Source organism: Peromyscus eremicus, chromosome 4, assembly GCF_949786415.1.
Source record: "Peromyscus eremicus chromosome 4, PerEre_H2_v1, whole genome shotgun sequence".
NCBI classification, from domain to species: Eukaryota; Metazoa; Chordata; class Mammalia; order Rodentia; family Cricetidae; genus Peromyscus; species Peromyscus eremicus.
The window spans coordinates 125,187,858-125,257,064 of record NC_081419.1 but is presented as its reverse complement, the minus strand read 5'-3'; the positions used below and the strand labels follow the sequence as shown (position 1 = coordinate 125,257,064).

Here is a 69,207-nt window from a genome sequence, read left to right as displayed (position 1 = left end):
TCCCTGATGTGCGTTGACAGCTTTGGAAGCACAATGAACAACATGGTGGTCTTAGGTCTGTCACTCTCTGAGCCCCAGTTTCTAATCTAAGATTTTTTTTCTTATTTTTATTTATGCATATATGTGTGTCTGCTTATATGTATATGCATAAGCATGTGGGTACCCACAGAGGCTAGAAGAGAACATTGGATCCCCCAGAGCTGGAGTTATAAGTAGGTGGGTTGCTTGATATGGGTGCTGGGATCCAAACTCTGGTCCTCGGGAAGAGCAACAAATGTTTATTATCACTAAGCCATCTCTCCTGTCCCCAACCCCCCAAACTTGAGGCCTAACACCCACTTCTGGACCTAGGGTCCTGTCATGTGTTGGAAACTTAACCCCCTCCCAATATTAATGGTATTTGAAGGTGGGATCTTTGTGTTATGAGGATTCTGCCCTCCTGAATCAATTCCTCCTTTCATACACTGGTGGGGGGATGGGTTCAAGGTTTACAGCTGAGTGACTTTGTTGTAAAAGGTGTCACATGTTGCTGCAGATACCCTCTCCAAGTTATGTTGGAACAAAAAAGTTATATATATTCCTATCCCAAAGCCACATAGCACAGTGCAGCGCCATGCCCTTGGATTTTGCAGGCTCCAAGCCCAAACCACGCGATGATCTACCCATTGTAAACAAATCAGTCTATATTGTTCGGTTCTAGCCACAGAAAAAGCCTGAGACCTCTTTCCAGCTGTGGCACCTGGCTGCAGCGGCCTGCTCCACTCACACCCTCTGCTTCTCCAACATTCCCATGTGCTACACCACACCAGTACTTCTCCAGGAATTGCCAGGTGAGGTTGTTCCCTCCAGATGGATAACAGAGACAGCCACCAGAGCTGACAGAGTGACAAGCAACAATTTGGAGTTATAGGAGACTCGGGATCTACCAGACACTGCATTCAGCTTTATCTTCTAAACCTTTAGGTCCTGTGTGAGGCATGAACGACCCTCAGTAGGGGAGGATGGACAGGCAACACTCAACACCTAAAAAGAGCAGGTCAAACCATGAGAAGTCCCTCTGAGTGAGAGACAGAGGGGCGGGGAAGGTGTATTGTTGGATGTGGGTTCTGGGAGGAGGAGGAGGAGGAGGAGTCTAGAAAGATAGGACCACAGGGCAAGGCTCGAAGGCAGGGAGAGCTTGGCAGGTTCCAGGGTGAGAACAAAGGATGTGAAGTCAGAGTCCAGTGAGTTGGGGAGGCGTGGAAGGTGACTCAGCAAGGGTCTGCTCCTTTATCACTGACCCAACTTCGTAGGCAGGAGTCTCCACACTCTGAGGCTAAAGGGCCGGTCAAATGTCACACAGATAATTTTAGAAGCTTTTGTTGCTATGGAGCTATCCATTCCTGCCAGACACGCCAATGTCCACATATTGTCTCTGCTCACTGCTCCACAGAGGGTGGGACAGACTGCCTCATGCTCCACAGAGGGTGGGACAGACAGACTGCCTCATGCTCCACAGAGGGTGGGACAGACTGCCTCGGAGTCTACTGTCTTCTAACAGAAGGACCGAGTATCTCTCTGGCCCAGACTTCTGGAATCCCAGGGCTAAAGACATGACAGGAAGAGGGAGTGGCTTCCTACAGAGGGGAAGGAGCCTTGTGTGGGAGTGTGTTACCATTTGGAGGTGGGAGAGCCGAGGATGTGTGTGGAGGAAGAGGGAGCCTGTGCAGAGGAAGCAGCAGGGTCTGTGCAGAGGAAGCAGCAGGGTCTCTCGGCTTCCACAGCCCTTCCTCTCCAGCAGTGCCTCTAACAAGTGTACCCCAGTCACCAACATGGGTCCCTGCACGTCTGCCCTCGGGGTGGTAGAATACAGAAAGATTCACCCACCAGAACCAGAGAAGGCTCTAGAGAAGTTTCACAAAGACACCTACTTCCAGTTTTCCAAGTTGGCAAAGATCAGAAGTTTGGAGAACTGTGGAAATTGTGGGGACACAGGCAGAGGTGGTTGGGGAAAGCTCCGTGGAAGGACTCCTGTGAAAGTACAAACACACTTGACTTCTGTGTGTAAGTAATTGGCTCCAAGTGTTTTCGCATAGCACCTGCGTGAACACCAGCCTTGCTCACACACACACAAGCTCAGACATCCCGAATGCCTGTCACGGAGGGGAGGGCAAATGTCTGCATCCCTGCTGTGGGGTCTGTGACTCGCAAGGACTCACAGGAAGGTCATTGTGAACAGAGAGCCAGTCCTTCTCAAGACATCTGGTTAAACCAGAAGGACTCGGGAGCACACCTAGCGCTGAAGAGGCTGTTTAAGGATGGCCTTGGCTACATCCTGAGTTCAAGACCAGCCTGGGCAACATGCAACACTGTCTCAAAAGCTCTAAAGGTGAGGCTGGAGAGATGGCTCACTGGTTAAGAGGACCCAGATTCGGTTCACAGCTATCTATAACTCCAATGCCAGGGGATCTGATGTCCTCTTTTGGTTTCCCTGGACACCAGGCATGCAAGTGATTGGCAGAGAGACCCTGCTGCTTCCTCTGCGCAGGTTCCCTCTTCCTGCGCACAATTCCACGGGCTCCCTCACCTCCACATTGTCACACTCCCATGCACGGTTCTTTCCCCTTCATAGAAAGCCACTCCCTCTGACATACATGTAAGCAAAGTAACACACACACACACACACACACACACACACACACACCACTAAAAAGAGAAAGAAGGAAAGAGAGAAGTCATCTAAAGGACAGTATGCATGTGTCCATATGGTCCATATGTATAAAGACACGAAACAAACAGAATTTATGCCAGGCCCGTTGGCTCACACCTTTAATGCCAGTACTCAGGAGGCAGAAGCAGGTGGAGCTCTGTGAGTTTAAGGCCAGCCTGGTCTATATAGTGAGTCCCTGCCTCAAATAACCGAAACAAAAAAAAAAAAAAAAAAAAAGTAACAGAACAGAATTGATGCCATGAAGGAAACAAAAGGATGGTTTGCTTCCAGAATGAGCTGGCGCCAGGAGAGAGGGGGAGATCTCACAAGTCTTAACCTTAGACTTTTAACCAAACTACAAAATTAAAATGTTAATTAATAATATAATGTTAATACTACTATAATAAACTGTGTTGAAATCTGTACCCTGAAAGTGTCATAACCCCACGGGGTTCTCTGCTAAGCTCTGTTTTCATAGGCAGATCGTCCTGGAAAAGAAAAACTGAGGTTCGAATCCAGGTGTGGGCCTGAAACCATCACTGATCTACAATAACACCTCAAGGCAACACCCTCTCTCTTATGGTAGAGGACAGCCCTCCTCTGGATCTCTCAGCTCCACTAAGCAGAGGGTGGGCACCTGTCTTCTTGACCCCTCCAATCTTAAATACATATGTATGTATATGAGTTCGAGGTGTGTGTGTGTGTGTGTATGTGTGTGTGTTCATGAGTGTGTGATTGCAAGTGTGCTTGAACATACTTACACATGAATGTGGAGACCAGAGGACAACCTTGAAGCATTTATCTAAATTGTTCTATTATTAATAAAAACTTGGGAGTCCAATATCAGAGTTAAAAACCTGATAGATCAAGAAAGCAGCGGAGGAAAGGCCAGCTGACCCTCCCTCTACCCCTACTTCCCAGACCAAAGAGTTCCAAGTCCTTCCCTTCTCCTTCCTGTCCATCTTCCCTGTCTTATTCCTGGCTTCTCTATGCTTAATCCAGTCAGCGAGTCACTGACTCCGCCCCCTGATTCAAGGTTCACTTTATCAACAGTCTCGGAGTGTCAGAGTGCGGTCAAATATCCCACGACAGAACCTCAGATATCAGATTCAGGAACACCAGCCACCTCCTTTGAAGCAGAGTCCCTCATTGGCCTGCAGCTCACTGATTAGGCTAGACTTGCTGGGGGTGGGGGGTCCTCTTGTCCCCACTTCCCCAGTGCCGGGACTACAAGCCCACTCCATCACATCCAGCATGAGGCAAGAAGTTTACCAACTAAGCCATCTCCCGGCTCTCTTCTTGGTCTTAAAAAAAGAAAAGTTTTATTTTTTTTAAATCTTGTGTGTGAAAATGTCTAACTTGCTCTTTATTTTTAGGAGCTCATAGGTGAGAAACTTTGGACTTCGAAAGTATTAAAATTACTAAAGACTTCAGGAACTTTTTTGGTTTTTCGAGACAGGGTTTCTCTGTGTAGCTTTGCGCCTTTCTTGGAACTCACTTGGTAGTCCAGGCTGGCCTCGAACTCATAGAGATCTGCCTGGCTCTGCCTCCCATGTGCTGGGATTAAAGGCATGCGCCACCACTGCACGACTGACTTCAGGAACTTTTAAAGTTGGACTGAATGCATTTTGCCTTATACTATGGTTGTGAACCTCTACGGATAAAGGGAGGAAAATTATAGCTTTAAAGTGATGCTTTTGGGTGTCAAGTTGACAAGGGGTGGACTTGTGATAGTTAATCTTGGTTGTAACTTGGCTATATCTGAAATCAAGTAATATATAAGCCACTGGGCACATCTGTGAAAGGATTTTCATGATCAGGTTATTTGAAACGGGGAGACCTATCCTAAATTTGAGCAGCAGCTTCTGGTGGGAGCCACATAAAAAGAGGCACTAAGGAAAAAGTGCTTTTTGCCTCATTGCCTTCAGGTCTTGCTGGTGAGTTTGTCTGCCCTGTGACTGCTGTAACTGCTGCTCCATTCCTTCACTAACGGCACAACCCAGCCTTGTCAGGCTTCCAATGTAGACCGAAGACCAATGACTCTCCAGGTATTCAGCTGCAAGTTGGGATCACTGAAGCATCCAGACTCATGGACTGAGCTGCTCCTAGGGTCTCAGCCTCTCCAGTGTGAAGACAGTCATTCTTGGACTACCCAGATTTTTATTTGTTTGTTTGTTTTTCGAGACAGGGTTTACCTGTGTAGCTTTGGTGCCTGTCCTGGAACTCACTCTGTAGACCAGGCTGGCCTCGAACTCACAGAGATCTGCCTGTCCCTGCCTCCCGAGTGCTGGGATCAAAGGCGTGCGCCACCCAGATTTGTAAACCAATCTAATCTATCCGCGTGTAAACATATATATTCATTCTGTCAGTGTTCTGCTTCTAGCGCCCTGCTTTTGACAGTTACCACCTCCCTGTTCCTTTCTCTCTTGTCTGGTGGCCATGCTCCCCTCTCTCTGCTTTCCTCCTTCCCAGCTCACATTGCTTCTCTTCAGTCTGTCCAGGTGAGGCAGCTGGTCCCACAGCCCAATCTCAACAGGTCTCATACCTGTGACTTTCATGTCTGACCTTGAGCAGAGATGTCCCTATCTCAGGCCGTTCACCTAACCAGACAGGCCCCGGCTTCCCCAAAACAGCTCACTCCATCTTATCAAGGGCAAAGCTCTTGACTTGCCTTTGTTCAGGCCAAGAAGCTGGGAGGTGTCCACAGCACCTCCTTTCCTTCCTCACCCCACATTTAGAACATTAGCAGGACCTGTCATTCCATTGCTCAGAGGCTCCATGGTAGAGCACAAACTTACCATACACAAGACCCTGTAGTCAATCTCCAAGCACCATAAACAAACAAGCAAACAAACAAATAAATAAATGAATGAAATGAAATGAAAATAAAGCTACCACCCCCTCTCGGTTCCAGCTTTAAAACACAGCTGAGCTTCATACCCAGCACTTGGGAACCAGAGATGGAAAGCTCTCTGTGAATTCCAGATCAGGCTGGTCTACATAGTGAGCTCTACAAACAAACCCTGTCTCAAACAAACAAAAAAATATGACCCCTAACTTACGATAATTTGACTTGTACAGTGGACAAGAAAGGGACACATTTTGAAAGAGACATGAATTCAGTGGAAACTGTACTCAGAATTTGGAATTTTAGTTTTTTTGTTTTTTGTTTTTTCCTGAAATAGTAAAATGTTGGTCAGCAGCAAAAAAAAAAAAAAAAAAAAAAAAAAAAAAAAAAAAAAAAAATCAAGCTCCCATAAGCTACAAGATCATAATAGTAAGCCAGCAACACAACTCATAGTGGGGTGTGTGTGTGTGTGTGTGTGTGTGTGTGTGTGTGTGTGTGTGTGTGTGTGAATATGCCTATGGAGGTACATGTGCCGTGGTCTATGTGGAGGTCAGAGGACAGCTTTGTGGAGTCAATTCTCTTCTCTCACCTTTATCTGGGTTCCAGGGATTAAACTTAGGTCATCAGGCTTGTGTTGCTGGATGACAAGAATTTTTATCCTCTGAGAAGTAACCCCATCTAAACGGAGGCGCCCCTGGGTCCCCAGAGTCCAATCTTCCCTCAGCACACACAGTTTATCAGACTGCTTCCTCTGCGGCTGTCCTTACTTCCTGTGGTCCGTTCCAAGCACAGCTCCCTCCAGGAGACCACTTTAGTTAGTTCGTTTAAAATATTTTCATTTAACTGGGCGGTGGTGGCGCACGTCTTTAATCCCAGCACTCGGGAGGCAGAGGCAGGCGGATCTCTGTGAGTTCGAGGCCAGCCTGGTCTACAGAGTGAGTTCCAGGAAAGGCGCAAAGCTACACAGAGAAACCCTGTCTTGAAAAACCAAAAAGAAAAAAAAAATTTTATTTAAACATGTATTCATTTTATTTTATGTGCAGGGGTGGTTTTTCCATGCCTCTGTGGATGTGCACCACGTGCGGCTGGTACACTCAGAGGCCAGAAGAGGGCGTCAGATGCCCTGGAACTGGAGTTACCGATGGTTGTGCTCAAACAGGGGTCCTCTGCAAGAGCAACAAGCGCTCTTGGGCCATCTCTCTAGCCTCCAGGAGCCCACTTTAAAAGTCAGACCACTTTTTCCCTTTGCTTCAACCCTTCCAAGACTCCCTACCATTCCTCAGAGTCCTTCCGAGGCCTCTGAAGCTCCAGGTGGTCTGGACCCGCCTCAGACCTCATTCACCACAGCCACCACCCTCTTGCCCTGTGCCAACAGCCCTAGGAGTCTCTGCGGCAGCTGTCCTAGCCTGCACGGTTGCCTTCCAGTAGGTCTCCTGGTGTCCTTGCACTGGCCATCCCCTACATCCCAGTCCCCATCCTCTCCTTACCCAGTGGTCCATTTCCTTTCTCTCGGGCACCTGCCATGACATGGAAACACATGTCTTTATCTGTTATTCTCTTTGCAGCCTCCCCAGCCTTTAGAACAGAGCCTGGCAAGCGGCAGTGTTCAACAAATATTTGTTTAACAGGTAAATAAGTGTATACATGGTATCATTGCTGTTGGAAAGATGGGTGGATGAATGGATGGACGGACAGATGCATACTGAACGGAGCCTATGGGTTAGAGGGGGAGAGCAACACTAAACAAACGACCAAGACATACACAATCTTGTTTATAAAAAGTGTCGTTATGGGTCTGGAGAGATGGCTCAGAGGTGAAGAGCACCAGCTGCTCTTCCAGAGGACCCAGGTTCAATTCCACACGGCAGCTCACAAATGTCTGTAACTCCAATTCCAGGGGATCTGACATACATGCAGGCAAAACACCAATGTACATAAAATAAAATTTAAATTTAAAAAAGTGTCATTATGGAAAAGAACACGGGGCTCTGGGGCTCTAGGAGAGAACAATGTGGATAAGTAACAGGAAATGGCCATGAATGGGCAGGAACAGAGGTGAGCAGATCTGCAAGGGGAGGAGGGAAATGCTTTACTTTTTAAAGTTCAGGATAAATAGCTGGGCATAGTGGTGCATCTCTAATCCCAGAACTCGGGAGACAGAGGCAGGAGGATCTCTGTGAGTTCAAGGACAGCCTGGTCTCCATAGTTGAGATCCTGACTCAAAACAACAAACAGCAATAACCACAAAACCACAGAGAAGCCCTTCCCGATGGCTGCACTGTGAACTTCTAGACCAGGACTCGCCACACTCTCCCCTGGCTCCGAGCTCCAGGTGGTGGTTCCGCTACTGACTCAGCACCTATCCAGCCATCCCAGGGACTCTGCTTGATTCCACTCCTGCCTCACCCTGCCACTTAGGCTTTGTTTAGACAGGAGCAAGCAGTATGTCCGGTGCAGGAGCAGGCCTGCACTGTGGAGAGAGGTCCAGCACCAATAGCAGGACAGAGAGCAAGTGCCAAGCTCTTGATGCCCATTCCTATGCCTTCTTGTCTATGAGGAGGGTGCCTAGTGCTAGAGCTGGGTTTGTTTGTGGCTCATTCTGTGAACAGAGTCAAGGATTAGGGCTCAATCAATGTCTGAGACACTAGCCTAGTTCCCTTTCTCGGGGGAAAAAGGGTGGAATGGGCTCTGGCTTTCCTGAGAGTGTCTTGCAATCACCAGGAAGCCCAAGTCCTCTTAGCACCTGCTCCAAACCCAGCCAGCCATCACTTCCTAGGGGCTAGACCTCCCTTGGTCACTCTCTGAAGGTCAATTTGTCTTGGGGGGTCTACCAAGGGGGTTTACAGTTCTCCCTGGGGTCCAAGGGCAGCAGGGTGGGGTGGAGGCTGGGGACCTAACTGTGTCTATCCAAGAGAGTGTCTTGTGCAAGGCTTTCTGATGCAACCAGCTGAACACTCGTTCCTCCCTCCCCCAGCCTTTCTCAGAAAGGGAAGGGCTGGGCAGTGGCCAGGACCCAACACACAGAGTCTCCTTGCTGCTCCGGCCTCCCATAGCCTGCAGACAGGAAGGCAGGCTGAATAGGGGTCAGATGACTCAGCAGTGCCTTCAGTCCTAGGAGAGGCAAGGGGTGGATGTGGAAGAAGGTAAGGGGATCAGGATTCTTGGAAATTTGGAGATCCCAGCATGAGCATCACACACACACACACACACACACACACACACACACACACACACACACTAAAATAAAATAAAATAGTATGCATTTAAAAATAGCCAGGTGATAGTGGTGCACACCTTTAATTCCAGCACTTGGGAGGTAGAGGCAGGCAGATCTCTGTGAGTTCAAGGCCAGCTTCATCTACAGATTGAGTTTCAGGACAGCCAAGGCTATGCAGAGAAACGTAATAAAATAATAATAAATAGATAAAATGTCCATTTTAAGCTTGACTTGTTGCACACGTCTATAATCTTATTTACTTGGGAGGCTAAGGCAGAAGAATAGCACATTCAAGGTTGACTTTGTCTATGCGGTTGAGTTAGAGGCCAGCATAGACAATTCAGTGAGATGATGTCTCAAAATTTTTTAAAAATTTAGGAAAAGGCAAGGACTAGGCCTGAAGCTCAGTGGCAGGATTGTGCCTAGATGCAGTGTCCTGTGGTTGGGGACGAACTCCCTGGTGGGTTCAGTGATTGAACACTTGTCTAACATACATAAGGCCCCAGCATGGCCTCCAGCACTACAGAAAAAACAACAAAACAAAACCCCAAAAAACTGATGTAGAAAGAGGTCGCCATAAACTTCAATATCAGAAGAACAAAACAAGATTATGCAATACTAGCTCAATTCAGTTCTGACTAAAGCCTCTGATCTGAGCTTTGCCCTCTAGTTCTGAAGAGAGAGGTGTGAAACACAGAGAAACTCTGGAGTCAGAATTCTTCCCCAAGGGTTGACACAGGTGGAGCAGGAGTCTCACAGGGGAGGAGACTTCACGTCTCTGCTGTGAGTCGCTTTTCCCACACAGCAATGCTATCCCAGCCCTCGACAGAGGACACTTCTGAGTACACTGACCTATTCCAACCTTCTCTTCCAATTTTTATTTTTTATTATTTATTTATTTATTTATTTATTTTGGTTTTTCGAGACAGGGTTTCCCTGTGTAGCTTTGCGCCTTTCCTGGAGCTCACTTGGTAGCCCAGGCTGGCCTCGAACTCACAGAGATCCACCTGGCTCTGCCTCCCGAGTTCTGGGATTAAAGGCGTGCGCCACCACCGCCCGCCAATTTTTATTTTTTAGTAAAATAATTAATCTGCGTGTATGGTACACATTTATATAGTTCCTCTCTGTGCACATGTGTGTGGGAATTTGTGCACCACAGTTCGCCGAGGAAGTCAGATGACAGTTTTCTTCTTTCCTCACGTGGGTTTGGAGGTTCCAACTCACGTTGTCACTTGGTGACAGGCACCTTTTACACGTTAAGCTATCTTGCCAGCCCACATTTGTTTTGTTTGTTGAGATAAGGACTCACTCTATAGCCTAGGCTGAATTTATGTCAACCCTCCTGTCTGAGTCTCCTAAAAGCTGGGATTACAGGCATGGGCCACGATACCTGGCTGAACCATTAATAGCTTAGTTCCCGTGAAACCTTCAGATTCAAAAGAAGTGTAGAACACACTGGGAAGCTGGGAGTGGTACCATATGTATGCCTGTAATTTTAGCACTCAGGAGAGATAGACACCAGCCTAGGTTACATAACGAGACCTTTGAATCAGGGCGAGTGTAGTGGCACAGGTCTGTAATCCCAGCAGGTAAGCAGGAGGATCAAGAGTTCCAGGCCAGCCTTGGCAGCACTGTGAATTTGAAGCCAGCATAGGTTACGGAAGATCCTATCTCAAGAGCAGGGCGGTGGTGGCGCACGCCTTCAATCCCAGCACTCGGGAGGCAGAGACAGGTGGATCTCTGTGAGTTCGAGGCCAGCCTGGTCTGCAGAGTGAGTTCCAGGACAGCCAGGACTGTTACACAGAGAAACCCTGTCTTGGAAAAGAAAGAAAAAAAAAAAAACCCATCTCAAAAAATGGGAAAAAGAAAAGTTGAGGCTGGGAATGCAGCTCAGTTGGCCGAGGGCTTACTTAGCATGCGCAGGCCCTAGCAACCCGATAAACTGACATACGGCACACACTGGTCCTCAGAGCATTCAAGGTAGAGGCAGGAGGATCAGAAATTCAAGACCAGCTTCCACTCTATAACTGTCTCAATAAAACAACAACAAACCCAAACCATACAAAATATAAAAAAAACTAAAGCAAAAAAAACCAGATTCTGAGCATATTAGTATGAGAAAGTGTAATGCTACTGGCAATTTTGTTGACTGTCTGTTGAGATAACATGTCCAGACTGTACTAAATATGATAGGTGAATAAAGGGAATTTCTTTTCGGTTTTTCTTCAACCACAACAAGGGTCTATGTTGCTCAGGCTGGCCTCAAACTTGCAATGGAGCAGAGGATAACGTTGATTAAAGGTGTACACTACCACTCCTGGCAATTATCCCATCTTAAAAAGTTTGTTGTTGTTTTCGTTTGCTTGTTTTTTGTTGTTTGTTTGTTTTGAGACAAGGTTTCTCTGTGTAGCCTTAGCTGTCCCGAAACTCACTCTGTAGACCAGACTGGCCTCAAACTTAGAGACCCACCTGCCTCTGCCTCCTAAGTGCTGGGACTAGAGGCGTGTGCCACCATCACCCAGCACTATGATCTACTCTAAATTACTGTGGTTATTATTATTTTTTTTAATTATAAGATCTGGGAGCCTAGGGCGGTCAGTGTAGTTATCTTGAGTCCACAGCTTTTGAACAAGCCTGGCATCCATTGCAAGCAAGCAGGGAGTGTGCAGTGGCAGGCACACCTCGCTCAGGCCTGGTGCTAGATGGGTACACAGAAGACAACCATCCCACCCTCTGTCTCTCACAGCTCTGGCCTCTTCCACCTCTCGTGGGGTCTGAAAATAAGTTCATGTATCCCTCCCCAGTTGCCGGGTGGGCAGAATCAAATTAGATCCCAGAATCCTCTGCTGTTTGTGGGTTTGGGAGAGAGAAATACAAAAGAGTTGATTCCCTGGCTTCCAGAACTAGAGAAACAAAGGTGTCCTGGCCCTGTCTCCCTCTAGCTCTTCCTGAAGGAATTTTTTCCCCTTTTTCCTTTGTTTTGATATGAATGAACTCAAGTATCAAGGTGTAAATTAGAGTGTCAGAAGCTTTGCCAGGGCGGCAGAGCGGGGTAGGTGTTACCACCATGTCTAGCTTCAACTGTGGCTGGAATCTCGTTATATCCGTCCACCTCCAGTGTCCAGTGGCTCCATCCTATTTTCTGAGTGCCTACATGGGCCACACACCACTCTGCATTTTGGGTTTTTTGTTATTGTTGTTTATTTTGTTATTTTATTTTTATTTGTATTTTGTGTTCATTGGTGTTTTGCCTGTGTGTATGTCTATATGAGGGTGTCGGATCCCCTGAAACTGGAGTAACAGACTGGTGTGAGCCATGTGGGTGCTGGGAATCGAACCCGGAAGAGTAGCCAATGCTCTTAATCACTAAGCCATCTCTGCAGCCCCAATTTTTGGTTTTTTGAGACAGGGTTTCTCTGTCTGTAGTCCTGGCTGTCCTAGAACTTGCTCTGTAGACCAGGCTGGCTTCGAACTTACAGAGCTCTGCCTGCCTCTGCTTCCTGTCTGCTGGTATTTAAGGTGTTCACCTGGCTAACTGCTCTACATTTCGTTTGTTGTTACTGGGAATTGAACTCACTGCCTAGTGCATGCTAGGCAAATGTTCTGTGGTTGAGCTACAGCCCTCCTCCCTTCCCCCACTTCTGCCCTTAAATATCTTTTATCTTTTTAAAAAATTTTTTAAATTTATTTTTAAAAATTTTAAAATATTTTTATTTTTATTTTTTTAATTTCTTTTATCTTGATAAGAAGGCCTCTAGTCCTAGTACTGGGGACACAGGCAAGTGCATCTCTGTGAGTTCGAGATCAGCCTGGTCTACAGAGTGAGTTCTAGGCAAGCTAGAGCTTAACCATCAAACAGGCCATCCTCCTGCCTCAGGCTTCTGAGTAACTGAGGTTCTTAGGTGTGCATTACACCCAGCTGATCTAAGAGTTTTGCATTCACGAACTTACTTACTCTCACAGCAACTATATGGAGTGAGCGCCGTTCCAAATCCATTTTTATGGAGAATGGAACTGAAGCTGTGCTTTCTTGGGTTGTTTTTGGCTTCGTTACAGAGCAGAGGGCCTTATGCGTGGTAGGAAAGTGCTCTCACAGAGCCACACCCCCAGCCAGCCAGGGCGTTAAGTGGCTTTTCTGAGCTGTACCACGAGTCAGAGCAGAGCTGGGTGCACACTTTAAAGGGTTGCTTGGAGGGAAGGTTCCCAGGATTCAGAGCGTGGGGCTTCTTGCCCAGGTCAAGCTAGGGGTTTAATAGGGTGGGACGCGATTTTGTAAACAGCCTCTGTTTGTTCTTCTTTTCCATTAGGATCTCATTCCCATTTCATATATGCGGAACTAGGCGTAAAGTACTAAGGTAAGGAGAGTTGGTGGCTCCGGGTACTACTTCGGGGGGCTAAGCGGGGATGGGGGAGGGCAAGGGGGGCGAGTGGCCCCGAAGGCGCCGGCGGAGCGCGCTCGGCTACAGGGGCGGGTCGTGGATGGTGCAATCCAGGGCCGCAGGGCGTCAGCGGCAGATTAGCTCAGGTTTACATCAGCCGGGCGGGGATGGGAGCCCGGGTCCCGTGCCGCCGCCGCACTTGAGCAGCGGAAGCCGCTACTGCGGAATCTGCGGAGGCTGAGGTCTGGCACCAAGGTGCCGGAGACCCCGAGATCGGCTGGGTGAAGCCGGCCGCGGTGCGCGTGTACGTGCGCAGGCGGTTCTGAGACCCGCGAGGAACCCTAGGACAAGGTACCCGTTGGGGAGGGGCGAAGGGGGGTTTCCCCGAGTCTAGCAAGAAGGATATTGGGAGTCCCGACGTACTTATGAATATTCATGCGTATTCTCCCTCTCCCTCTTTGTCTTTCGTTCTCTCCGTCTCTCACTCTCACTTTCTCGTTCTCTAACTCCGACGTCTGGGAGCGCCCTAGGCCTGAGCCGTTGCAGTCGGGTCATTATGCAGCCCAGGCTGGCCAGGAACTCGCCATCCTCCAGCCTCTGCCTCCTCGAAGCTGGCAGTGCGTGGGTGTGTCCCTGTTACCAGCTTTCCTTATTGCGTTACTATTAAGCCTTCCATTCGTCGCGGGTTCCTTCCTTCTCCAGCTGTCCTTGCGTTTGAGAGCACCATGCCTAGTGAGCTTCGGAAAACCCAGGGTAATGTTTCTCTGTCCAGAGGGTCCTAGCGGAGAAGACAGGGGCTACCAAACAGTCTTTCTTCCCTTCTCTCTAGATGCGAGCCACCCCTCTGGCTGCTGCTGCTGGTGTCCCCTGCAGGAAGAAACCGTTGGAGTTCCATGACAATATTGACTCCGAATGTCCAGTCCTAAAACGAGTGAGAGGTGGGCCTGAGCCAGGGCCGCGCCCCTGCCTGCTGCCCCCCAGCCCGCCTCCTGCCTCAGACTTGTCACCGGCTGTGACCCCTGCAACCCGCCTGGGGCCCTATGTCCTTTTGGAACAAGAGCAAGGCAGCCGCACTTACCAGGCCCTGCACTGCCCCACAGGCACAAAGTATACCTGCAAGGTATGATCCATGAGTTCTCCCCTCCAACACCCCAGGACCCTGAAAAAGGACTGGGACCCAGAGGATTGCGGGGTTCTGGTTTTGCAGATTACCACTGGGTTCCTCAACTAACAAAACTTCATAGAGCATCATAAATGCAATGCACCCGCTATGGCCAAAAAACAGACCCAAGTAGGGTGTGGTGGCACATGCCTGTAATCCCAGCCCTGGAGTGGCTGAGACAGGAGGATTGCCTCAAATTTCAGGCAAGCCTGGGGTACATACCGAGAATCTGTTTCAAAACCAAAACAAACCTAGACGCAGTGCTCCTGCTATCAAACTGACATTCTAGTGAGAGGCATGGAGAGAGTAAAAAAAAAAAAAAAAAAAAAAAAAAAAATGAGCATGTGGGGCTAGGGAGATAGCTCAGTTGGTGAGCCCCAGAGTCCATGTTGAGAGAGAAAGGGGTGGGGGGGTGGAGGAGAGGTGTTGCACACTTGTAATCCTGCACTGAGAAGGTGGAGACCGGCAGACCTCCAGAGCTCACTGGTCAGTCAGCTAGCCTGTTCAGTGAGTCAGTTCCGAGGTCAGTGAGAGACTCTACCTCAGGTAGAGAGAGAGGGGAGGGAGGATGAATAAAAGGGCTAGAGACGCCGGGCGGTGGTGGCGCACGCCTTTAATCCCAGCACTCGGGAGGCAGAGCCAGGCGGATCTCTGTGAGTTCGAGGCTAGCCTGGTCTCCAAAGCGAGTTCCAGGAAAGGCGCAAAGCTACACAGAGAAACCCTGTCTCGAAAAACCAAAAAAAAAAAAAAAAAAAAAAAGGGCTAGAGACATGGTGCCGTGTTAAGAGTGCTTGGAACTCTTGCAGAGACCCGAGTTCTGTTCCTAGCATCCCTTGAGGCAGGTCACCACTGCCTATACAACTCCAGCTCCAGGGAAATGCAGGGCTTCTGGCCTCAGGCTTCTGACTCCTGTGCACATATACATACACAGACAGAAAGACAGACAGACACGATTAATAAAAATCAATCTTAAGGAAAAGATTGGCTGGCACCTGAGGTTTTTCTCCGGCCTCCACAGGTGCACACCAGAGAACAGGCCGTGATGAGCATCATGGACAGAAAGCTGGTGCCAGTGGGGAGGGAGAAAAGAGAGGAGGGGAAGGGATGCGGAATGCGGGATGCGGGATGCAGGGGAACACAAGGAAGTCTGGGAGGGCCTCCCAGGTGCCAAAGGACAGTGCCTGTCAGAAGCTGAAGGAGGCATAGGGAGGAGGGTCCAAAGGCAGAGAGTGTCCTGGCTGCAGGTACAGGAGGCACATAGGGCCAAGTGTGGTGACGCACACCTATAATCACACCACTTGAGAGGCAGAGGCAAGTGTGTCTCTGTGAGTTCGAGGCCAGCCTGGTCTACATAGTGAGTTCTAGGGCAGCTAGGGACACATGAGAGATGTCTTACCCCCTCCCTGAAAAAATAAAGAGGTGCAAAGGTACTAGGCAGGACCAGGCTTTGGAGGAGAAAGTAGTAGTCTGTGTATTTATTTTCTCCTGCTACCCTAGCTTTTCTTTTTATTTTTTTATTATTTTATGTGTATGGGTGTTTGGCTTGTGTGTATGTCTGGATCCCCTGGAACTGGGGTTAAGAGACAGTTGTGAGTTGCCATGTGGGTGCTGGGAATCGAACCTGGGTCCTCTAGAAGAGCAGTCAGTGTAGCTGAGTGGTCGTGGCACAGGTGTGTGGATTCACACGGATCCGTGGAAAGAAGATTCAGAGGCATCTTAAGGTTGAATCTAGCCTTTCATGGCTGCAAGGGGGGGTCTAGCCTCGAAGGACTGAAGCACTAACCCTTAGCCTAGGGCAGTTTTATTTCTCTCCAATACAGTTTAGCCAGTTAATTTCCATATGTTCAAAACAACCTAAAAGGGGCTCCCAACAATACAGTGCCAAGTGCACATTCCTCGATTTCTCAGGTACCACGGTTTTCCGGGTTTCCTGAAGCAAGTTTGCACAGGCCTTTGTATCCTTGAGAGACTCTGAGACAAGATTCACACAGAGAGCAACAAGGGAAACAAAAGGTGTCTGCTAAACAAAAGATGGATTGGGGCTAGGTGCTGCTCTCTGGAGCCAGGCCAGGTGAGGCTCAGCGGGAGCCACCACAAGCCAGTGCTCTCTCCAGGCCCCCCCCCCCCCCCCGCCACTTTTTTAAAAGATCACATGCTTTACGTTTTTTATAGATTAAATATATTAGTCAGCATGCATGAGTTCTAAGTCAAAAGCAATGAAGTGTTATATCAGCGCTGCAATAACCAACTTCTAACAGGTTCAAGTGTGGCTTCTTCACACAAGTCATTACTTCCCTTTTCTGAACTTCCATTTCATTCTCCAGAATACTGGACCCACCTTCCAGGTGTGTGCGTAATGTCCACGAACTCAGCACATTTCCCAAATGCCCCCAACTTGGGAAGTTTTTCCCATGGGTATTTTTGGGTCATTCAGGTCACTTCTGGGTCCACCCCTTTTTTTTTTTTTTTTTGGTCAGAATTTCACTGTGTAGTTCTGGCTAGCCCGGAACTTACTTTGTAGATCAGGCTGGCATGATGCACAGAGTTCCACCTGCCTCTGCCTCCTGAGTATGCCTCCACGGCAGGCCCAGACTTTCTAAAATAAGCGCTCCCTTCCAAAATACTAGTTCACACTTGCCTAGCAAAGACTGGCCCTGGATCTGATCTCCAAGATTGAAAAAACAACATATTCTGGGTTCTGGCATCTTTCTGAGTTCCTTGGGAAGCTATGGTCTGTGGGCTCGCTGGCGCTGGGCTGTGGACAGCAAGTGAACAGGCAATGCTGTGAGCCCAGTCAGCGGGGCAGGGGCTGCAGGCAGGCTCTTGAGCTGGCTGTTCTTGGGCCGGCAGGGAGGGCGGCTTTGGTGGTGGTCTGCCTCCGGGAGTGTCTCTCTATTTGGTTTATACCCTAGTTTCAATTCTCTGAGGCATAAGGTCACACAGGTGGCTGTTTAGAGCACAAAGATGGGTGCACAGGTTCTAGAACCACGTGTGCTACTTGCTGGCCTCGTGGCCCCAGACCTCCTGACCTGTGGCCTGCGGAGAGTCGGCGGATGTCAGGCTGAGTGACTTGCTAAACAAGGCCCCCTGTGTGTGTAGCTCACTCACGTGTGTCTAATGGTTGGCTCTCCCGCTTTGCTAGGCCAGCCTGGCTTCCCAGGTCCCCAGCTGTGCTTACTCCTGGCTCTGTCCCCAGGTTTACCCCACCTGTGAGGCCCAGGCGGTGCTGGCACCCTACGCGAGGCTGCCTACCCATCAGCACGTGGCCCGTCCTGCGGACATCCTGCTGGGCTCTCAGTTTCTCTACACCTTCTTCCAGAAGACCCACGGGGACTTGCACAGCCTGGTGCGCAGCCGCCGTGGCATCCCTGAGCCCGAGGCCGTGGCGCTTTTCCGGCAGATGGCTGCTGCCGTGGCACACTGCCACCAACACGGGCTTGTCTTGCGCGACCTCAAGCTGTGTCGCTTTGTCTTCAGCAACTGTGAGAGGTAAGTGTGACCCCAGGGGCACATTTGAGACGTGGGCCATGGTAGGGAAACTGAGGTCCACAAGGGCAGAGAAACTTAGGCAGGAAGAGCTAAGGTGTAGCACAGTGGCAAAGGATATGCTTAGCATGTGCAAGGCTCTGGATTCCATCCTAGGTAGCAAGAGAGACAGGAAAAAATCCCCGGCACTGAGTGGCAGTGGCCTGTGGTGTGGAGTCTGTAACCCTAACGCTGGGCATGAGGGTGAGGGGCAGAGACAGGCAGACCCCCAGAGATCTCTGGCCAGCTAGTCTCTCCTATTGGTGAGCTCCTGGTTTAGTGATAGACTAGCTCAAGTTAAATAAGAAATAATGGAATCGCTGGGGATGCTAACACACACTTTTAAATCCTGGGAGAGACAGAGACAGATGGATCTCGTGAGCTGGAGGCCAGCCTAGCATACATAGTGAGTTCCACCGGACTATATAGTGAGATCCTGTCACACACACACACACACACACACACACACACACACACACACACACACACACACGGTGTGTGTTGGGGGAAGGGAGGGTTGGAGAGATGATTCAGTGGTTAAAGTGCTTTTGCTTTAGCAGAGGACCAGCACCCACATGGTGGCTCACAACCATCTGTAACTCCAAGTCCAGGGGATCTGACACCCTCTTCTGGCCATTGTGGGTACTGCATGCTCATAGTGTCCAGACACTCAGAGGCAAAACATCCATTCAAATTTAAAAAAAAAAAAAAAAAAAAAAAAAAAAGCCTGGGCTACCAAGTGAGTTCCAGGAAAAGGCGCAAAGCTACACAGAGAAACCCTGTCTCGAAAAACCAAAACAAAACAAAACAAAACAAAAAAACTAATAAATAATTTTTTTTTTTTTTTTTTTTTTAAAGAAAGAGGCTGGGCAGTGGTGGCACACGCTTTTAATCCCAGCACTCGGAGTCAGAGGCAGGCGGATCTCTGTGAGTTTGAGGCCAGCCTGGTCTACAGAGTGAGTTCCAGGACAGATAGGACTGTTACACAGAGAAACCCTGTCTCGAAAAACCAAAAAAGAAAGAAAAAAAGTGGAGAAAGATCAAGGAATACACTTAAAGTTGACCTCTGGTCTCAGAATGGGTACGCCCGTGCCCCCCCCCCCCCCGCCCCCACATACACTACACACAAATACACACACATTTGAAAATTACAACAATGAAATAAAAACTACAAAGAAAGAGGAAGGGGATGGGACCTAACAGCACGCATAGACTAGTTCTCTAGTTTCTTTGACAAATTTGACTCAGTGTTATGGAAGCCCCTTGGGGGTGGAGGGCAGGCAGATTTCTGAGAGTTGGAGACCAGCCTGGTCTACATAGTGAGTTCCAGGACAGCCAGGGCTACATAGAGAGACCCTGACCCACCAAAGCCAAAACCACCCAAACGTACCCCCCCCCCCCCAATATTAAGACATTGAGGCTCAGCATGATGGCCCACTTCTGTAACCCCAGCACTCAGGAGGTTGACCCAGTAAGGTAGAAGCTAGCCAGGACAATGTAGTGAAATCTTTTGGTTTTTGGAGACAGGGTTGCTCTGTGTAGCTTTGGAGCCTGTCCTGGAACTCACTCTGTAGACCAGGCTGGCCTTGAGCTCACAGAGATCCACCTGCCTCTGCCTCCCATGTGCTGGGATTAAAGGCGTGTGCCACCACCGCCCGGTTGTAGTGAAATCTTATCTCCAAAAAATACCCCCCCCCCCGAAAAAAAGACCCAATTAAAAAACAAAGCAGGGGCTGGAGAGATGGCTTAGTGGCTGCTGTTCCAGAGGGCCTGAGTCAGACCTGATCTTTCTGTCTGTGACCCAGGACGAAGCTGGTGCTGGAGAACCTGGACGATGCCTGTGTGATGACTGGACCAGATGACTCTCTGTGGGACAAGCATGCATGCCCTGCCTACGTGGGACCAGAGATACTCAGCTCCCAGCCATCCTACTCCGGCAAAGCAGCTGATGTCTGGAGCCTGGGCGTGGCGCTCTTCACTATGCTAGCTGGCCACTACCCTTTCCAGGACTCTGAGCCAGCTCTGCTCTTCGGCAAGATCCGTAGGGGGACCTTTGCCCTGCCTGAGGGCCTGTCAGCCCCAGCCCGCTGCCTGGTCCGCTGTCTCCTTCGCAAGGAGCCTTCAGAGAGACTAGTGGCCTCCAGCATCCTCCTGCATCCCTGGTTGAGGGAGGACCACAGCCTTGTCTCCCCTCCACAGGCTGGCCGCTGGGACACTGACCAGGTGGTCCCCGATGGGCCAGGGCTGGAGGAGGCTGAGGAAGAGGAGGTGGGACTGTATGGCTAAGGCCACCCTACGGGCCCCTTAGCCGCAAGCCGTGAATTGAGTACCGGACTCCATGCTTTCTCCTGTCTCTTTGGGCCAAGCTAAACCTTAAGTGCCATTTCAGAAGGAAGAAACAGCCACTGTGCCTCATGCATTCCATGCTCTCCCACAGGCATTGTGGGGTGATGCTCCCCGGGGGCCAGGCCCTGTTCTAGGTGCTGTGAACAGCAAAAAGCTAGGAAGAGAAAAATAAGTTGCTGGCTGAGTTACCACAGTGCCACGTGCTCCCATGCCCTCTGCCCTGGGCACATTTCATACCAGGTTGCCTTCTCTGGGCTAGTGTTCACAGGACAGCCTCTTCATCTGGGCCCCAGAGGCCTTGTGTCTTACACCTTTAAACAAAGGGAGCATCTCTGTGCCAAAGACCAAAGGCCTCACCCTATGCCTCAGGATCACACATCAGGCCAGGCTGGGATTGTGCTGCCTGAATCCGGCCCCCAGGCAGGAAACTTGAAGGCTTGGCCCAAGAGTCAAGCCAAAAGGATGAAACTCCAACAAAGAAGCATCCGCCTCAGGGAATGAGGGTCTGGGTCCCTTCACCCTGGTATCCTCTAACTGGAGCATTACTGTTGGAGAGGAAAGGACAAGATAGGGACTGTCCTACTACCATACAGAAAGTCTCAGGCCCTGTTCTGGGGACTCTTAGTACCCAGGCCCACAGTCAGTATGCTGGCTTATGTTCAGTTGAATATGGATTTTCACTCTGTGCCTAATAAAAGAGAACTGTGAATTAGTTCTATATGTCAGAGAATTAGAGAATTCTACCTTCTAACATCCTTTGTGATTTTCCCTGCCTTCAACACTGGCCCCAGCATGAAAGCCAGTGGTTTGTGATAAGATTCCTCCACTAATCTTCCTGTACATGCTGTTTCTTCTAGAGACCTCAGGTCTCACGTGGGGGGCTTTCCAAGCTGAAGGCGGGTGTAGCTCAGATGTAAGCACACATCTAACTTTATACTTTGCATAAAGATGGGTCAGTGAACAGGGTGATTTTAGGACGGGTCAGTCTGGCTCTCCAAGACGCTGGCAGGATGCCTGCTTTCTTCACTCCTTCAGTCCCTGGCTGTTTGCCATGGAGGTGGCTGGCACACGTGTCACATTACACAAAGAAAAGGGGCATTGTCGTACTTAAGAACTCAGTATTGAGTCCCCAAATCCAGAACACACTAGCTGTTGGGCCCTCAACAAATTTCTTAACCATTCTATACCTCAGCCTCTTCATCTGGGAAGGCAAAGAATAGTGTGTGTGTGTGTGTGTGTGTGTGCGTGCGTGTGTGTGTGTGTGTGTGTGTGTGTGTGTGTGTGTATGATGTGCACAGGTGTGCCCATGCATGCAGAGGCTGGAGGTAGATATCACGAATCACACCCTTTTTTTTTTGGCTTTTTAAGACAAGGTTTCTCGGTGTAGTCCTGGAAATTGCTCTGTAGACCAGGCTGGCCTCGAACTCACAGAGATCTGCCTGTCTCTGCCTCCTGAGTGCTGGGATTAAAGGCATGTGCCACCACCACAGCCTGGCTTGAATCATCCTAATCACTCTTCCACTTTATTCCTTGAGGAGGGTCTCTTTCTCTTTTCTTTTTGTTTTGTTTGGTTTTGGGTTTTTGAAGATAGTTCCTCTGTGTAACTCTGTCCTGGAGCTCACTCTAGACTAGGCTGGACTTGAACTCAGAGATCCACCTGCTTCTGCCTCTCAAGTGTTGCTGGCATTAAAGGTGTGCGCCACCACAGCCTGGCTGAGTAGGGTCTCAAGCAAGCCTGACCTTCCTGATATGGCTAGTCTTGTCAGCCAGCTTGCTCTGAGGATCCCGTCTCTACCTTCCAAGGCATTTATGTGGGTTCTGGGGATCTGGATTAGGGTCCTCACATGTGTACAAACACTTAAGCCCTGAGCCATCTTCCCAGCATGAATAACGCATTCAGAACAAGCAGGACCTCACAGGCAGCATTAGCTGCTGTTTCCACAGCTCTTTCTTAAGCTTCTAGAAAGTGTGCCTAATTGTTCCCCACACTCCCAGAATGGTCCCATGACTTCTCCCTGGCAATAGCCTGAAGGCAGTATGTGAGCACTGAATGATTCTGCAGCCAACATCTCCCCCCGGACCCCCCACCCCCCACCCCGAGACAGGGCTTCTCTGTGTAGTTTTGGTGCCTGTCCTGGATCTCACTCTGTAGACCAGGCTAGCCTCAAACTCACAGAGATCCACCTGTCTCTGCCTCCCGTGTGCTGGGAATCTTTATTCCTACCACGGCCTGGCTGCAGCCAACATCTTATACAGGTTCTGTGCAGTCACTGATCAATCCTGCAGCATCCTTCATAGGCTCGGCCATCACGCCATGTGGTGGTCTAGGGCTTTAAAACACAAGAAAGTGTAAGTCTGATGCACACACTGTGCATATCACACAGCCTACTTTGGAAGGCAGAAAAACAGATTTGTTATTGATGAGAGGAGCAGAAAATGTGTGGCTAATAATAATATATGCATATAAAACACATACATATATATGTATATTAGAGCCACATGTGATATTATATGACTGTAATTCCAACAGAGAGAGGCAGGAGGATTGCTATGAGTTTGAGGTTAACTGAACTACATAGTGTGTTCCTGGCCACGTAAGGCTGTATAGTAAAACCTGGTCTTTCTTTCTTTTAAGATTTGCTATTTATTTATTTGTTTGTGTGTGTATAGGTGTGTGTGCGTGTACAGGTGTGCAGGTGCCCACGGAGGCCAGAGAGGGAGTAGGATCCCTTGGGATTGGAATCACAAACAGTTGTGAGCTGCCTAATGTCGGTGCTGAGAACAGAATTCTTTTTCCATCAGACCTCTTAACTACTGAGCCATCATCCTAGTCCAGACTCTGTCTTTAAAAAAAAAAAAAAAGCACAATGTGAACTAACTAACTAATAGGAGGAAAGAAGAAAGGAGGGATGGAAGGAGAAGGATATATATCGGGCTGGGATATAGCTTGGCAATAAGTGCTTGCCTACCCAGCATTCATGACGTTCTGGGTTTGCTTCTGCCTCCCTCTCCTGGGGCACCTGCACTGGGGACAGCCAGCTGCCATTTGATGAAGGCATGTAATCTGCCCTGTGGAGAGAGCTGTGTACACACAGGCTCATGAGAAAGGGGTTTTTTCTGCAAATCAGCCTGTAGCTCCAATCAAATCTCAGCCCAGGATCAAGTCAGAACCTACTAAGAAGCCATTCTCCGTTCCTGACCCCCAGAAATGTTTATTGTTAGGGTGTTTCAGATAGAGTCAAAGTCAGTAGCTCAAACTGGCTTCGAGTCTGTGATCTTCTTGCTTCTGCCTCCAGAGTCCTGGGATCACAATGTGTGCCACCACGTCCTGTCTACTGTTTTAAGCTAACTTTGAGGTAATATAATGTGATACATAACAGTAACTGGTAATTTATATAGATCCTTACAACAGCTGGTGAAAAGGGAGCTGCCACAACTATCAATGTGCAGAGGAAGAAACTGAGACCCAGAGACAGGGAGTCTCTTGTTTAGGGTCCCACAGACACGGAACTGTCGCCCTAATTGGGAACTTGGGTTTTCATGAATGTTAGAGTCTGCCCACTGAGGTCCAAGGTGCCCAAAGTGAATGCTAGCTTGCCCCTTAAAAGGAGAAGGCTAAGGCCAGAAAAAAATGAAGACTGCATCTGTGTAGACTGATTTTTCTTTTTGGGCCACCAGCTCACAAAAAATGACACAGAGACTTATTAATTATGAAAGCTCAGCCTATAGCTTAGGCTTGTTCCTAACTAGTTCTTATAACTTAAATTAACCCATTTCTATTAATCTAAGTGCTACAGTGTGGCTTGTGGTTGTTACCTCTCTTCCTGCATGTCTTGCTTGTTCTCTGTCTCCTGGTGTCCTCCTTCTTCCTCCCAGTGTCCTTTCTGTCCAGAAATCCTGCCTAGCTACTGGCCATTCAGCTTTTTATTAAACCAGTAAGAGTAACACATCTCCACAGTGTACAAAAAGATCATTCTACAACATATCTACCCTCTCCCCCAACTAATTTTTGCAGATGATATCAGGGCTAATGGGACACCACTATACACATCTACATAGTCCACAGCAGAAAATAAGGCAACAGGAATGTGGACTCTCAAACACAGACCATCAGAGCTTACCTGTCATCTGGCATAGAAAAAGGTGTTATTGTATGTAAATGGATAAACTCATGCTGGGAACTACTGCAAAAACAAAAGGAAATTTCACCAAGTGGTAATGATAGTAATGGTAATGAAAATAATCTACAGGTATTTCAGAATAAAAACATACAATTATTATCAAATGGCACACACTTGTAATCCCAGCACTTGCAGGCAGAGGCAGGGGGTTACTCCAAGTTTGAGGCCTGCCTAGTTAGTCTATATGCTAAGTTTCAGCCCAACCTAAGTTGTGTTCTCAAATTAAAACAAACAAACAAACAAAAAATCAAATTCCAAATGATGTGTGGTTAGACATGATCAAAGAGGGAATTAGGGAGGAATCAAATACCACAAATTCAAGAATATTTACAAAATTTCACAGACACATCAGAGACAAAAATGTAAAGAAGAAGAAGAAGGAGGAGGAGGAGGAGGAGGAGGAGGAGAAGAAGAAGAAGAAGAAGGAGAAGAAGGAGAAGTTTAAAAGGTTCTTAAAAGCATTCAGAGGAAAAAAAGCAGAGATTATTTAAAAAACAAAACAAAAGAGCTGTGGTGGGCTCCTGGAATCCCAGCATGTGGGATTATACAAGTTTGAGGCCAGCCTGGTCTACAAAGCCTATTCCAGACTGTCCAGGTCTACACAGTGAGACCCTATCTCAAAACCAAAACAATCTGAGTGTGATATTTGTGACTATAATCTTAGAATTTGGAAGGTATAAACAAAGATTTTCTGTCAAAACTCAAGAATATTTGTTACCAGAAGATCCCAAGTAGAAATTCATTCATTCATCCATCCATTCATTCATTCCTTCTTTCCTTCCCCCCTCCTCTCCCCTTCCTCTCTCTCTCCAGAGCCTCCACCTCTGAAATGCTAGGATTTACAGACATTCCCAGTTGTGGATGGAAAATTCTAAAACAGAAGCTCCCAAACTTGGCCAACTAATTTATTCCAGGATTCAAGAGCTAGAGCTTCAGTGTGCAGTGAGCCAAGGTGGAGGTAGATAGAGGGCAATGCAGGTAAAGGTGGGGGCAGGTGGGAAAGTGTTCACGAATGTTTTCCCTGTGTGTGTGTGTGTGTGTGTGTGTGTGTGTGTGTGCGCGCGCGCGCGCGCGCGCACGCGTGCTCATGTTCCTGTGGGGCACTATCCATCTTGTTGAGACAGGGTCTCCACTGGTTAGGCTATCCTGGCTGGCTAGGGAACCCCAAGGCTCTTCTTGTCTGCCTCCTCAGAGGTGGGATTACAAGCTCCCACCACCATGCCCAGTTTTTTATGGGGCACTGAGTATTGATCTCAGGTCCTAAGGCTTGCACAGCAAGCAAGCAAGCAAGCATTTAATCCACTGAGCTGTCTCCCCTACCCCTGTACCTATATTTTAACAGGATCCTTCAGGACAGCTGAGGGGAAACAGACAGGCGAGGGGCTGGCAGGATGAGATCTGGGCAAGAGAGAGGATGAGTTTCTGTTATCCATTCTGCAGGCGGGGCCCACTGTATCTGCTAATCTGTGGGATGAAAAGTGAGTGGAGGCTGAAAAGAATTCCCAGCCTTTGCTAGGCGAATACCAGAGACAAGTCTCTAGGCTGCCGAGGTGGGTTCCCGAGAGTGTCACGTTTGGATTCAAACCCCAACAAGTGTGGCTTTGGGCAAGTCATAAACATTCAAACCCTCTGTTTCATTAGCTGAAAACGGGGCCCAAAACAGGGGCTACCCATTGGTATGTTGGCGATTCCGTGAGCCTGCAGGCTATGCACAAGTGCACGGCGCTAGCAAGGATAGAGCCTAAGAAGTGCGAGCGGAGAACCGCTGGCACTGAGGAACTCATCCACTGAGCCTCCAGACCCCGCCCCAGGCCACGCCCCCAGGCTCCGCCCTCCCGCCCTCCCCCCCCCCCCGCTGGGCGCTGGCTGGAGTCCGTGGTCAGCCGAGGGCTGATCATGGACACCCCGACCTAGTGTCCCTGGTCTGCGAGACCATGTGGTGGGGCGTAAGTGCCAGGAACAGTCTAGACGCCTGCTCCAGCCGGTGAGCCTGCGCAGAGTCTCGGATGAGAGGAGAGTGTTCCGCTCGGTCGGCTGCACTTCCGGGGCTGCCACTTTCACTTTCTCTTCCGGGGATGCAGCCCTCTCTGTCTTCCGGGTAGCGCGAGCCGCGGGGCTCTGGTTCCGGACGCTGGGGCGCCCGCGCCGGCTGGCCTCCCTCTGTCCGTCACTTTTGGGTCGTGGTTACCCATCGCCCACTGCGGACTTGGCCCCGGGCCCCCTTCGCTTTCTGTGTCCCTCGCGGGGCCCCACCGGTTCCCAATGCCGGGCCCTCGGCCCTGGGCAGTGTGATGCTGCCCGAGTGCGGCCCGGGGCACCGCTTGGGACACGCGCGCGAGGCCGGCTAGGGCTGAATCGCTGCTGTCCTCCCGCCCAACCCCAGGTGACTCCAAGGTACCATTTCCCGGGAGCAGCAGCCCTTTCTGAGGGGATGGGCGCAGCCAGGCCAGATGGACGAGAAGACCAAGAAAGGTGGGCACCGACTGGAGCTGGTGGAAGTGGGCTCTGGGCTGGGTCTGTGCTGGGGTGTAGACTCAGTGAACACAGAACATCGAACCTGGAGAACTTCTGGTTGTTGGGGAAACAGACTTCGGTTGACCAGAGTAAGGCGGGGAGGGAACACTTTATGCCTCTATCCTTTGCCCTTCCACCCAGATTTGGAGGAACACCGATAGTGTTATGTCCTGTTTGCTGGAAATCCTGCCCTCCTAGTAAAACCAAGCTCAGAGCTCTGGGCCACCTTTAGCGACCTCTCCTATTTGCTTGCATTCACTCCTACCAGCCTCTTCTGTCTCCTACTGGGGATTGAACCTGGGGCTTCATGCATGCTAGGCAAGTGCTCTATGACTGAGATATGCCTCCAGTCCTTGGCTTTTTTGTTCTGATCCAACCACTTCTTGCCCAAGGCCTTTGCCCTTTTTCTGGCTTCTTGAAACAGTCTTCTTTATTGGATATTGGAATGCCCAGCAACCCTTCATTCAGGTCTTAGTTTCCCTTACCTCCGAGAGGTTTCCCCTGACCTCCTTACTCAATTATTGCTAGAATGGATCACAGCCTGATTATCTTGTCAAACCTTAAAATAGAGGTTTGTGAGGAGAAGGATGCTTTTCATCTTAACCACTGTTAGAGTCCTCTCTCTGGACTAGTGGCTGGCATACAGCAGAGTTCAAGAAATGTTTGTCAGGTAAATGAATGGAAGTATGGGGGACTCTGAGCATGGGGAGAAAGGGGCACCCCGTGAGTCCAGGGTGCAGGGAAGGAGTGAAAAAGCACCCTCTCCCCCCTAAAAAAAAGGACTTAAAATAGCCAGGTGCGGAAGATAACTGGATAGGGAAATAGCACAAAGCATTTACCAAGGGTCACCTCTCCAGCCTCCCCAAGTAAACTGGTGCTAACCTGCTTGCTGTGTGCTGCTCTTCAGCAGAGGAGATGGCCCTGAGCCTTGCCCGGGCAGTGGCCGGCGGAGATGAACAGGCTGCTATGAAGTATGCCACCTGGTTGGCAGAGCAGAGGGTGCCCCTCAGGGTGCAAGTAAAACCCGAGGTCTCCCCAACACAGGACATCAGGTGAGTGTGATACATTGGAGGGGATGGAGGCTCCTGAACCTCTGTGGACAGGTTATCATTTTCTCCCCCTACAGTGCTGGGGATCAAACGCAGGGCCTCACTGGCAGGTTCTCATGTAGGAGATTGAACTTTAAGCCCTAGTTGCTAATAGACTGTGAGCTATGGGGTAGGCGGCTTCCTGTGCTGGGGGTTCATTTTTTCTTTTTTTAAGGGGACCCTGAACAGTGGGTGTCATCCTTGCCCAGGGGTGATGCCGGTCTTCTCTGCATCATTCCAGTTGTAGTGTCTGTGCTGCCAGAGCAAGTACGGGGTTCATTCTCTTAGATGGGTAGAAGCCGGAGAACTTTCAGGAGATAGTTCTGTCCCTCCCATCGTTGGAGCTGGAGATGAACGTAGGTCAGCAGGCTTGCACAGCAAGGGCTTTTACCCACCAAGTCATCTCCCCAACCTTTATTTTTATTTTTTAATTTACTTTTTGTTTTTACAGACCAAGACTTACTATGTAGTTCAAGTTAGTCTATAAATCACTGTTTAGCCCAGGCTAGCCTTCAACTCAGGACAGTTTTGTCTCCAGAGTATTAGAATTACACGTGTATATTACCAGACTTGGTAAGATAGTAATTTTTAGATTTTGTTTTGCTACTGTAAAGCTTCCATAAGTTACACCTCTTTGGTTCTGAGCATGTCTAGCCTCTATGGCAGTGGTTCTCAACCTTCCTGATGCTACAACCCTTTAATTCACTTCCCCATGTTGTGGTGACCCCCAACCATAAAACTATTTATGCTGCTGCTTCATAACTAATGTTGGTACTGTTATGAATCGTAATGTAAATCTCTGTGTTTTCTGATGGTCTTAGGTGGCCCACCCCCAAAGGGGTCATGACCCACAGATTGAGAACAGCCGCTCTGTGGGATTCATAGTATTGTAATTATGGAATTGTTCACTGTGGAATGAGTGTTGCAGTTTTTTGTTTTTTGTTTTTGTTTTTTTTTGTTTTTTCGAGACAGGGTTTCTCTGTGTAGCTTTGCGCCTTTCCTGGAACTCACTTGGTAGCCCAGGCTGGCCTCGAACTCACAGAGATCCGCCTGGCTCTGCCTCCCGAGTGCTGGGATTAAAGGCATGCGCCACCACCGCCCTGCGAGTGTTGCAGTTTTAAAGCATGTGTACTTGTATGTTTCCAAACTCCTAAGATAATTTGAAGGCTAAGAATCTGGTTTGATCTGGGTGTGGTGATGCATGCCTGTGATCCCAGAGGCAGGAGGATCAGAAGTTTCAGAGCCAACCTGAATCCATGAAACCGTACCTCACAAGAATACTGAAACAAACAACAAAAAAAATTTTCCTATGAAAATGTGAACAGAGCCGGGTGGTGGTGGCGGCGGCGCACGCTTTTAATCCCAGCACTCGGGAGGCAGAGCCAGGCGGATCTCTGTGAGTTCGAGGCCAGCCTGGGCTACCAAGTGAGTTCCAGGAAAGGCACAAAGCTACACAAAGAAACCCTGTCTCGAAAAACAAACCAAAAAAAAAAAAAAAAGAGAGAAAAAGAAAACAGAAAACTTTGAGTCTTTGTATGTCAATTTCTGGGGATTTTTTTTTTTAAATCTGTTTTGTTTTATTTTTCAAGATAGAGTTTCTCTGTGTAGCCATACCTATCCTGGAACCCATTCTGTACAATAGGCTGGCTCAAACTCACAGAATCGCCTGCCTCTGCCTCCTGAGTGCTGAGATTGAAGACATGTGCCACTACCGGTTTATTTCTGTTTTTTTTTTTTTTTTTTTTTTACTGATAGTTGAGTATCAAAATGATTACGTGCCTGTAATCCTAGCATTTAAGAGGCAGAGACAGGTGAATCTCTGAGTCTCTGAGTTAGAGGTCAGCCTGTTCTACATAGTTCATTCCAATCCAGCCAGTGCTAAATAATGAGACCCTGAGTCATTAAAAACAAAACAAAACAAAACAAAACAAAAAAAAACCAAAAATCCCAGGGCTGGAGAGATGGCTCAGCAATTAAGAGCAGTGGCTGCTCTTCCAGAGGTCTTGAGTTCAATTCCCAGCAACCATGTGGTGGCTCACAACCATCTATAATAGGATCTGATTCTTTCTTCTGGCATGTAGGCATACATGCAGACAGAACACTCATACATTAAATAAATAAAAGTAAATAAATAAATCATTTTCTGGAAGAGTTTCTTGGGTACTGCCTGGAGTATTTTCAGAATAGGGGCTGCTGAAACAGCATTTGGTTATGGAGCCCAGGCTGGCCTGGATCTTTGGGCTCTCCTGCAGACTCAGGGGTGTGCACTGCCTTGCCTGGCCTCCTTTGCTCCGATGATGCTCTCCGAGGTCTTAGAAGGCTGGACTCTGGTCCTGTGCTGTAGGTTATCTGTTTACCTTTGAGGGCAGCTCAGTTTCTCATGTTCATTCTCATTTTTCTTGCTTTTTGGTCTTTTCGCCATGTTTCAGAAGCCAGGCATGGTGGCACACATCTACAGTGCTAGCTGGCATTTGGAAGACTGAGGCAGGAGGATGATGCGTGGCAGGCTAATCTGGGCTGCATAGTGAGCTCCTGTCTTAAAACAAAGACAAAATAAAATAAGCTTACAGATCCTTGAGAAAACTGATGTTTAAAATACTAGAGTAATGCTGGATGGTGGTGCATGCCTTTAATCCTGGCACTCAAGAGGCAGAAGCAGGCGGATCTCCGAGTTTGAGGCTAACCTGGTCTACAGAACAGCCAGGGCTACACAAAGAATCGCTCCATGGTGGAGCGATTCCCTGGGGTGTGTAAGGCTCTCAGTTCTATCTTCAGCACGGAAAACAGTCAGACATCGTTTGGAATGATAGTTTGGACTTAAGTCGCCATGACGTAATCATGGTTATTGATTGCTACTGCAGCATGGCTGCCACAGTCCATTTCTATCTGGGATAGGATGTGACAGTGCCTGCCTCAGGCTGATGGAAAGGATTAAGTGGGTTAAACGATTAGGTGCCACTAGGATCCAGGTGTGTACTCAACGCAGATGCTGCTCATTTGGCAGAAGAGAGGAACAGATGGAGCCAGGGCAGACCGTAATCCTAACACTTGGGTGAGAGAAGGGGGAGGACCAGGAGTTCAAGGGCATCTTCAGCTTCATCGGGAGTTCAAGGCCAGCCTGATCTACATGGGACCCTGTTTCAAACCAAACCAAACCAGAGGAATCTTCCCTTTCCCCTCAAAAAAGTTTGCCAGGCTTGGTGACAGCTTCTTGGGAGGCTGAAACAGATAGATGATAAATTCAAGGCCTGCCTTGGCAATTTACTGACCCTGTCTCAAAATAAAAATAAAGGGCTAGGACACGTATGGAAGGTGGGGATCCAGAGAGACCTCCCCAGGTGGGCTGTCCCTAAGGGTTGTTCTGGTTAGCTTTCTATGGCTGTAATAAACACTATGACCAAAAGCAGCTTGGGGAGCAAAAGGGGGTTTTGGCTTATATATCCCAGGTTATATTCCATCACTGAGGGAAGTCAGATCAGGAACTGAAGCAGGAGCCTGGAGGCAGGAACTGAAGCAGAGACCATGGAGGAGTGCTGCTTACTAGCTTGCTCCTATTGCTCCGATTGCTTTTTAATACAACCCAGGACCACCTGCCCACAGCTGGGCTGGAGAGCTGGCTCAGCAGTTAAGAGTGCTTGCTGCTCTCATGGAAGACCTAGGTTCAGTTCTTAGCACCCACACGTGGCTCAGTACTCTTTGTAACTCTGGTTCCAGGGGATCTGGCATCCTCTTCTGACTTTACAGGTACCAGGCATGCAAGTGGTACGCACAGGTACAGGCAAACCCCTTATATGCACACGCAGGCAACACTCGTACACATGACATCAGATAAATCTTTTAAAACATTGATTCTTAAAAAGGAAAGAAAACGCCCACAGGCTTGTCTATAGACCAGTTCGCAGGAGGCATTTTTTTCGGTTGATATTTTCTCTTCTAACTTGTGTACATTGACAAAAAAAACTAACCAGCACACAGCACCTGCACACGCGCAGGCATGAACATTCCCACGCTGGTAGCTCAAATCCATGCCTACCCTTCTTTCCCCAGGCTGTGTGTGAGCGTGGAGGATGCCTACATGCACACCGTCACCATTTGGCTCACAGTGCGCCCTGATATGACAGTGGCCTCCCTCAAGGACATGGTGAGTGAGGGGCTGGAGGCAGGCGGGCTCCGCTCTGGCTTGTGTCTCCTCTCTGCTCTCCCCGTCCTGTGTCCCTCCCACCTCATATTTTCCGTCACTGTGGTCAGACACCTGCTAGAAACAACTTGAGGAGAGGCTCATTTTGGCTCACAGCTCAGAGCACACAGTGCATCATGGGAAGGGGTGGTGCTTAAGAGACTCCATCAGGGAACAGGAGCTTACAGCTGCAGCTTTTTTTTCTTCTGACCCTCCTTTACACTTTTTTTTAAGCTATTTATTTTACTTAATGTGTATGAATGTTGGCCTGCATGTGTGTATTGTTTCATGTGTGTGCCCGTTGGATCCCCTGGAACTGGGGTTATGGATGATTGTGAGCCACCACATGGGTGCTGGGAATTGAACCGGGTCCACTGTAAGAGCAGCAAGTTCTCTTAACTATTAGCCATCTCTCCAGCCCTCCTCTCTCTCCTTTTGTGAATATAGGGTTTCACTGTGTAACCCTGGGTGGTCTGGAACTCACTTTGTAGACCAGGCTGGCCTTGAATTTACAGAAGTCCATGTGCCTCTGCCTCCTGAGATCTAGGATCAAAGATTTGCACCACCACTTCTTTGTGCCTGGCCTCACTTGTGGCTTTTCAGATGGCCAGGGAGCAAAGAACTGGGGTAGTCGCTAACCCTGAAAGCCACCCTTCAGTGGCGCACCTGTGCCAGCCAGGACTCCCCGACGAAGGTTCCACAGTTTCAGAAAAAATCATCCCCAACTTGGATCAAGTGTTCAAGTGTGAGTGTGGCAGTAGATACTTTACTTTCAAACTATAACTGTCTCCCCCAGGTATTTCTGGACTATGGCTTTCCACCCAGCCTGCAGCAGTGGGTGGTTGGACAGAGGCTGGCGCGAGACCAGGAGACCCTGCATTCGCATGGTGTTCGACGGAACGGAGACAGCGCCTACCTCTACCTGCTCTCTGCCTGCAACACCTCACTCAACCCTCAGGAGCTGCAGCGGCAGCGGCAGCTTCGCATGTTGGAAGGTGATGCGCTTTGTCAGGGATGTGCCGGAGGGCCCTGTCCGTGGAAGAGGATGTCAGATGCGGGAGGGAGCTTCTTGTAGAAGTCTTGAGCAGGGCTGGCAGGAGGAGAGGGGCTGTTTAGTCCTGGCGTGGCACTTGCTAGCCGTGGGACCCTGAGCAAGCTCACTCTGTCTCTGCCCCTCAGTTTTCCATGTTTCTGTTTGTGTGTGTTGGTGATGTTAGTAGGGCTTAGTATAGTTGCTTTTACTGCAGTACTTCAGACCTGTAGAAAAGTTTCACAGGTGTACAGAGAAACATTTTCCTTCTTTAGCTTTACCCCTGGCTGCAGAATCTTAGGAAATGAGATCTTCCTCCCCTGAATACTTGTGTCATTTTGTCAAGAGAAAAGCCATCTTCCTGAACAACTCTAATGCAGGAATTAACATCTGTGTAGTACAGTGTGGTGGTGGTGGTGGTGGTGTTTTGATTTTTTTTTTTTTTTGAGACAGGGGTTCTTTGTTTAGTCCTGGCTGTCCTGAAGCTCACTCTAACCCTCCCAAGTGCTGGGACTAAAGGCATGCGCCACCACTGCCTGGCTTTTCTTGATTTTTAAATTACATTTATTGGGCCGGGCATAGTGGAACATGCCTTTAATCCCAGCACTTGAGAGGCAGAGGCAGGTAGATCTCTTGAGTTCGAGGCCATCTTGGTCTACAGAGTGAGTTCCAGGACAGCCAGGAGTATATGAGAAACCCTGTCCTAAAAAATAAAATGGGGCTGGAGAGATGGCCCAGTGGTTAAGAGCACTGTCTGCTCTTCCAAAGGACCCAAGTTCAATTCCCAGCACCCACATGGCAGCTCACAGCTCTTTGTAACTCCAGTTCTAGGGGATCCGATACCCTCACACAGACACACAGGCAGGCAAAACACCAATGCACATAAAATAAAAGTAAATAAATCATGAAAAAAATAAAACAATGCCCCACAAGGTCAGTAAATAATTTAAAAATTCCGTGTGTAGCAGTACACATGCCCCGCACACACGTGCACGTGGGGAGGGAGGGGATCAACTTGCAGGAGTTGGTTCTCTTTCCCTCTGTGGTCCGGGGCTTCCAGTCAGGTCACCAGGCTTGGTGGCCGCACCTCTGTCCCCTGAACCCTCTGAACTGACAGTGCAGCCACTCCCATGTGGGTTTTGCCAATGGTTCAACCAGTGTCCCTGGTGGCCAAAGACATAGCATTCAGCTGCCATATCTCAGCCCCTCCCAGCCTGATCCCCTCGGGTCCCTGATTACCCTACAGACTGAAGATGTTCAGGTCTCTTTCTTCTTGGCGGGCATTTCAGCATGACCCCGACTCCATCATGCTGAAATGCATGGGATGGTGGTTATGAAAGTGCAGTTATGGGTGCGGTAAAGCCTTAGCCTTGGGGTACCCCGGATGCCCACCTTCAGGAGGAGGCTAGAAACACTGCAGAGTTGGGAGGTGACTCAAGGTGGGGTGTGCCCTGCTGGTTCAGCATGTGGCTACCTGGGCAGCCCGGATCCACATACATTCCTTCTGCAGATTTGGGCTTCAAGGACCTTACCCTGCAGCCACGGGGTCCCTTGGAGCCTGTCCTTGCCAAGCCCAGGGCCCAGCAGGAGCCCGGGCAGCCAGACGCAGCCTCAGAGTCACCACCGGTAAGTGTCTCACTTCCTGTGCGCCTTGTCGTCCCTGCCCAGCCCGGCTGAGCTCACACCCCCTCTGCATCCAGGTGGGCTGGCAGTGCCCTGGCTGTACTTTCATCAACAAACCCACACGGCCCGGGTGTGAGATGTGCTGTCGTGCAAGGCCCGAAACCTACCAGATACCTGCCTCGTACCAGCCTGATGAGGAAGAGCGAGCGCGCCTGGCTGGTGAGGAGGAGGCGCTGCGCCAGTACCAGCAGGTGGGCACACGGGTCCGGGGACAGACATCTGCAGGCTGCTTGAGGAAGGCCTAAGCCGGAAAGGGAACCACCCGCATACTGCTGTGCCCTGGCCACTGCCCTTCCTCTCAAGCACACTGCTAAGCCGTAACCTTGCCCTTGACTGTGGGCTGCCTCTCTCTGAGGCCAGTTCTGTGGCCCAGACTCTCTCTCATGGTGTGATGCACGGCCAGGCTCTTCACTTGTTCTGATCCTCACTTTCACACCCCCACCTCCCGTGTATCTAAGCGTCCCTGACTGTGCCGACGATACTTCCTCTGTGACCCTAACTGTGCTATACTAACCATACGATACCTCAGCCCACACCTCACACCACGGCCTGTAACTCAGCTTGGCTCCTACTCTACCTACCCCACCTCTTCTCCCTTCCTCTCATGGACTGCCTTCCCACGCTCCGTGGGAGGGGCTCTGTCTTCTCTCATTTCCCTAGAGTAGTCAGTTCCCACCACAAATACTGACTCCACAGACACCCAACTCTGGTGCTCCCTGCTCCAAGAGCGTGCTCCTACCCCACCTGCACTCCCTTGGATTCAGGGCAGCCTGACCACCTTGACCATGACCCCATGCCTAGCCAAGCCTCATCTGCAGCCTGGCTCTGCCTTCAGCTTTGACCCTCCTTCCGGCACTGCTCCGGCCCCACCTTGCTTACCCAGAGTTTGACCCCTGTGGACCCTCCACTCCTCTTGTACCCAGAACCTTTTCTTTCTCTGCTACCCGTGCCCCCTCACCTCGCTTCTTCCTCTGCGGTAGCCCCGCCCTGGCGGTCCTGGCCTGCCCATATTCCCAGCCCACTACTGCCCTGCTGCCCCCAGTACTAGCCCAGGCTTGCCCCACGTCCAGTCTGACCCACCTGGTGGCCCCGCCCTGCCCGTGTGCCCAGCGGAAACAGCAGCAGCAGGAGGGGAACTACCTGCAGCACGTGCAGCTGGAGCAGAGGAGCCTGGTGCTGAACACCGAGCCCGCTGAGTGCCCCGTGTGCTACTCGGCGCTGGCACCCGGCGAGGCCGTGGTGCTGCGCGAGTGTCTGCACACCTTCTGCAGGTGCGGCCCAACTCCCACTAGCCACAGTGCTTCCCAAGCCACGGTGAAAGTGTGCTGTTCTCTATCACGTTGGATGCCCACAAAACGCCATTTATGCAAGAGGTGTTGTGGCTCATGCCCGGAATACCAGTACTCAGGAGGTGGAGGCAAGAGGATCAGAAGTTCAAGAATAGCTTTGGCTGTATAGTGAGTTCAAGGCCAGCCAGGGCTACGTGAGACCTTGTCTCAAAAAATCCAAAGAAAAAGGAATGGGAGAGAGAATCCAAGCATCCCTGTTGTCAAGGCTACACAACTTGGAAGAAGCTCAGAAATGAGACAGGCGTTCTGACTGCAGAGCCGCTGTCCTTCCTCACTACCGTTGCTCTCCTGGCATATGTAAAACATCAGGGCCGAGCTCTGACAACCCACAGCATGGTCCTGTGGCGTTGCATTCTTCCCCTTGGGTCTCCTGTACAGCCCTTCTACCCTTGAGCTGGGAATAGTGTGTTCATTGCCCATAATGGGCCCTGGTGGAGTGCCCCTGGTGGAGTGCCCCTTCTAGGTCATGTGCCAGTGGGGAGTCTGTGTTAATGTATACGATGCTACATGCAAGTAACTAGGTCGTGAGCCTTGTTCAGGTTGTGGGGGTGGGGGTGGGCAGGGCTGGCAGTCCCTGAGGAAGTCATGCTGGAGCAGAAGCTGGAAAGCTCTCTGTCTGAAAAGATCAGGGAGCAGAGGGATGGTGGGGGTGATGGGACAGGGTAGTTGTGCCCATGCAGGCGACGGAAGCTCTGAGCAGCTCTGGTCCTCTTTGGGTGGTGTTGCTGCAGTGCTGAGAGTGGGCATTTGCACCAGCTAGAGAGACAGGGATCAAGGAGGTTCCTGCAGTCACCTGGGCAGGGGTGCCAGTGCCCTAGACCAGAGAGTGTCAGGGATGGTGGGGTGGAGAGAGGGATGGGAAGGAAGGGCCCTGGGATCAGGCCCTGCCGTCTGAGGGCTGGAGTCCCTGTGGACTTTGAAATGAGCCTAACTGCCACGCTCCGCTCTCCAGGGAGTGCCTGCAGGGCACCATCCGAAACAGCCAGGAGGCGGAGGTATCCTGCCCCTTCATTGACAGCACCTACTCGTGCCCTGGCAAGCTGCTGGAGAGGGAGATCCGGGCGGTAAGGCATGGGGCGGGAGGAATTCTGAGTCTTGGGAGCTGGCCCTGATTTGGCAGCAGGCACAGCTCAGGAGCATAGACCATCTGCATCTCCCAGCAGACATTTCCCAGGAGTGTTGTTTGGAGTGCCTGGGGCCCAAGCAGGGCAGTGCTGGAGGGAGTAGATGTAACCTCGGCTGCTTCCACATCACCAGTGCAGTGGGGGCGTTCCGGCGGGTGGGGCTGTGGGGGCTGTGGGGGCTGTGGCTGCAGACACTCAGCCTCTGCTCTGTCCTCAGCCAGCACCAAAGGTGGCGTCTGCTAGTGTGCTAGGCTTGTGCAGCTGCTGTATCAGCTGCTTTTGCTTTGTAACCAGTCACTCCAGACCTGGTGCCTTAAAGCACTCTGGTTTGTGAATTGCAAGGTGGTGCTTTCACTTGGGTGGAGCTGGGGTTTCTGTGCTTCTGGGTTGGCTCCTGGCCTGTCTGCTCAGTGGTAAGGATGAGATAATTCATGATGGCCTTGCCTGGGATAACTATCTACTTCTACTTGGGTCCCCTCCCTAAGCGGGCTGTCCAGGCCTAGTCCGTGGCAATAGTTAGTGTTTTGGTGTTCAAAGCACAGCTCTAAGTGTATATAAACTGCTTATGCTGTAATCCTGTTAACCAGTGCAAATTACATATTCAGGCCCATATTCCTTGTGGGGACCAACATGAACCGTGGTCTGAACATCTTGTGGTAATATGGCCATTCAAGGGTAAAAATGGGAGCAGAACTGTCATGGCAGTACACCCCGTCACCCCAGCACTGCTGAGGCATCAGGATGAAAAGCTTCAGGCCAGCCTGAGCTCTACAGCAAGGCAATCTTACAAAGTTAAGGACTGGTGGGTAGATCACTTGCCTAGCAAGCGCTGTGCCTGGGTTTGATCATAGACAGAAAAGCAGGGTCACTGTGGCCAGGGTCCAGATGGGAGACTCAGGCATGCACAGATCCTTTCCTCCCATCACTCCTGCCTCCTCTGACAACGTTTCTCCTGAAGTCCCCCAAAACTTTACCAGATGTTTCTCCTGCTCAAGGGGCTCCGCTGAGATGGGAAGGGGATCTGAGAGATTAGAACTTGGAGAGTTTCAGTTTTATATTCAAAGCCGCTTTTACCTTGTCCATGGGGCTTCTGAGTGGGCCAGCTCCTGGGCCTTGCTTAAGTATCCTAATTGTGCTCTGGAGAGACCAGGACACTGGCTCAGAGGTTCCCTGAGAAGGCCATCCTGCCAAAGGTCATATTCATCTAAGGGGCTGCATACAGAACACCCTAGAAGTCCCCAGGTCCTCACTCAAGCTTCAGGTATGGCAGTGAGAAGGGGTAGGTGTCAGCAGAGTGGCATGGCATGTTTTTAAGTGGCAGAGAATAGCCTGGTGGTGGTGGCACACACCTTTAATCCCAGCTCTCGGGAGTCAGAGGCAGGTGAATCTGAGTTCAAGGCCAGCCAGATCTACAGAGTGAGTTCCAACATAGCCAGGACTACACAGAGAAACCCTGTCTCAAAAAACCAAAAAAAAAAAAAAGTGGCAGAGACTAGGGAGAATGAAAAAGCAGCCCCAACTCTCTGGCCTAGACATCCTCCAGTACCATTTGTCCTGTTTCCCTCTTTCTCGACAGATAACATTTTGTTGGTTATTTTGTTTTGTTTTGTTTGTTTGTGACAGGATCTCACTATGTAGTCTTGGCTGGCTTGACTCACAGAGATCCACCTGACACTGCCTCCTGAGTCACCACTGTTCCCAGCTACACACACACACACACACACACACACACACACACACACACACGCACGCACGCGCGCGCGCACATATATATATATATATATATACACACACACACACACACACATATATATATATACACACACACACACACACACACACACATTTTTTTTAGTTACATTCATTTGTGTGTGAATCAGTATGAGTGTGTAACACACAGCATGTGTGTGGAGTTCAGAGGACAACTGGTCAAAATCAGTTCTGCCTTTCCAGCCATGTGGATATCAGAGATCAAATTCAGGTTGGCAGGTTTGGCTTCAAACGCCCTGGCCTGTTGTGCCTTTCTTTGGTCAGTACCCAGGCAGTATTTCTGAGGTAAAAATCATTCACTGTAATTTATACATGACAGAATGGACCCCTTAGAGGTGTGCAGGTATGTGAGTTCTGAGCCACGGAACTTAAGCACCACCCGGCTAAGATTCAGAACTAAGGCTGACTCCCCCTCACTGACTCGCGTCTTTAAGGAGCGTTTCAGCTCTTTGGCACTCAGTGTCGGTCTGTCAGTCTGTCTCCCCTCGCAGCAGGCTGCCCTTCCCTCCTAGGAAGGGCAGCTTCCTAGAACTGCTTGGGAACTCTGAGAAACAGACTTATGGGGTGTGGAGGCCACCAGAAGATGGTCAAGTCTGGGCCATTTCCACATTGCTTGCAGGGTGCAGTGTACCTGGATCTGGATTTGTCTGAGACTGGGTCTTGCTGTTTAGTACAGGATGGCCTTGAACTCTCAATGATCCTTCTGCCTCAGCCTTCAAAGCACTGGGACTTAATGGCTTATGCCACTATGTTGGTTCCAGGATAGGAATTTAACCTCTTTGTCCCCTTATCACTTGTGTGTTTTCCTCATAAAATTTGCCCTGTTGGCTGTTGGTTCTCAGTCCTTAGGTATGCAGTTCTAGGGCATTCATCACTCTCTGCTCTGTAGCCATCATGACCATCCATGGTCAGAGCTTTGAAGCTTCCTGCCGCAGCCTCCCCGGGGCTGGGATGCTAGGTTGTCAGGACTGTCTAAGTGGACGTGTTAAGTGCCGGAGGGCTCTGAAGAAGAGCTTGAGCCCTATGTGGTAGCTCATCTGTTATGCCAGCCCTTGGGAAGTAGAGAGACACCAGGAATTTAGGCTAGCCTACGTTACATGAAACCCTATCTCAAAAAAAAGAGGCTTGGGACTGGGTTGAGGTGCTGGGTTTCCTGGGAGCGTTTGATAGGAGGAGAGCATCGCTGCGTGTTCTGAACTCTGACAACAAAGGCACATGTGTGCAGCTCCTGTCCCCTGAGGACTACCAGCGCTTCCTGGACCTGGGTGTGTCCATCGCCGAGAACCGCAGCACCCTGAGCTACCACTGCAAGACCCCCGACTGCAGGGGCTGGTGCTTCTTTGAGGATGATGTCAACGAGTTCACCTGTCCTGTGTGCTCCCATGTCAACTGTCTGCTCTGCAAGGTGGGACAGGGCCCGTGTGGCCTCACTGCCTTCATCTGGCTGGGGCTTGCTGTGACTGGCTGCTGTTTTAGGGTTACAGTGGCCATCAGCACCTAAAGCAAATAGGATTTGTATTAGGCCCCTACTGATGGCCCTGGCTCCACGTCCCTGGACGCTGTGTCTTCTGTAAAATGTGTCCTATAAAATGGGTGTCCGTTTCCTCAGTGATGGCTTTCACTGAAGACACTCAGAGGCACTCAGTGCTGTGGTGGGCCTCTTCTGCCCCTCACAGCTGAAGCCCCTGAGGAAACATCTCACTCCGAGCCCCTTGCCCTGCAGGCCATCCATGAGCGCATGAATTGCAGGGAGTATCAGGACGACTTGGCCCTTCGGGCTCAGAATGATGTGGCTGCCCGGCAGACAACGGAGATGCTGAGGGTAAGGCAGGATCTTAGCGAGGGCCTAGGGACTTAACGTTCTAGATGCTTCTTGGGAAGGACTAAGTTCACATATTCTTGGAGGCCTACCCAGTCTCTCTTCTGGTTGAACCCCCGTCTCAAAGTGTGTCTTCCAGTGAGGGTGTCAGGTGTGGAGCCGCAGGAAGAGGCTGGCTTGGGGAGCCCTCAGGGACAGAGGAGCAGCTAGCCATGCCAGGCTCTGAGGAGAGCGCACCGCAGAGGGCAAGGCCAGGGCCTTAGTAGCTCCCTTCCAGGTGATGCTGCAGCAGGGTGAGGCGATGCACTGCCCGCAGTGCCGGATTGTGGTGCAGAAGAAGGATGGCTGTGACTGGATCCGCTGCACTGTCTGCCACACTGAGATCTGCTGGGTCACCAAGGGTCCCCGCTGGGGCCCTGGGGTGAGTCTTCAGGGTACTAGAGAACTGAGGGTGGGTGGCGTTACTCCAGTGGGACTCAAAACTTGAGCCATCAGCTAAGTCTGACCTACCATGTGCAGCTGAAGGGGAGGGATTGCTACTTTATTGTTTAATTTCGAGGCAGGGTCTCATTGTGTGGACCTGGCTGACCTGGAACTCACTCTGTAGACCAGATTGTCCTCCAACTCAGAGATCTACCTATCTCTGCTTCCCAAGTGCTGGGAAAGGTGTGTGCCACCAAGCCTGGCTTAATTTTAGGTTTTATTGTCTGTGCACCTGTGTGTGTGAATGAGAGAAAAGAGAAAAGAGGGAGGAGAGAATGTGCCATGGCGTTCATGTGGAGGTCAGAGGACAGCTTGTGGAGTTAGTCCTCTCCTTCCTTCCGTCTTGGTGTGTCAGCAGTCTTGTGTGTCAAGACCTTTAATCTGCTGAGCCACCTCACCAGCTCAGGGGAAGATTTCCTTTTTTCTTTCTTTTTTTTTTTTTTTTTTTTTGTTGTTGTTGTTTTCGTTTTTTCAAGACAGGGTTTCTCTGTGTAACAGCCCTGGCTGTCCTGGAACTCACAGATCCGCCAGTCTCTGCCTCCTGAGTGCTGGGGTTAAAGGTGTGCACCAGCACTGCCTTTATTTCCAGCTGATTCTCTTTTTCTCCTCTCAGACTTTCTCACTCTGTAGTCTGGGCTGACTTGGCAATCCTCCTGCCTCAGCCTCCTGAGTGCTGGAGATGATAGCATGTGTCACCTTGCTGGGCTTGAGGGTTAAGAAATTTTTATATCTTTAAAGTGTCTTTTAAGCTATCAAAAGGCCACAGTAAATAGTCCTGGAGCCCACCCATCCCAGGCTTTTGCCTCTTGCCTGCAGCCGTACTCATGTGGAGGGCTCAAGACTGGCCAGGCCTCGGACCTGGCCTGTGCAGCAAGGCTTGCCTGCTGTTCTGTTTGAGGGGAGAGCAAGTCAGGGTCTTGCTGGGTTGGAGGGGTTTGCAAGTCTCCTGGCACATATTTGCCACCTCTCAATTTTAGATTCTTCCTCCACACAATGCAGAGTGTCAGAGCCTGTCTCAAATATAAGTGGGTGCCTGTCACAGGTTGAGTGCCCTGTAGGTGGTGGCAGTATGAGAGGTGGGTTGTGGAAGTCAGAGCTGGTATCACCGCTGGTAGATTTAGAGGCAGGTGGTGCAGAGGGAACTGTACATTTCCCTCTACCCAGGCACAGCTCCACCTGCAGCTGCAACCCCTTCCCTCTCTGGCCATGGAGTTGAGGGTGCTGGAGGGCTGGGATGGGGTTGAGCGTCCTTCACGGCTGCCTCCTTCAGGTTGGTGAGGCTATTCTTTGCAGGAGGGCTTTTGGCAGCCAATTTGTACCTTCAGGTGGGCTCTGCCTTGGGCTGATGGAGTGACTTGGGGATAGCCTGCTTTTACCATCCTGATACCCTCCTTTCTCTGTCCTTTAGGGCCCAGGGGACACCAGTGGGGGCTGCCGCTGCCGGGTCAATGGGATTCCTTGCCATCCTAGCTGTCAGAACTGCCATTGAGTCGAAGATGGTAGCCCTCAATATTGATCCAGACCCACATGTGTAGCAGCTAACGGAGGACCAGGCCAGGGTTTGGCCACTGTACCTTTATGCTTGGCCAGGCGAAGGCCCTGAGCTGTGCTGCCAGCCTGCTTGCTGTTACAGGAGCCCAGCTTAGCTGGGGTCACGTCGGTCCCAATGCCTGCGTTGCTCCACAGGGTTACTGACCAGCCCTTATGGCCCTGAGCTAGACACTCTATCTACCCTTACTAGCCACCAGCCTTAATTAAACACAGCCCTGGCCTAAGGCCTGGCTGGCTAGTGCTCTGAGCCTCCGAGTGACTGTTCTCCCTCAGCATGCTCCCTGAGGACCCACAGCCTCATCCTTTGCCTTGCTGGCTTTCTGAGCACTTTTGCTGCTGTTGCTGCTGAAGGCCTGGCACCTCTTAGGGCCACTGTGAACCCAAGCAGGTAGAACGGTAGGTCAGAAAACATAGCCCATGGGGTCCAGCTCTGTATCCCCCTTTGAATAAGTGAATTAAAATTGTTTTCCAGAAAGGGAGGTGTGTTGTGCTTGAGGGAGCAAATGTCCTAGGTTGAATGCCATACAGGCAGGATGGGGAGCTTGGAACAGCACCTGGAGGTGATCTGTGGGCCCTGGAGGTTGGGGGAATCAGGCTGGCTCAGCTCTGGCACCACCATGCCTAACCCCTGGACAAGCATTGCTAGGGCCAATATCTGCCCAGACTGGTGAAATTTACAAAGAAGAGCTTGAAGGCTGGAGGGATGCTGGGGAGGGAGGCCATGGCAGCAGTTACAGACTGGAAGGAAAGGCTTGGCTGTTCCGTTTCTCTCTGGTATCTACGGTGAGGAGCAACGCAGTTTTAGGAACTGCTGCAGCTGAGCAGGGAGGTGGTCCACTTTATTTAACAGCCAGGCAAGAGGTGCTTCCCTCCACTGTGACCCATCCAGTCCCTTCTGAGAGTGAGTGTTGCTGTCACCCCACAATGATCTTAACAGTAAGCATAGTACCTGTGGTGGTCAAAGCCTCACCCCAGATGTAGCTAGGCCATGTAGCTTTTCCAGGGTGAATGTTTTCTAGCCCCTGGAATGTGGAGCCCTGGATGGACCTATAGCCTTGAGTGGGATCACAACAGGAACCCAGAGAATGAAGATTTTTTAGAGATAAGGTCTGTGTAGCCCAGATTGTCCTTGAATTCATGTCAATCTTTTCCTGCCTTGGCTTCCAGGGTGTTGGTATTACAGGCATGCACCAGGCTTGGCCTGACCAGTATATGTGCCCTTATATGCATGCCCTTCCTTCATTACCTAGTTACCAAAATCCTACTCATCCTTTGTATTTGGTCCTTAAGTCCAAGGCTGACTTAAATCATCTGCCACTCAGACTGCTCTTTAGCCTTCTACTATAAGCTACCAGAGTTTAGACCTTGTCCCTGTTAACCCTTTGAGGCTCATGGCTGCCATATCAGAGGGCATCACAGGTTGGTGGCCTATTGTGGTAGAGCAAGGATCAACAAAGAATGCCTACATCCAGCATTGACTCCATGCTCCTGACTGGCTCCTCTGCAGGCAGAGGTAGAAAAGTAGGAACCCAGCTGCTGTGTACTCTTACTGCTGAGAGTGGGGCTGTTGAGAGACTAGACCAGTGGTTCTCAACCTTCCTAATGCCTCGGCCCTTTAATGTAATTCCTTATGTTGTGATGATCCCCAAACATGAAATTATTTTTGTTGCTACTTTAAAACTGTAATTTTACTATTGTTATGAATCATAATGTAAATATTTTGGAGATAGAGGTTTGCTGAAGGGGTCATGATCCACAGGTTGACAACAGCTAGGATAGAAGCCGAGTGAGGCAACTCTCAGATGTTCCTCAGTAGACAGAAACTAGACATGATGGGCGGGAGTGTTCCTTCCACAACAGGCTGTTAGGTTCTGAATCCAAGTCCTGGCCTTCTGAGTTGAAGGCCTGCAAAGCAAAAAGGCACAGAGCACATCCTGCACCCGTCACTAGCTGTGATGGTACCCACAGCAGCTGCAGGACGAAGGCCACACTTCTGTATGACTGGCACTTAGGAAACCCGGAAAGAGCATGTACCCAAGTTCAGTTTCCAGCACCTGGGTCAGGCAGCTTACAGTCACCTGTAACTCCAGCTGATACCACCTTCTGACTTGTGAGGACACCTGCAATCACACATACACATAATTGAAAACAAAATCTAAAAAAAAAAAAAAATAAATAAAATAAAATAAAATACTTTGGCTAAAAGTCCTTACTCGTGCCCACAAAGAGATTATGGATGGAAGGATGGAAGCCTGGAGTCTCAGCCTTGAATTTGGGTCAGTCTCCTGCTTGCCTCTTCTTGGGCATGTTAATCACATGAGCGTTTGCCCACCTAACCTAGCTCATTCCCTGAGGCCCGTGTCATAAACATGTCCTAAACAAAGCCCTGAAGACAAGTCCCTCCCAGATGAGAGCACTGTCCACGAACAGGAGGCTGCACCTTACAGAAGTCATCACTGAGGTGGAGGCACTGGTCCTTTCAGGTAGTAGTGGGAAGGCCCGGACTACCCTGGACTTGAGTTAGTGCCAAGTCACACCCTCAACAGAACTACTTCATTATGTGACTTCTCTTCCCAATTCTTTCTCATGTCAGTACCCCAAAGATGACTTGAGGTCACTGGACCGTTGTTCCATGTGCTGATTAAACTGCTTCTCTTGTGTCTAAGCTGGTATCAAGATAGGGAAATGGCTGGCATAGCCCTTTCTGGCTGCCGGAGCCAGGCCTTTTGCCCTAAACTCATTACACCTGTATGTGGAACAGAACTGGAAAGACTGTGTGCTGACAGCCAAGGTTGACTAGTCTACAGACCACAGGCCCAGACCCCAGAGGGGCCCAGAGTAGAAGCTGGTGGGTCCATTTCCAGGCAAGCAGTGGAGCTACAAGGACAAGTGATTAGGAACCACATAAGGGTGTTTATTTCATACAGGGCTCTGTACAAACCATCTAAACATATCTTTACAGAATAAGTAAATACCTGAAGGTAACTGACAGCGCTTTCTCCTCAGTAGCAGGGAGTCCTTGTGTGGGCACACACCACTCTTCAACTCAGCACAAGCCAGTGCCACCTGCTTGTTTGGATGCAGAATTGTGGCTTGGACCCTGGGCCCATGCCCCTCCCCTCAACCAGCACACTCCCTATAGCTCAAGTATGCTAGAGGCACAGATGACAAGCTCCCGTGGTAGACTGACAGTATCTGTCACTTTATCACTCTGGATCCTGGAAAATCCTCCTTTGTCCTGAATTAATCCCTGTGAATCACTCACCCCAGCTTGATTTGGTTAAAGTGCTTTGTGTAACTCAGGCTGGACACCTCCTGTGCGCTCTGGCTTGTGGCTGCCTGGCTCGCAGAGCGTCCCACTGCATACAGTGAGCACAGGGGACACATAGGTCTGGACATGGTAGGACTGGAGAAGAGTGCCCAGGAAAGATCAAGAAAACAGAAGCATGTAAATGCTTCCCACTACACACTCTTTAAAGCAGCAAAAGGCACTTTTGTTTTCAAGCCAGAGTTTCTATAAAACCTGGCTTCGCTTTTAACAAAGCCATCCTAGGAAGACAGAGAGATCCCATGGATCCCATGTACCCCTCCTGGAGGAGCCCAGGGGTAAGTGGGGCTGGTAGTGTGGGGTCCTGCCAAAACCTGTCTGCATGCAAGTTTCCAAGGACATTCCCATTCTGAGACCAGCAGCTGAGGAGGTCAATATACAGGCAGGCCAAGGTGGGTGATTAGTGGAAAATAATAAAGTGAGACGGGAAGTGACACTGTGGGGCATGGGGCTGTTCACAAAGCAACTTTGACTAAACTGAGCAGGGAACACATCTCAGGTGCAATCCTGTCATCCCAGATAATCAGGAGCTGAGGCAGGAGGATCAAAAGTTCAAGGCCAGCCTGGGCAACTTAGGTAGACCCTGTCTCAAAAATAAAAACTACTAAAGTCTGGTGTTATTTATTCAGTGGTAGAACACTTGCCTCACATGTACAAGGCCCTGGATTCCATTCCCCTCCAAAAAAGGAAAAAATAAATGTTAGCCCAGTACAAGCTCATCGCTGATAGCTTCTCCCATGAAGGAACCAGGAGAGAGGAGGCTGGAGAGACGGCTCCGCAGTTAAGAACGCTTACTGCTTCAGCTTTACTAGAGGACCAGCATTCAGATCTCAGCACCCACACCAGACTCCAGGAAATCTGAAGCCCACTTCTGGCCTCTGTGGGCACCCACACACACACACAAGTGATTTTTTTTTAAGTGAGAATAGTTGCTATGTTAGGTGTATTATACAGTCATAAAAATAGTATTAAAAATGTCTTTACAGGTAATGTCACGTGGTTTGTAGAGAAAGAACAGGGAGACCCAGGCAACGTCGTCCAGGGGATTAACACTCCTCTGCTAGGATCTCTAGGCTGGGATCATGCAATTTAACTAGACCCCAGCTCATGTCTGTCTGACTCTGACCAGTTGGCTCCCAGGCTATCATTCTCTCCCCTCGCTCGCTCGCTCGCTCGCATCCCAAGGCTGGACTTTGTTTGTCGGCAGCCCTGCCTGCTTTGTCTAGGATACACAGGACATGGGGTGCTGGAAGGAGGGCATCTCTGGGCCCAACTTTCTTCTAGGCAGTGAGTTGGGTAGCCAGGTGTTCCAGAGCCACTTCCACCAGTTAGAGAGCACTCAGGTCCACTGAGCCAGTGTCAGGCAGCTCTGCCACTAGCCACCAAAACCACAAGACAAGCTGCCAAGGGTGGCACAACAGAACACCCTGACAGAAACCCTTTAATCACAGCATTTCTACCCTCTTGCACCTTTCTGGAAATGGGGAGAGCTTGGTGCACTGGGTGAGGAAGTGGCTCCTTGGGCTGAGTTTAGGGGAACAGCTGCAGCTGGAACTTGGGGGCCCACTCCAGGGCACTCTTCACCACTGCCAGTGCCGCCGCTCCAAGTGCCACTGTCAGCCCCATCACTGCCAGTTTCACAAAGCGGTTGGTCCTTGGTTTGGTCAGGACATCTTTCGTCCGAGCCTCAGGCCGCAGAAGTCCCCGAAACCGCTGCCGCAGCACCATGTCTGGCCTCTGCTGGGCCGAGGCCAGCTCAAAGTCTTTGAAAGTAGAGGCCGCCGTTCTGTGGATGGGAGCAGAAGGTGGCAGAGAAAGGCAGGAGACACTGAGTGAGCTGCTACAGAGCAGGCTACAGCTCAGCAAGCTCTTCATGACACAGACCTCTCTGGCCTGTAGAATCTGCTCCAGTGTAGCTCTCTGTAAACACCTGAACCCTCCAGACAGGTCGACCCTCCCTCCCTCCCTCCCTCCCTCCGCTGGCTTCCACTGCCCTGCTGCAGCAGCGCCTCCCCCACCTCACCTTTCAGCCTCCTGCTGCGCAGCCGCCTCCCTTGCAAGTTCCGAAGGGGGAAACTGAACAAAGAGGTCTCCGGCTCTGCTGATGAGCGTCTCATAGGGCAGGTCCTGAGGGATCTGGGACAACAGGTGGTGGACAGAGGCCATGTCACAGTCACAGTCCAGGACTTCCTGCTCCCGGTACAGCACAATCTGGCAAAGGCAGGCTTTGAATCAGACACAGAGGCACAGGACTTGGGCACTTGCCTTTCTTCACACACAGACCTAAGTCTTTGTAACAGACAGTGCTCAGCCCAAAGGTTTGGCAAATGCTATATCCCACACTACCTTTAATGTGAAAGACTGACCAATTCTAGCAAGTCCTCCCAGAATACCTGTCTGCTCAAGTGTCACCCTTTAGGGTGAAACAAACTGATACTCTTTTAGGAAGAAGAAAAGTGCTCCAGGAGACTCTGAGGAGCTTTAGAACAGCCTGACGGCCATCTTGTTTCCTGTAGACATCTTCCTGACAGGAGTGCTCACGTTCATAGCTGCTGAAGGCCACTCTCCATTCCACTCAGCACTTGGGAAGGAGCCCCACACTCTTCCATAAGCCACCCCTCTTTCAAGCCTAATCCCAGACTTTTCTCCCTTCCTGAAGCCTTGCACTGGCAGGCAGACTGAACTGTCACCTGTGCCCATCACAATGTCCACTAGCTAAACCATTCCAGGAGGTGTCAGCAGGGTCACTAACGGCCGCACGACACTCTGGTGCTTTGAAGGGTCAGAAGTCTCAAAGAGAGAATAGTTGCTTAACCAACATTTCCTAATCCTTCTTAGACTGGGAGGTCGGTCACCAGCTGGGGAACTACTATCTGTCCCCTTCAAGAACACTGATCAAGCTGGACAGGTAACAGGGAACCTAGTCACAGCCTCCCAGAGTGTACCTACCACAGCTGCAAAGTAAATGGGCATGAGTGGGTGGCAGGCCAGGAAAAAGTCGTATAACCGCACAACGTGCCTGAAGTCCGACAGGACGTGCCCAAACCAGGTGATAAGCCAGCTGAGGGCAAAGATGGTCCCCACCTCAGCACTAGGAGCAAAGGAAATCCAGATGTTAGGTGCCCTGCCAGCTCATCCCATCCCTTTCTGCTGTCTTTGTTCTCAAGAGCTAATGAGGAAGAAGTATATAGAAAATATACTTCTTGAAAAATTACGCTACTAAGGAACTCAGCATCCTCTCTCTCTCTCTCTCTCATATATATATGTATTTTAAATTTTATTTATTTTTGGTTTTTTGAGACAGGGTTTCTCTGTGTAGTCCTGGCTGTCCTGGAACTAGCTCTGTAGACCAGGCTGGCCTTGAACTCAAGAGATCTGCCCGTGTCCCCCGTCTCCCCCCCCTCCCCCTACTGGGATTAAAGGTGTGTGCCACCACACTAGCTTCTTCTTAAAAAACACATCTTGGGAGCTGGGCAGTGGTGGCGCACGCCTTTAATCCCAGCACTCGGGAGGCAGAGCCAGGCGGATCTCTGTGAGTTCGAGGCCAGCCTGGGCTACCAAGTGAGTTCCAGGAAAGGCGCAAAGCTACACAGAGAAACCCTGTCTCGAAAAACCAAAAACAAAACAAAAAAAAAAAAAAAAACCACATCTTGGGGCTGGAGAGATGGCCCAGTGGTTAAGAGCACTGGCTGTTCTTCCAGAGGACCCAGTTCAATTCCAAGCACCCATATGGCAGCTTAAAACTGACTGTAACTCCAGTTCCAAGGATCTAATACCCTCACACAGATATGAATGCAGACAAAACACCAATGGGCATAAAACCTAAAAAAACCCACAAAATCTTAATTGCACAACATGGTGGCACATGCCTTTGATTTCAGCACTGAGGGTCGTAGGGCAGAGGCAGGCAGATCTCTGAGTTTAAAGCCAGCCTGGTCTACAGAGCAAGTTCCAGGATAGCCAGGGCTTTACAGAGAAACCCTATCTCTAAAAACAAAACAAAAAAGTACAACGATGGCTGGGGAAGGAGCTCATTGGCAGAGTGCTTGCCTAGCATGTAAAAGGTCCTGGGTTTGATCCTCAGCATCAGAAAAACAGACAACATGTGACAGCAATACTGAAGTGTCCCAGCTCCCTCACCTCCCTGGGTGTTCTTCTAATGTTCAACAAGCCTCCACCTCACAACAAGGAGCAGCTCTCTCAGAGAACTGCACTGTGGTTTCCTGCTGACACAGGCTTAGAAAACCCGTCAGTCGGGCATGGTGGCACACAGGACGCAGAGGCAGGCAGGAGGATCTCTCCTGTTGAGTTCAAGGCCAGTCTTATCTACATAGTGAGTTCAAGGATAGTCATAGCTAAACAGTGAGACCAGGTCTCAAAAAAACAAACCCCCCCAAAAACCCAGCTGTGGGGCTAGAGAGAGGCTCAGCAGTTAGGAGCACTCGCTGCTGTTGCAGAGGACCCGGGTTCAGTAGCCGGCATACACATTAAACAGCTCCTAACTGTCCACTCAGAACCATCTGTGACCCCAGTTCCAGCAGATCCAGTGCTCTCTTTCTGGCCTCCTCGAGCACCAGGCATGCAGGCAATGCACACGTACACATTAAAGTCAATCTTAAAAAGGATTTATTTATTATCATTATATGTGTGTGTGAGGCTGTGTGTGTTTATGTAGACCACACAGGTACCTGTGAGGCCTCCTGGAACTGCAGTTAGGAGCAGCTGTGAGCCACTTGATATGGTGCCCTGAACTGAACCCGGGTCCTATAAAAGAGCAGTAAGCATTCTGAGCCAGTTTTCCAGGCCCTTCTGTTTTGTTTTTACTTTTTAATTTTTTTTCCTTTTTTGAGACAGGGTATCACTATGTAGCCTTGACTGGCTTGGAACTCACTATGTAGACCAGGTTGGCCTCACATTCAGAGATCTGCCTGCCTCTGTTACTGGTGTGCACCACACCACCCGGCTTTTTTTTTTTTTTAAATATAGGTTTTTGTGTATCTCAGATTGGCTTCAAACTCATTACATAGCCAAGGCTGGCCTAGAATTCTTTGTATTATTTTGTAGAAATTTATTTTTACCACTGGGTATGGTGGCACATGCCTTTAATCCCAGCACTTAGGAAGCAGAGGATCATCATATGAGTTCCAGGCTGGTCAAGACTACATAGTAAGACTCTGTCTCAAGAAATAAAAATAAGCTGGGTGGTGGTGGTGCATACCTTCAATCCCACCACTCAGAGGCAGGTGGATCTCCATGAGTTTGAGGCCAGCCTGGTCTACAGAGCTAGTTCTAAGAACAGCCAAGACTACACAAAGAAACCCTGTCTCAAAAAAAAAAAAAAAAAAAAAAAAAAAAAAAAAAAACCCAAAAAATAAATACTTAGTAAAAATAAAATTTTACTTTTATATTTGTATGTGTCTGTGTGTTACTACGTACATATGTGTGTAGGTGCCTATGGAAGCCAGAAGGTGTTGGATTCCCTGGAGCTGGAGAAACAGGCAGTTATGAGCTACCCAATGTAGGTGCTGGGAACTGGAACGCTGGTCCTCTTCAAGAGCACCAAGGGCCCTTAGCCACTGAACCGTCTCTTTAGCCCCTAGCCTGAACTCTCTGATCCTCCTGTCTTTAGCTTGCCAGTGCTTCACTAGAGGCATGTGGCACCACATGTAGCTTTTGCCTTACTCTGCTAAGCATTTATGACATACCCTCCAGATTCAAGCTCCTCAAGCCATGAGCTACCATCCCTACATGCCCTCAAAAGCACAGTATCCAGTCAAGACCATGGACAGGCCTGAATTGTTCAGACCTCTAATGGACAGAAAGAAGCCTGAAGAATTTAACACTAACCATTAATATGATGATGCAACCAAGCTAGATTTGTGAAGCAACAAAAAGCCAAAAGAGCATGGCGCTGGGCTGCCGTGTGTGTCTCGTATATACACAAAGATAGACTCACCTCTGCATGAAGTCATGGAGTTCTGGGTTCACTTGGTCAATGATGGGCATCAGATAATTTAGGATGTGCTTGGTGTTGTCCATTGTGGGATCCATGAAATCCCTATGGGAAGATAATCCAGTCAATGTACTTGGTCAGGTCCAACATTCAGGTTAGGGCTGGTGAATGGAGTGGGCTCAAACTATTGAGACATCTGACTATTCTGAGGAGGCTGGGGGAGTGACACTCATCCTGGCACAAAATCAGATGCACAGGTACCTGAGGTGGTGAGTAGATAATTTTTCTACCAGGGATGTTGCCAGCCTCTCGCCCACCACCAGCAGAAAAGTGACCACTATATCATGGTAGCCCTGGTAGTAGTGGAGCTGAGGGTTTCGATCCAAGATGAGGAGGATGATGTCGATTAGTTCTTCCTGAAGCCCTTCTCTCTGCTCATCGGGCATGCCTGGGGAGAGGAGATGCATCTGAATTGGCGAGGAGCCTAGTGACAGCAGATTAGGCCAGCAATGATTTTCAGAAAAAAATGTCCACTAACAGACAATGAATTACAAACAAGTTGGCAGTCCTTGAAAAATATTGCTGCTGGCACCTGACACAGGAAGAACCACATAGAAGGGCCTGGCAAACACCTAACTAAAACCTTACAGTCAGCACGGCCAATCACGGGGAAAGACTGCACATGCCTCCAAGGTGCCACACTGCCACGAGCTCGGCACTTCAGTGGCTCTCCTGTCACCAGTATCACAGACATGACCCTGAACTTCCTGAGGAAACACCAGACAAAGCAAAATAAGCAGAAAGGGACAGAGTAACTGGCTTGCCGTGCACACAAAGGGACTGTTGACAGTAGAGGAGACTCCAAAGAGGACCCGAGCAGCAAATCCATGAATCTGTACTTCTTTTTGTGATAAAAATAACGGTGAAAGAGGAACTACTCTGTGGAATAGATATTTTGGACAAAAGGGCTGTGATGGCTGCTTAAATAGTTCAGAAACAAAATTACCGGTGTATGTATCAAAAGAAAGGGACAGGCAATTGATGTGGTGATGTGTGACTCTACAGGAGATCAGCAGAAAAGTATCTAGAGATTTCTTTGCCCTCCTTCTTAGAATGAAATTATGTAAGGAATTATATGAAAATTAAATCTGTTGTATTCTTCTCTAAGCCAAAGCCAATGTTCTAAGATGGTCTCAAAATTTCCAGCTGCAGCTGGAAGCAGAGGCACCGGATCAAGACAGCTCTAGAGTACAGGGCCAGGAAGCCACGACAGTGTGGTTCTCTGGAGCATTTGTTTTGGTAACGAATTATGAACCTGTTCTTCCTATGGTCAGAGTTCAAAGGGGATAAGGCCATGCTCAGCCCGTGTACCTTGGTCACCCAAAGTCAAGAAGGCTGGAGAGTTCAAACTCTGTATTTACAAGGTACCCCTGGATCTGAAAGTGATCTTGAACCCCAAGTTTCTGTTAAGGGAATTAAAAACCACGGCACCAAAGAAACCAAAGCTGCTGTTGGTTGGAGGGCTATCAAAATCTGTTCCAATTCCTCTACTAAAAATCGATCCAGAAAACTCCCAATGCTTGCAATTATATGAACTGGAGAAAATGGTCACTGAGAAGCAGCTAATATTTGCTGCTCAGCAGAGTCCTGCTTTAGCCAGTTTGAAAAAAGCCATATGAAAAATAAACGAACGCACTGGGAGGTGCACACTGACGGATGTGCACACGTGGCCTTGTGGAAAGCTGACAGGAGATGGTGGGTGGCCTGCCACAAAGGTTTCCACCTGCACAGCAGGTCAGTGTAAACTGGAAGGCCGAACTGCCTGGTATCTGTGAGACCCCATGAGCAATGATGTTGAGTTCCAAGAATGAGTTGTAAATAAAAATTACTGAAGAATATCAAGCCTTGATCTCATGACATATTTTAGAATACCACTAAGCACAGATTTCTTATGCTCTTAGCTTAGCTTTCAGTTAAAAGCAGGATTTATGAGAGAAAACAGCAAGATAAAGGCCCACATTAAACTAAACAATAAAGGTTCAAGGTAAGAGCAAAGGTCACTCCTTGCCCATATTAATTCCACCTTCTCAAAAGAGGTACACTGTAAAGATAAACAAGGAAAATAAAGAAAACCAAGAATTAAGTGAAACCATGAAAGCAGCGAGAGCAAGAGCTACAGCCTGATTGAATTTCTGGTTTAAGATTGGTCAGGCTAGTCCAGAGGACATGAATGCAAAGGGTTTAAAATGCCGAGAAGAAGCCATCGTGCAGAAGTCACAAACCAGTGACATAAACGCAATGAATAAAGGACACAGGAAAACAGGGAGGCACTGGCCCTACGTCACCTCACCCGGACCAGCAGGGTAGGACAAGGGGACTGGGCCATGGGATATGTTGAATCATAACCACGCTGACTGGCTACCAGCCTGTGGGAGCCTCATGAGCTTCCCAGGAAGAAAAGATCCAAGTAGGGCAGAAGGCCTGTAATACACGTGTCCCAACCAGAGCTTGCTTCAGCTCAGTGTGACAAAAGAGTTAGAGGCGCCCATATCTCTTCAGAAGTCAAGGTAGAGTTACATGAGAAGAAAGCTAGATTATACAGATGAGGTTTTGCTACCCAATTCCTTCCATTTTGAAAACAGAAAGTATAGTCATTTTCTTGTCCTGGAAAGCAAGAAGCAATTTCAGTAACATACTCTGCGAACACGCAGGGAAAGGAACCCTCCATCCATCACAAGGGACCTAGTAACCACAGACGTCAGGTAACACAAATGAAAATATTAATAGTTCCCATTAGAGTACAATTCCAAACCAACCTGCTCTCCAAAGCCAGACCCGTGCCCTGCCAATCCCTAGAAAGCTCCTCCAGGGCACAAGGGCAGACAAGGATGCAAGAGCTGTTTCTCTTACCCGCCACCTCTGGGCCACAAGGACTTCACAGTGAGGTTCCCTGTGTTCCCACTGGAGTGCCTGAGAGCAGGGTTCTACATGAGTGTTTTGGTTGCTAGGAAGGAAACAACCCAACCCTGGCAATCATCAACACAATAAGGTAATGCAAAGGGACGAAAAGCCTCACTCCAGATGTGGTAAGTCAGGAAATCTGCTCACCAGGAGGGAAGCGCCGAAGAGACCGCCTGACATCCAGCAGCACTTGCTGGTAATCCTTGCTCATATGTCGAAGATCCTTCCCTATCAGAGAGAGAGGAACATGGTATTATCACAAAGAGGTCTGGGAAACCAGAGAAAGAGTATATTCTTCTGGGGCTTCCAGTATAGTTCAGTGGCCGAGAGTTAAACTCTCGGCAAGCACCACCACAGAGCAAGCAAACAGTAACAGAAACTACTTTCTGTATGATAGTTGAGACCTAAAGGACACACAGAGCAGCCTTTTCCTCAAGAGGACATCACTTAAGATATAACACCTGGATCTAAGCACCAGGTAAAGGTAGAATCCCAGCTCCCCCTGTCCTTGGGAGACTGTGGCAGAGGACTGCCTCAGGTTTGAAGCCAACCCAGGCTACTCAGCAAGACCCCAACCAAAAAAAAAAAAAATTAAAAAGAGAATGAGTCGGGTGGTGGTGGCGCATGCCTTTAATCCCAGCACTCGGGAGGCAGAGCCAGGCGGATCTCTGTGAGTTCAAGACCAGCCTGGGCTACAGAGTGAGTTCCAGGAAAGACGCAAAGCTACACGGAGAAACCCTGTCTCGAAAAACCAAAAAAAAAAAAGAGAGAGAGAGAGATGCCCGCTGCCACTAAAAACAAAATAACCAGTAAAGATACTAGGTAAGCTCTAGTTTGTTCTAAACACAACTGTTTCATGCAAGTCTGATGAGCACAGGGTGGGAAGAGACTGTCCTGAGCAATGTAAGGAAGGATGGGAGGGGACAAAAAGGTCAAGAGGTCTGGGCTACTGTGGACTGCCACTGTCCTCACAACAAACTGCCCCCATCTGTAAAGTGAGGTTGTTCTTGTCCATGTGCACCTCTTGGGTTACCATGAGAACTGACTGGATTATGAACGCGGCACAGTTTGTGTTCAGCACACAAGCACTGTAACTCTACATGCAGGGCTTTGAGCATCTGAAGATATGGGCGTGGAAGTGGTTCTGGAGTGAAACTACACTGAATGCTAACAAACAACTGCATATTAAAACACCACACTGCACCTGAAAAGTCTGTGTGTGTGTGTGTGTGTGTGTGTATGTATATACACATATATCACACTGTACCTACAAAGTGTGTGTGTGCGTATTTTAAGGATTTAGTTTTAGCCGGGTGATGGTGGCACCATCAGAACTTGGGAGGCAGAGGCAGGTGAATCTCTGAGTTTGAGACCAGCCTGGTCTACAGAGTGAGTTCCCAGGACAGCCAGGGCTACACAGTGAAACTCTGTCTCATAAGACAAAAACAAACAAAAAAGGATTTATTTTTATTTCAGATATATGGATGGGTGTTTTGCCTACTGCATATATGCAATGCCCAAGAAGGCCAGAAGGGGGTGTCATCCCCAGATTGAGTTAAAGACAGTTGTTAGCTGACATGTTAGCGCCGAGAATGGAACCTGAATCATATAGAAGAGCAGCCAGTGGTCTTAACCACTGAGACATGTCTCCAGCCCTAACTTTGAACCCTATGCAGCCCCTGGCTGTCCTGGAACTCACTCTGTAGACCAGGCCGTCCTCAAACTCACAAAGCTCCACCAGTCTGTCTCCTGGGTGCTGGTATTAAAGGTGTGACCTTGAACCCTTGATCCTCCTGATGCTACCACCCAGTACTAGGATTATAGGCATGTGCCACGCAACTAGTTTTATACAGTGCTAGAATTGAACTTTGTACATGCTAGGCAAATGCTCTTATTGACTGAGCTAGAGAGATGGTTTACAGATATAAACATGTATTTCCTTCACCCCAAGCCAAGGGCTGTGTAAGTGTTGATTTTCCTTACAATCTACACAGAAAGCTACCAGAGGAGCCTGTGCAAGACTTATATGCTCACATCACACCACAGCCCTCCCACCCCCACTCTCTCTCTCCATCTTTTTTTTTTTTTTTTATAAAGATTTATTTATTTATTATGTATACAGCATGTATATCTGCAGGTCAGAAGAGGGCACCAGATCTCATTACAGATGGTTGTGAGCCACCATGTGGTTGCTGGGAATTGAACACAGGACCTCTGGAAGAACAGTCGGTGATCTTAACCTCTGAGCCATCTCTCCAGCCCTTCTCTCTTCATCTTAACATCAGACAGGGGCAGTTTAGAATGACAATCCAGGACAAAGCACATGACTGCCCTTCTAACACAAAGTCCACTGCTCCCAGGCAGCCAGTTTCAAACATCTGTAACATTGGTAACAAGCAGCAACCCAGCATCCACTTGGCACCACATCATTAAACTATTTAGCACATGAGTCATTTTAATCACATCCAGTATGTGGCACATCTCAGGGGTACCAAGATTTGCCAAATGAATGAGAGAAGCCCCAGCACATCCAGCACACAGAGGTGGCAGGGTGGGCATTGGCTATAGCACTTGTTCTCAGTTGCTCTCAGAACTCTCTTAACTGCATGGCTTACAGATTAGTTAAGGAACAGCTTCTAGCAGAATTAAAGAATTCTGGAACTCCAAGGAATCTTAGCATTTCTGTAGTGCCCCCAGAGGCCAGAGGGGACACCAAATCTCCTAAAACTGGAGGCACAGATGGTTGTTAGCTGCCATATGTGTGTTGGGAACTGAACCCAGGTTCTCTGCAAAAGCAATAGTGAGGCCATCAGCCACGGTGGTGGCACACGCCTTTAATCCCAGCACTGGGGAGGCAGAGCCAGGTGGATCTCTGTGAGTTCAAGGCCAACCTGGTCTACAGAGAGAGATCCAGGACAGGCACCAAAAATACACAGAGAAACCCTGTCTTGAAAAAAACCAAAAAACAAACAAACAGAAAAAGCAACAAGTGTTCTTAACTGCTGAGCCATCTTTGTAGCCCCCAAGATAGGCATTTTCAATAAACTCCTCTAGCTAGACAATATTTTAATCCCTAGTCAAAATACCCCTCCCCAGGCTTTCCTCTCTTACTTGACTCAGGCGCTGGCTCACTGGAGTTGACATTGAGGAGCTTGGGCCATACTTGGCACCTGATCTCATCAGTCAGGAGGCCTCCTTCACTGATAGCCATTCGTCGGAGGGCGGCCACGTCGGTGGGGTCGCTGTTCAGGGCCTGGTGTATTTCCGCCACCTTCTTTTTCCTTTTGGCATTAAAGTCTAGGAAACAAACAGATCAACAGTGTGTGTGCAGAGGATGAAACACACACTTAGCACATGCAGTCTTCTACTTCAGGGTCTGTCTTCTAACTTGGTTTGATGTAACTCAGGTACCTTCTCTTAGACAACTCGGATCCTCATGCTTGCTTCTTCTACAACCTACACATATTTGTTGCACAATGTGGACCCCAAATAAGTAACAAGGAATTATAGTTTTAGGAAGTATTCAGTAAGTAGAAGCTATTGTCTCTGTTTTCCTGTTCAAATTTCATAGAACACAGGTGTCTCAATATAAGTGTTCTTCTTGAGTTGGGTAGTACAGTGGTAGAGGACCTGCCTAGCATATTAGAAGTCCTGAGTTCAACCCCTAACACTGGAAAAAAAAAAGTTTAACTCTACATTTTAACAAAACCATATGCAAGACTCCAGTCACAAGCTAACAGAACTTGTAAAACACCAGAATTGCAGGGAGACATTTTCAAAAGCCAAATGTCAAAGGAGTATAGGTTTCTATAGTGTCTGGTGGTTCAAGAGGCTGTGACATTGTATGAAAGTCAACAGATTGCCAAAAGTCACATTCAGGGCTGGAGAGATGGCTTGGCAGTTAAAAGTGTACAACGCATTCCAGAGGGCCCAGCTCAGTTCCCAGCACCCACACAGCAGCTCACAACTACCTGCAACTCCAGTTCCAGGGGATCCAACATCCTCTTCTGGCCTCTGCAGGCACCAGATATACATATATGAAGGTAATCACTCATACACGTAAAATAAAAATTTAAAAAAAATTTTTTGAAGCCCCATTCATCTTTGGCAATCAGAAAATGTTTTTGTTTTGTTTTGTTTTTCTGTATATTTGTGTTTTGCCTGTATGTCTGTGTGAGCACCTTATCAAAGCCTGGGGCCAGTGGAGTCAGAAAAAAAGTTTCGGATCCTCTGAACTGGAGTTAAGGATAGTTGTGAGCAGCCACGTGTGTGCTGGGAACTGAATCCAGGCCCTCTGCATGAGCAGTCAGTGCTCTTAACTCCTGTACAATCTTTCTAGCCTCTGTCTTTTGCTCTCCATGAAGCCAACAATAACCATGAACGTCTGATCCTCTTGCCTCTGCCTCCTGAGTGCTGCAAGAGAGGCCTGTGCTGTCATGCCTGACTTTATGCAGTGCAGTGGACTGAACCCAGGGCTTCCTAGGACCCTACCAACTGACCTACATCCCAGCCAGAGTAGCTCACATTCATATGTAAGAGTATGTTGCTCATAGCCAGTTTATAATGCTGACATATTATTTTAGAAGCTGGGTACAATGGAGTGTACCTTTATTCCCAGCACTTGGGAGGTAGACTCAGGAGTAAGTATCCCAAGTTCAAAGCCAGCCTCTTTCTTCTACATAGCATGTTCATGGGCTATAAGATCCTATTTCAAAAAACAAAAATGATTTTTTATGGGGAGGGGGAGAATTCAAGACAGGGTTTCTCTGTGAAGCCCAAGCTGTCCTGGAACTCACTTTATAGACCAGGCTGGCCTTGAACTCAGAGATCTGCCTGCTTGCCTTCCAAGTGCTGGGATTAAAGACATGCACCACCATGCCCGGCTCAACTCTTTTTTAAAGACAGGATCTCAGTGATTGCAGATTGGCAAGGAACTTGCTATATAGACTAAGGTGGTCTCAAACTCGCAGAGATTTTCCTGCCTCTGCCTCAAAAATTAGTTTTTAGAAAGTAAGGATGAGCATCTGAGACTGCTATCTGTCTTCGTTTTCCCATTTCAATAGTACAAAGCCTCTTGGGTCTTAAGTGGAACGTCTACTTTTATAAACAGCAGATGACACTTCTTAGATTTTATGGTTACCTGCACCACTGAGAAAATAAAAACTACAAGAATTTTAACACAAAAGCACCAAATGTCACAAGGCAGTACACTATAATTGTCAAGAAAACTTGTATGTAGACAGTAAAGCCAAGAGTTCAAAGAGACTACAGTAGGTCAGGCCAACCTACATAGGCATACACACACCTAGAGAACAGATATGAGATACTAGGGTTCATGTAAGGCGGACACCCCCAGAAGAAGGCAGGTTGACTTAAGTGACAGTATCACACGGTATCTTAGACTCTGGAAGAGTTACTACTGAACAGATCACCTCAATAATGTCCTATTCTGAGACAGTAGTCTACAACTGTGTTCATGACAAAGGTGATGTTATTAACACCAACTGGAGTTGTTAAGAGTCCTGGTGATCTCTCTTTGCTGCCAGACCTCCGCCATCATGGGTCGCATGCACGCTCCCGGGAAGGGCCTGTCCCAGTCGGTGCTGCCCTACCGCTGTAGCGTCCCCACGTGGCTGAAGCTGATGTGAAGGAACAAATTTACAAACTGGCCAAGAAAGGTGTGATCCTGAGGGACTCGCATGGTGTGGCGCAGGTCCGTTTTGTGACTGGTAATAAAATCCTGAGAATCCTGAAGTCGAAAGGCCTTGCCCCTGACCTCCCTGAGGATCTGTACCATTTGATTAAGAAAGCGGTGGCTGTCCGAAAGCATCTTGAGAGGAACAGAAAGGATAAGGATGCTAAATTCCGCCTGATTCTGACAGAGAGCAGAACTCACCGGCTGGCTCGTTACTATAAGACTAAGCGGGTCCTCCCACCCAATTGGAAATATGAGTCATCCACAGCCTCTGCTCTAGTGGCATAAATTCTTGTGTACACAGCAATAAAATCACTTTGAATAAATTCGTGTTTTGTGTTTTAAAAAAAAAAGGAGTCCTGGTGACCTACCTGTGTGAGCTATGACATATGAGCCACACAAACAGAGTTTTGGAGTCACATGCTATTGGAGGTCAGACAGGAAGATAACACAGTGATTTCTGGCCTAGGTAAACCTGTTGTCTTGCTAGACTGTTGTTATTGTCCCTAGTAACACAGGAGGATGACCAGTGTCTGAGATTTTCCTGGTGTAAGTCTAGCCTCTGAGCATAACTTCTCAGAGTAAATTCAAAATGTTCTCTTCACTCTCAAGACTGGCCCAGGTAGGATGTTACATTAAATGGCTCCTTTACCTAGAAATAAAAAACAAAAAAAACAAAACAAACCAGGCTCTTCTCTCAGTAAAGGAGCTCAGCCGAATGTTTCTGGGGTATGTGAAGCTCTTGCCTCAGCTGTGCCTCCCTCGCTGGCTCCCATTCACTTAGGAGGTCCATCGTTTAATGGGTCTGTACCAACATTGAGGTGAAGGATGAACCATGGCTCCCTTATAGCTCCTGAGCAGCTCACAGCAGGAAGGGACACAGTTATTACATAGGGTATTTGAAAACCCTGAAGGATGACAGAAGATAGACTATTTCTAAGGTAATGAGGAAAGACTTTGCCATGAATTGATTCTGAAATCTCCTGAAAACTACCACACTGAAGAGTATGTCAAAGGCAAAGCATTCCTGGCAGAGGAAAGAGTGTGAGCAAAGACATGTCATGTAAACAAAACATCATGGCCAAGAAACAGGCACAGGGAGAGAGCAGAGGAAGTTACAACTGGAGTAGGGGAGCCGAAACTTTGGGCTGGGTTCTTTCTGCAGGCAGCCTGGGCTTTCCCTGCAGGGCTACAGCCTTCGAACTCAAGTCTGCATGCTTTCCAAGAGGATCAAGAAGAGTAAGCAACGTCTTTTTGTTTTTTGTTTTTAATTTTTTCTTGCAGTGCTGGGGATGAACTTGGGGCCTATGCATATTTCACAAGTATCCCTACCTACCACAGGAGCTCCGCATGCTGTGTGACCTCGACAGCACAGGCTGATCAGGAAACTAAGCAGGAGCTGAATTAGTTTCCAACAGTAAGTACAATATAAGCGCCATGTAAAACTCTGGCAGCAGGTATCCTTGCACACTCCACACACCACAGGGAAGAAGAGCACTGAGGTCGCAGTCCCAAAGTCACTTCCAAGTTTTGTTGACCCTTTGCCCAGAGTACGGAAAAGCCATGTTTCTACCCATTCCCAGTGAGTATTCAGTGATGTGGGGAAAGAACATAGTTTGCAATCTCCTGGATTCCCAAGAGGTCTAGGCAAAGACACAGCCATGGGTTAACTAATTCTAAACCAAACCATGGTTCCAATACTTACTTCTCACTGATGTTTTCAGCTTTTTGCTGTTTTTTGTTTTTTAAGACAGGGTCTCTCTTTGTAGTTCTGGCTGTTATGGAACTTGCTCTGTAGACCAGGCTGGCCTTGAACCCTGCTTCCTGAGTCCTGAGATCAAAGGCACGAGACACCATGTCTGACTGTTGTTTCTGAGACAGGGTCTCACTACTCCTAGCTATCCTGGAACTCAGTTCTGCCTGCCTCTGACTCCTGAGTGCTGGGATTAAAGGTGTGCCCACTGAACCTGGCTAACCCTCAATTTTGACTATGTGGAACTCAAAAACTACATGTGTAGTTGAATAAATTATTTATCTCAGTTTCTGCTCGTCTGGAAAAAACTGCCCCATAGTAAGTGGCATTACTTTTTCCCACACCATGGTGTGGCTCACCGCAGAGTTCCAAACAATTTTGTAGATTTTCTGGCTTTCCTTACAACTCTGAGTGCTTCCCTGAGAAGGGTACTCAAATGTGGATTTAGAGAATTGTCTGGCCACTTGGATACTGCCTTCCTTAACCTTAACCTCCCAGTAAGTAAGGTTGGCAGGGCCAGTGAGATAGCTCAATGGGAAAAGGTACTTGCATACAAGCCAGATGACCCATGTTCTATTCCCAGATCTCACAAGGTGGCAGAAGTGACTCATGGGAGCTGTCCTCTGACCTCCATATATACTCAGTAGTCACAAGCTTAAAGCTTGGTGGCAGATGAGGAAGTCATTTTTTACACATGCCACCCCTACACATTCTTTCCTGAGCCCAATGTATGGCGTATCATTGTAATAAGAAAGAAAAAACAACTCCGAGAACTCGTGAGCTAGTGGTGTATAGACTGCACAGTGAGGCCAACGGCCAGCCTGCACCATAGAGCATCAGGGTCACCCTGGACAACTGATTCACAAACATCCTATTTATCCTACAAAGAGAAAAGTCAGTTACCCTTTCTTTAATCGGAGAAAGATTGAAATGCATGCCTACTGTCTGTTTTATTTTAAGGTAAATTCAACTAACGATTTCTTTATGCTTCACTCAGAGGCATGGTGTATCATATACTCCTAAGCTGATAGCTTCCAAATTCCTTTATGGAAGAGGACTTGGCTATCATCACCATGATGAAATAAAATGATTGCCTGAGGTCTTTTACAAAATATTACAACTACTATAAATAAAACCTAGATGCCTGAAAAGTAATTGATTCAACCAAAGAGAGATGATAACGGCACTACTTTGGCCTGCTCTCCAGTGATTTTTTTTTTTTTTTTTTTTATGGCACTGGGGCTGGAGCCTAGGGCCTTGTACATGGCAGATAAATGTGTGCTAGTACTGAGCTAAACCCCTACCCCTAACATGCTTATTTTAAAAGGGCCACTGAAGCAGATCTTTTTCTTCTCCCTTCCTGTTACTGGAGAATGGACCTCAGGCTTCACATACACTGTAGGCAAGCAATCGCCTACTAAGCTATAACCCTAACCTCTACCTACTCTATTTTTGAGACAGGGTCTCACTGTGTAGCTATGGCTGACCAAGAACTCTCTATGTAGACCAGGCTGGCCTCAAACTCACAGAAATCTGCCTACCTCTGCCTCCGGAGTGCTAGGATTAAAGATGTGGACTACTATGCCTAGGCAGTGCTAACATTTTATAGGAATATTATTCTGGTTTGGGTTTCATGGTTCTGGTGAAATGTTAATATTTTAAAAATCCAATCTAACTTCTGCTTAAAAGACGGTAAAGCTTTCTTGAGACCAGTCTGGTGTACAAAGGGAGCTCCAGGACAGTTAAGGCTACATATTGAGACTCTGTTTCCTAAATCCAACCAAACAAAAAATGTAGTTCCACAGCACATATACTGGAAAAACACAGACAAGAAAAATAACAGTATTAATAGGTGTGGCAGTGCATGCCTGTACCTAACACCATAGAGGTAGAGGCAGAAGACACAGACAATGCTACTCTCTGCTACAAAGTAAGATCAAGGCCACCCTGGGATCTATGAGTCCCTGCAAGAGGCAGGTGGGTCTCTGAGTTGGGGGCCAGCCTGGTCTACAGAGTGAGTTCCAGGACAGCCAGGGTTACACAGTGAGACAATGTCTTGAAAAAAAACGCACCCTGCCAACAACAACAACAACAACAACAAATTAAAAAAAAAAGGGAAGGGGGTTGAAAAAAATACATTTGAGCACCATGTCTGTATAAACCATGGGCAGTGGACTATGAAAATCTTATATTCATGGTAAAATTCCTGTTAAAAGAAAATAGGCCCAAGTACCCTTTTTCTTTGATAGTACTAATTCATTTCTATAAAACATAACCAAACTATTAGGAATTCATTAAGTACTAACATAAAGATAGATTGAAGCAGGAAGATAGTAAGTTCCAGGGTAAATTATCAAGATCCTTTCTGAAAGTAACTGTAAAAAGGCCCTGGCCATGTAGCTCCGGGTCCTTGGTCCAGCTTCTAGCACTTCCTGCCCTCTTCAAAGAAAGAATACTTGACTGAATGGAGAAAAACAGAGCACACCAATCTGGCCATGAGCTCTACAAAAGATAACTTTTAGCATTAGTAATTTGGTCGCCAATATATTTGAAACCAATCTAAACTAAGAAAGCTCCTCTGAATTCCCTTTCCAGCCAGACAAGCTGGAGGGCCTGAAGTTTTGCAACCAAGACACAGATGCACTGCAACAGGTCACAGGCACCCTGGCTATTATGCCGTAAAGAGAGGTGCCACACAGACACAAGCCAAGGTTGTTACAAATACCAAAGAGCCCAGCAAAGCGGCTCACAGACTGAGCCTCAATTGCGGCCAGTTATCAGATGACAGAAGAGGAATAACAGAAAATCAGTCTGGAGAAACAAGGCGTGGAATCTAGGAACATCATCCAAACACAGGGGTGGGATAACAGGGTCGGTTCTAACATGCGCACCACCTGTCAGGGGACGCAAGTGGAACAGCGCCTTTGGATTAGCTCACCTGGTACGGGAATTCTTACCAACAAGCAGCCACCATATGGGAACTGCATTCCAGAACACACGCACAACAAAACCAAGATTTCACAGAAATGATTTAGACGGCAGAGTACAGAAAACAGCACTGCTTTGTGCACAACAGAACACTAACATATGGGGCCGAGGGAAGGGCCAGAAAGTAGCTGAGCAGGAGGGAGTGTGGGGTGAAGTCTCACCGGCGGGAGTTTCTGGAATCGGACAGTGGCGACTTTGCCCGAGTTTGTGTGTGTGCGCGTGCAGAGGAGAATTTTAGGGTCACGAGTGCAGCGTGGAGGCCGGAGCTCCGGCAGCCGCCTACCAAAGGCAGCCGGCTCTGCGGACGTGGCGGGAGGCGGCTGGGGCGAGGCCCGGTTCCTCATCCGCCGCCGCCCCCCTCAGGCCCCGGCCGCTGCGCGGCCCTCGCCCGTCGCCCTGCGTACCTGCCTTCCCTGTGCCGCGGTTCCAGCTGCCCGCGGAGCCGTCGCCCTTTGAGGACCGGAGGGCCATCCCCGGGGGCCCGGGCCCCAGCCCGAGCCCCGGCTGGCGGCGGAGCCTGAGGCGCGGCTCCCACCGCGATGTAATCCCAGTTCGGCCGGGGCAGGCTGGTCTCCGTCGGCCTGCGACGCGCAGGCGCGCAGACAGCCACGCCCCCACGTGACCCACGTCTTGGTATGGGCGGGGCTGGGGCGCGCGCATGCGGCTTGACAGTGGAAAACAGGTGCGGAGGATGGACTCTCAGAACTTTGTTGTGCGTGCATGCTGGGCCACATCTTGTCACTGCTTTTGCTTTTATTATCTGTGAAATAGTTGTGAAAAGAAAATACTGAACTCACGAGGCTGGACACTGCCAAGCTCCAAGGTTATACGCAGACTTTGTTTTCCTCCGGTCATACCTGGCTCCCCAAGCTTAGCAGGGTCGCCTTATGCAGCTCCGCTGGCTATGCCTGCACAACGCTGGGGTAGGGCCATAGTTCATGGAGATGGTTATGGGGCACTGCTACCTCGCTGAATTGTGCAGGGGTGATCTTTTGGTCAAAATGCTACTGGACGAATCAGGTCTTTGGGCTCCTCCTCACCTACGGGTTTCTAACTGGACACACACTCAAACCCAAGCTCAGTGACATCTGAGGGTAATGCCTCGGATAGGTCATCCACACACACTGCCTCATCTCCCAGATCTCTAGTGAGGATGCTCCCATGAGTCTAGTTGTTTGATGAGCTTCTTCTCCAACCTCACTGCTACTATTTTCACCCCCTTAGTTAAGGGCCTCCCCAGAGACTGCCTCACCTCCCAGATCTCCAGTGAAGATGCTCCCTTGAGTTTGTTTGATGAGCTCCTCTATTCTCCCTGTTATTAATTTTTGCTTCTATAAGTATTGGCCCTTCCTGGTTCCATATCCTTCTCTCTAGCCCAGATTCCAAGGTTTACACCTTTACTCTGCAAAATCAATCTCTCTGTCTCTCTCTCTCTCTGTCTCTGTGTGTGTGTGTGTGTGTGTGTGTCTGTCTGTCTGTCTGTCTGTCTCTTCCTGGTCTTTAAAGACAGGATCTCACTGTGTAGCCCTGGCTGTCCTGGAACTCACTCTATAGACCAGGCTGGCCTCGAACTCAAGAGATCCACCTGCCTCTGCCTCCTAAGGCATGCATGCGCTGTTGCTGCCACCACCTGCCCTCCAAAGACCTTTTTAAAGGGTCTTCCCAGAGGATTCCTAGCCAGCCAGTCTAGTCTAATTAGTGAGCTCCAGGCCAAAAGAGGTGGATGGGTATTCCTGAGGTTGTCCTCTGGCTTCATGCAAACACACACACACACACACACACACACACACACACACACACACACACACAAAACATCTGGTAATGTTTTAAGTAAATGTATGGTTTTGTGTTGGGCTTCATTCATAGCTGGCTTGGGGTTGAACACTCCTGGACTCTCTAAAGGATAAGTTACTAATTTTCTGTGAACCACTTTGCATTCCCTTGAGACCAATCTGTTTTTAATTTAAAGATTTATTTATTTATTTATTTATTTATTTATTTATTTATTTATTTATTTATTTATTTAGTGGATGAGGGCTCTATATGAATGTACACCTTTATGACAGACATTTATAGATCCCACTATAGATGGTTGTGAGCCACCATGTGGTTGCTGGGAATTGAACTCAGGGCCTCTGAAAGAACAGCCAGTGCTCCTAACAGTTGAGCCATCTCTCCCAACCCTGAGACCAATCTTAAAGAAAAATGCAGTATTTGTGTCAAAAAGGTCAACCTACTCCTGGTTATATGTAGCAAAATTTTTGTTGATCATTTTATGGAAAGAACATACATACTGACAACACGATGAAATAAAAATATTGGACATGGCTTCTCTTTCCTTCCCCCAAAACACACACACACACACACACACACACACACACACACACACACACACACACAATTTAAAGGAGCATTTCCTGGGGAATTTTCATGAGTAAAAGAGATTACATTGTGTAAACAGATGTTTTCTGTCCCAACTGCCCAGTCCCAGATAACCAACTCAGAGGCTGAATATGAATTATAAATGCTTGGCCAATAGCTCAGCCTTGTTATTAGCTAACTCTTAAATTTAAATGAATCCATATTTCTATTTATGCTTTGCCACGTGGCAGTACCTTTATTAGCATGACATGTTCATCTCCTGCTCCCTCTGTGTGTGGCTGGCAACTCCTGACTCCATCCTTCTCCTTCCCAGCATCCTTAGTTTGGTTACCCCACCCATATTTCCTACCCAGCTACTGGCCAATCAGCGTTTTATTAAACCAATTCAAGTGACAAATCTTTACAGTGTACAAGAGGATTATTCCACAGCAACTCTGAAGTTATTTTGACTTTTAAAATTAATATTTAATAAACGTAGAAATTCCCAATTTTAATTCTTCCTTAATTTCAACTGACTGAAATTAAAATTTTTTAAAATGTTATTCCTAACCTCACAGGTTATAATAATCATTAATAAACTCAATTAAAATTATGTGAACATTTGAAACTTCATTTGTAAATTTAATAATCCCTTTTTCTAGGCCGTGGCTCAGTGGCAGAGCACTTATCTAGCATGTGAAACCCAGACTGAGTTTAATATAGTGTTCTGCCAATGAAAAAGCTTTCGTTAAGTATCCCGATTTTCTAACAAAGCCTTTCCAACCCATTTTTCCCCTCTTTGTTGCTTGTTTATGTTTTGTGGTCTTTAAATTGTATTTTTACATACAAGGTCTCTAGTGGCCAAGGCTAATCCCAATTTGCTATGTTTCTAAGGATGACCTTGAACTTTTGACTCTCTTGCAGTCAGTCACTTCTTTTGTGCTGAGAATCCAGCTTAGGGTTTTGTGCATGTTAATGAAGCACTCTACAAGCTCTATCCCTCGACCTGTAATTACTGAAATATATAAAGCACTTATACTGAGTCATGAAGCTTTTCTTCTAACCAACAGACTATCTTTGTTTCAGACTTTAAATCATACCTCATATCTTTTCAGCAAGGGAAAAAAATGAAGTGGGACACTGGCGTCCATACATGTTGGCAAGAATTTCCACCTAAAACTTGAGCTTTAAAAAAGGGTTCTAAAACGGAGCCAAGAGCAGCTTCCTAGTTTG

General features: G+C 48.7%; 3 protein-coding genes, 1 long non-coding RNA gene, 1 other non-coding gene and 1 pseudogene across 11 annotated transcripts; 3 read left to right on the top strand and 3 right to left on the bottom strand.

Moving 5' to 3' along the window:
• The first annotated feature begins 13,495 nt into the window (after window positions 1-13,495).
• On the top strand, window positions 13,496-20,878 carry Trib3 (tribbles pseudokinase 3). Its single transcript, XM_059259666.1, has 4 exons — window positions 13,496-13,865; window positions 13,963-14,253; window positions 17,492-17,784; window positions 19,626-20,878. Exons 1-4 carry the CDS (start codon window positions 13,569-13,571, stop codon window positions 20,104-20,106), a joined length of 1,362 nt encoding a protein of 453 aa, XP_059115649.1. The 5' UTR covers window positions 13,496-13,568; the 3' UTR covers window positions 20,107-20,878.
• Window positions 20,879-25,238: 4,360 nt separating this feature from the next.
• LOC131909788 (uncharacterized) lies at window positions 25,239-26,869 on the bottom strand. The gene is made up of 2 exons (XR_009378931.1): window positions 26,746-26,869; window positions 25,239-25,811 (listed from the first exon to the last, which is right to left on the bottom strand). It is a non-coding gene; the product is annotated as an uncharacterized LOC131909788 (long non-coding RNA).
• Rbck1 (RANBP2-type and C3HC4-type zinc finger containing 1) lies at window positions 26,224-43,410 on the top strand. 4 transcript variants are annotated; one of them, XM_059261625.1, is made up of 13 exons: window positions 26,224-26,331; window positions 26,731-26,819; window positions 27,769-27,913; window positions 31,997-32,090; window positions 32,923-33,121; window positions 34,667-34,782; window positions 34,857-35,030; window positions 35,950-36,110; window positions 37,141-37,252; window positions 40,308-40,487; window positions 40,806-40,904; window positions 41,179-41,322; window positions 42,793-43,410. In XM_059261625.1, exons 2-13 carry the CDS (start codon window positions 26,798-26,800, stop codon window positions 42,871-42,873), a joined length of 1,527 nt encoding a protein of 508 aa, XP_059117608.1. In that variant the 5' UTR covers window positions 26,224-26,331; window positions 26,731-26,797; the 3' UTR covers window positions 42,874-43,410. The 4 variants fall into 4 exon arrangements, 3 of the variants coding, with proteins under 3 accessions (XP_059117608.1, XP_059117607.1, XP_059117609.1); XM_059261624.1 differs by lacking the exon at window positions 26,224-26,331 and having other exon boundaries at window positions 26,430-26,819; XM_059261626.1 differs by lacking the exons at window positions 26,224-26,331; window positions 26,731-26,819 and adding an exon at window positions 26,934-27,531.
• Window positions 28,114-28,220, bottom strand: LOC131910138 (U6 spliceosomal RNA). The gene has a single exon (XR_009379000.1). It is a non-coding gene; the product is annotated as a U6 spliceosomal RNA (small nuclear RNA).
• A 2,418-nt stretch (window positions 43,411-45,828) lies between the features above and the next one.
• Tbc1d20 (TBC1 domain family member 20) lies at window positions 45,829-66,205 on the bottom strand. 4 transcript variants are annotated; one of them, XM_059261621.1, is made up of 8 exons: window positions 66,018-66,205; window positions 58,289-58,474; window positions 55,325-55,405; window positions 52,478-52,664; window positions 52,220-52,321; window positions 49,213-49,354; window positions 48,287-48,399; window positions 45,829-48,049 (listed from the first exon to the last, which is right to left on the bottom strand). In XM_059261621.1, exons 1-8 carry the CDS (start codon window positions 66,082-66,084, stop codon window positions 47,794-47,796), a joined length of 1,134 nt encoding a protein of 377 aa, XP_059117604.1. In that variant the 5' UTR covers window positions 66,085-66,205; the 3' UTR covers window positions 45,829-47,793. The 4 variants fall into 4 exon arrangements, with proteins under 4 accessions (XP_059117604.1, XP_059117602.1, XP_059117605.1 ...); XM_059261619.1 differs by having other exon boundaries at window positions 48,287-48,474; window positions 66,018-66,204; XM_059261623.1 differs by having other exon boundaries at window positions 47,812-48,049; window positions 48,287-48,474; window positions 49,283-49,354.
• LOC131909786 (small ribosomal subunit protein uS15-like) lies at window positions 60,736-61,198 on the top strand (annotated as a pseudogene).
• Window positions 66,206-69,207: the final 3,002 nt, after the last annotated feature.

Coding starts and splice junctions, on each gene's coding strand:
- Trib3 (XM_059259666.1), top strand. CDS start 13,569: ATGCGTATTCTCCCTCTCCCTCTTTGTCTTTCGTTCTCTCCGTCTCTC. Junction 14,254..17,491: donor GCACAAAGTATACCTGCAAG/GTATGATCCATG, acceptor CTCTGTCCCCAG/GTTTACCCCACCTGTGAGGC. Junction 17,785..19,625: donor GTCTTCAGCAACTGTGAGAG/GTAAGTGTGACC, acceptor TCTGTGACCCAG/GACGAAGCTGGTGCTGGAGA.
- Rbck1 (XM_059261625.1), top strand. CDS start 26,798: ATGGACGAGAAGACCAAGAAAG. Junction 32,091..32,922: donor TGGCCTCCCTCAAGGACATG/GTGAGTGAGGGG, acceptor TGTCTCCCCCAG/GTATTTCTGGACTATGGCTT. Junction 33,122..34,666: donor GCAGCTTCGCATGTTGGAAG/GTGATGCGCTTT, acceptor TTCCTTCTGCAG/ATTTGGGCTTCAAGGACCTT.
- Tbc1d20 (XM_059261619.1), bottom strand. CDS start 66,084: ATGGCCCTCCGGTCCTCAAAGGGCGACGGCTCCGCGGGCAGCTGGAAC. Junction 49,355..52,219: donor CTCCATGACTTCATGCAGAG/GTGAGTCTATCT, acceptor CTTTGCTCCTAG/TGCTGAGGTGGGGACCATCT. Junction 48,050..48,286: donor GCGCAGCAGGAGGCTGAAAG/GTGAGGTGGGGG, acceptor TCCCATCCACAG/AACGGCGGCCTCTACTTTCA.